We start from the raw sequence: 72,089 nt of genomic DNA, 5'->3' as shown, positions 1-72,089 counted from the left end.
GCGTAAAAGTCCCATCCTCACCTTCTCTTATTCATAGACATACACTTTCCAGCAGCAGCCATTGAATAATGAACCATAATTTGAAACCTAGCCATGTCTTTAACCCCTGCCTTGACCCAGGATGTGAGCAATAAGATGTCACAAATGACTGATCAGACTGTCCCAGTTAATATGGTTGAACAGAGAATTCCTGTGGTGCAGAAGCAGGCCATTTGGCCCGTCGAGTCTGCACTGACCACCGAAGAGCTACTCACCTGACCCACTCCCACTACCCTAGCTGCGACCTGCATTTCCCATGGCTAACCTATCTAGCCTGTACATCCCTAGACACTATGGACAATTTTACATGGCAAATCCAACTATCCTGCACATCTTTGGACTGTGGGAGAAAACTAGAGCACCCAGAGATAACCCATGTAATCACAAGGAGAATGTGCAAACTGCACACAGACAGTCGCCCAAGGCTGGAATCAAACCCGGGTCCCTGACGATGTGAGGCAGCAGTGTTGACCACTGTGCCACCATGCCACCCACACAGGTTTATTCACCAATGGCCATGTGTTGAGTTTGCAGATCCATTTTTGATTGTGAACAAAGTTATAGGGGAATAAATGCTTGCAAGATATCATCATAACCTTTGACATTTTTGCAGCAATATTAAACGATTATTCCATTTTTCCTCACCTTTCCCAATTTCATCCGGCCCCTTTGGGCAAAGGGGCATTTGAGTAGAATAGCTGTTTGCCTCCCTATTAATTCAACTTTAAAGGAGAAAATAAATGAATGCAGAGTAGCGGAGGTCTGTGTGTTGAACAGGAGACCCACAGGGCAGTGAGAAAGGTTTTACAATTTCAAACACTCAGTTCAGAAGGCTCCAAAAGGGGGTTATATCAAAAACAAAGCAAGCCAGACATTCTTTGGCAACAAAAAACAGAAGTGATGCAAAGGAATAACTGCGAAAGTCACCACACAGAACCCAGGGTTTAACAAGAAGCTGATGCATGATAATCGCATGTAGTCTTTCAAATCTCACTCATGTTTGAACAGAATTCTCGAACAAATGGATTTTCAATACAGCCCAGATGGTTCTCCCCAGTTATTATTGTGAAGCTTTTTATTCACACATAATTGGACTTCACAGGTCATTTTGCATTTCAGACAGGGCCTTTTTAGAATAGCTGCCTTTCCATCTGAGCAAACAAGGAGAAACAAAGGTACCGGGAGGTGAATACTAATTGTGGCTGGCTCCTTCTCTCATTCTTTCCCTGTTTTGTTTCTTTCCTTTACCACTGGTTTCTCCTTGAGTGCACAAATTCTGCAGATCTCTGCCAAGTGCCACTTTTGTAATCAACTTGAAAGTGTCTCTGCCTGCCAGAATCAAGCAACAGATTAGATTCCCTACAGTGTGGAAACAGGCCCTTCAGCCCAATCAGTCCACACCGACCCTCTGAAGTGTAACCCACCCAGAACCATTTCCCTCTGACTAATGCACCTCGCACTATGAGCAATTTAGCATGGCCAATTCACCTGGCCTGCACATCTTTGGACTGTGGGGAGAAGCCTGAGCACCCGGAGGAAACCCATGCAGACACGGGGAGAATGTGCAAACTCCATACAGACAATCGCCCGAGGCTGGAATTGAACCTGGGACCCTGGTGCTGTGAAGCAGCAGTGCTAACCATTGAGCCACCCTGCCACCCCAACAGTTTGGTTTGCTCGGCCTTAAGCGTCTGAGACGTGCATTTTCTTAACATTCCATAAGACAATATTTCAAACAGAATTTGCTCAGTGTTTCCACATGTCTCGGAAACATGTACAAATGGAGCTCAGCTGAGACGGGAATTGACGACTTCCAATAATGCAATCTAACTCTAGTCATGCTGTCTGACCAAACACTTACCGCACCCATTCAACCATCCACTACCACACACAAAACATGGGAGAGAGATGCAGTTATTGGGCAGGATGCAGCTGTAAAAGTAACATTGTGCTCAATGGTGCTCACTGTTATTAATGCAAAACTCAACCACCAATTACAGGCGATTTAGTGATAAAGGCATGAATTGTAAATCTCCCAGAAGTTGCTGATCAGACAAATGGCATTTCATACATAACATTCCAACTATTTTGACAAACCTCATGAATTTGATTCTGGCAATTAACAGCACAGATACCTTTGGAACCACATGATCATTGTTAATCCAATGACAAGCAACCTGTATGAACTTGAGACATTTAAGATCTAGAATTTCACACCTCTAGGTACTAAATTGCTGTCAATGATGCTAAGATTCCACATTTGAAATTTTGATGTGTTTTCTTACTTTTCCTTTGTTTTCACTTTCATTCCAATATTTCTTCCCCTCTATTTATTTAATCACCTCTGACTCAACTTCACCTAATTTCTTAGTTTATTACTATTCTGTTTCATTCTCAATCCATAAATCTCATTCGTTAAATAGATAGATTCTCAGTCACAGTCCTCCTAAAGGTTTCCAATACCCTGTTGCCCACTCCATCCTATTATTGGCTTCCAGCAATTTATGTTGTAAAATGATTTTTGGCTAAAGGCTACAGGAGAAAGTCGAATCAATAGGGAACACCACAAGATTTGTTCCATGTCAGCATGGCCTGGCCTGATTAAGGGACTTGCACATTGCTGGATTGCTTTCTTTTAAAACCCCAATTTACTTATTCCCTACTCAAGACCATTGGACACAAGGCCTAGATTTATAACCTATGGGGAGGTGATAGCCCACTGGTATTATCACTGGACTGTAAATCCAGAGACCCAGGTAGTGTTCTGGGGACATGGATTCAAATCCTGCCATGGTAGATGATTGAATTTGAATTCAATAAATACCTGGAAATAAGAGTCTAATGATGACCATGAACTGATTGCTGTAAAATCCCATCTGGTTCACTAATGCCCTTTAGGGAAGTAAACTGCCGGCCTACATGTGACTCCAGACACGCAGCAATGTGGTTGACTCTTAACTGCCTCTGGGATGGGCAATAAATGGTGGCCTGACTAGTGATGCCTCATCCTGTGAATGAATAAAAAAACCTATCACTTTCCTACCTGAGTGAGTCTGTGGAACAGACTAGCTAAGAATGATGTTTATTGTCCACTGAAGGACATTACTGAAGTGTATGGTCTGAAGGAATAGGTCATGTAATTCTGAATGATGAATTAATTCATTTGAATTGGTTGTATAAATATGGGGAGCTAGTTATCAGTGAGGTGTGAGTTTTATGAAGTGTGCTGAAAATGTGTTGCTGGAAAAGCGCAGCAGGTCAGGCAGCATCCAGGGAACAGGAGAATCGACGTTTCGGGCATAAGCCCTTCTTCAGGAAGTGTACCTAACTAAAATAATGCTCTTACTATAAATATGTCGACTTGGACTCTATTTAAAATTTATCTTTTGGAGTACAATAAGGGGAGGAGAGGGTTGCTGCTACAATCCAATAGTTTCACTGTCACTATAACTCACACCAGTGTTTTAATATCAGAATTATTATTTATTTACTGAATATATTTTGTTGTTATCCGGCTGATTGTAATACTGGACAAGTTAGATCACAGAAAGAAACTAGCTTCATAAAATCATACTTTTAATTGTTGCTATTTGTTATTATCATGGTTAGTCTTTAGGAAGACTCAAATGTTCTTTTACAACAGAGCCTAAGTTTATTACACAAGATTGAAAAAACCAAGGTGTACATGGAAGATAGAAAAATCTTAACACAAACTCAAAACAAGCTTTTAACCTATTTCTCAACACCATCCATAACAGAGATTCAATTCCAGAAGAACATCATACTATATCAGCTTTTAAAATCTTTGCCTCAAGGACTTTTTCTGTTTCTTTCCTGTGGAATGTTTAAACAGCACTGTTATAACTCCTTTACAAGTCCACTGGCATGAACGTTTCATAATTCTGAAAGTCTAAACTTTCTCAGTTTTAACAACTCAAAGGTTTCTCTCCAAACATTCCTGCTTGGAAACTCATCGACTGGAGACTACTACTGCTAAGGTAACTGGTTCCCGTGAATTAATCGGAAAAACTTGGTTCTCTTGCGCGGAGAAAAATCAACCTGTTCTCTTCTGAAGTGAATTCTGGGTTCTCCTGGACTAAAAGTTCAAACCTTTTTGTTCTGAAGTTAAAACTAAATTAGTTGCTTTGATGTGCATCATCTACCTGTCATACATCTTTGGAGGGTTGGCATGTACTTGATGGGTTGAATGGCCTGCCTCCAGGTTGTGGGGATTCTATGATTCTGTATAAAACAAAAAATTCACAGAACTAACTCAAACTGTTTCTTTTTTGAAATCCAAAAATGTATACTATACATAATGCACCTATTACCACCACTTCCTCACCCAACCAGATAGAATTTGAACTCAAGTCTCAAGCCATTAGTGCAGGCCATTGAATTATTATGCCAGTAATATAACCACTCTGCTACCAATATAAAGTCCTGCACCACTGGAATGATTTCTGTGAAGTTCCCCTGCATCTTCTGCAAATTATTGAAATATTTTCTAAAGTTTAGTTTACTCAAACTGATGCATAAATAGTGATTAAACATTTATCACCATGTGTTCTTCCACCTTACTAAAGGCTTTCCTTCCACAGGCTATTTATAGCTGATGTTTCCCAAACCTAAGAGACAGACATGAGTAATCATAGAATCCCTACAGTGTGAAAGCAGCTCATTCAGTCCATTGAATCCACACCTACACTGCGATGAGCATCCCGTTCAGTAATTTGATATCAAAAGATTCAACACAAGTTTATTATAGCTCCTGATACATACAAATGTTATAGTTCAAGGTGCGTGTAAAGATTTGTACCTTGAGTGTAATTTGCCGTGGTTGTGGGTATGTCTGCCGAGCTGGGATGTTGATTTGCAGGCGTTTCGTCCCCTGTCCAGATGACATAATTAATGCTTTGGAAGCTCCTGTGAAATATTGTTGTACTGGTGTCTTCTGGAATTTACTTGGTTCTGTTTCTGCTGCTTCAGGTTGTCACTTCTGATTGTTCATTGTGGTGGCCGGTATATTGAGTCTAGGTCTATTGTTCTGTTGACCGAGTCAATGCTTCTAGAAGTTATAAGTCTGAGAACTATATATCCTTAAGCCACATGCTATGACACTTTGAGCTTAAAGGTATATTGGATACTAACCATGAGATATAACACACCATCTTGCTTTTTCCGACTACATCTGTTGATAAAGTTAAGGATTTTATGTGTTTTCATGAGCCGTTCCAACTTTTTTTTGCCATGTTCAAAGACTTGCACATGCGCACCCCTCGATCTCTCTGCTTCTTTTGTTATGACCAAGTCTGGGCAGGTGAATAAATCTCTCTCTTCTCACTCATGAGGTTATAACAACTTTTGAATTTTTAGTGATATGATTTCTAAATTCATTACGTACTGCGCCGTGTGCAAAGAAATGTCCAGACAGCTCTCTTGAATTACTTAAATTAAGTAGTCAGTTTTATTGGAAAATTACTCAAATAACGTATAACATTTTGTTAAAAGGTAAAACCTATCCCAAATCCCAAGACATATGTAAACACGCTAGCATGTATTACGGAAGAGGTTATAGGCCTGAGAATGTGGGGATCAAAAATAGTTAAAACACATAAGAAAAATTAATTGCGCATTCTAACGTTCCCTTGGAGACCTTCATGTTCCTGTTATGTTGTGGCCCATGTAAGCTGGCTGTTCTTCTGGAGACAGTCAGTGTTAAAGTACAGTCAGTCTTTTTTTAGAGTGAATTCTACGTCACTTATTTTTTTAAAATTCTCTGTCACTGTGATATATTCTACTTGTAACAGAAATAGGGTCCGATTTGAAAAGGATTGTTGATAAGAGATCTATTTTAATTTATTCTGAAGGCCCAGTTGATGTTACCCACTCATGACAACCTAATAAGTTTATAATATTGGCATTACACTGGACTGCATATCTGTCATATTAATGAAGGAATTTCGCTTTTCCATTGTCAAAGCTATCAAGGTGCCGTTGAGGGAATCTTCAATTCCCTTTAGGATTATAGATTTAATAGATTTGCTTCATCTTTGGTAGTTCGTGCAGATGAGCTAGCCATTGCTTGTTGTCACTACCATCGGGGAGAAGGTACAGAAGCCTGAACTCAGCCGGTTTCGTAACAGTTCCTACCCTACTGTTGTTAGAATACTGAATGGACTCACAAACGCTTGACTTTCGTCTGTACCTTTGTTTTAGTCTTTGCTGCTGTTTACCTATTATTTACTTATCTGTGCTACTTAACTCTGTGATCTGCCGGTATTGCTCTCAAGACAAAGCTTTTCACTGTGCCTCGGTACACGCGACAATAAATTCAATCCAATGCAACTAAGCTTTTATTCTAGACAGTTCAAGCAATGACAAGCAATGAAATTCCGCAAAGGGACTGCCCAATTATCTCTACTGCCAATCCACACCAGAAATTTTGGGAAACTTGTCTTAACTTGTAGGTTAGATGAACTTTGTGCTATTTTAAAATACAATGTCCTGGTTTATTTTCAAGTGTCTTCTTTCAGACAAAAGTCCCAGATTTTAAATTAGTTAATAGAAGTAGAATAACAGGTAAGATGTCGTAACATTTTGGCACTGTGTGCAAAAAAAAAGAAGAGATACTAAAAGGACAGAACTGTAAAATTGCCTATGGTCTGAAAAATAGCTATCGACCATTACTTTCTGCTTTTTGTCCCTGAGCCAGGATCATATCTAGGCAGCTTATCCTTTTCATTTGATCATATTCAATTTTGCTGACAGATCTATTTTCTGATCCTCAATCAAACATCAATTGAAAGCCTGTGTACACAATATCAACGGCACTACTCACAAAATCACTTTCTATTTCATCGAACAGCTCAATCAAGTTAGTCAAATATGATGCACATTTGAGAAATAAATTCTGGCTGGCATTTACGTTCACATATTCTCGATTTTCAAATGTCCTCCTTCAATAAGGTGGGGATTTTAGCTGACGACTACACAATGTTCAATTCCTTTGGCAACGCTTGAGATACTGAAGCACCCTGTGCTATCTGGCACCATGTGCTGGACAGCATTAAGACGGTGCTGATAATCAGCAAGCAACATTGCTCGTATATGGGAGTAGAGTCCTGAGGGGCCTGGAGATCCCGCTGAATGGGGTAGTGCACAGTCAGGACCTCCTCTTCCCCCAGGATCCTCACTGGAGGACAGAGCACCAGACCATGCTAGCCTGGTCCAAAGCTGCCACCCAGGTCCATGCAGTCTTAGTATTTGGAGGAATGGAAAAGCGCAGCAGGTCAGGCAGCATCCAAGGAGCAGGAGAATCGACGTTTTGGGCATGAGCCCTTCTTCAGGAATGAGGAAAGTGTGTCCAGCACGCTAAGATAAAAGGTAGGGAGGAGGGACTTGGGGGAGGGGCGTTGGAAATGCGATAGGTGGAAGGAGGTCAAGGTGAGGGTGATAGGCCGGAGTGGGGGTGGGGGCGGAGAGGTCAGGAAGAAGATTGCAGGTTAGGAAGGCGATGCTGAGTTCGAGGGATTTGACTGAGACAAGGTGGGGGGAGGGGAAATGAGGAAACTGGTGAAATCTGAGTTTACAGAACCCCACTGGTCCTCACCTACCACCCCACCAACCTCCATATACATCGTATCATTCGTCGTCATTTCTGCCACCTCCAAACGGACCCCACCACCAGGGATATATTTCCCTCCCCTCCCCTATCAGCATTCCAAAAAGACCACTCCCTCCGTGACTCCCTTGTCTGGTCCACACTCCCCACAAACCCAACCTCCACTCCCGGCACCCTCTCCTGCAACCGCAAGAAATGCAAAACTTGCGCCCACACCTCCCCCCTTACTTCCCTCCAAGGCCCCAAGGGATCTTTCCATATCCGCCACAAATTCACCTGCACCTCCACACACATCATTTACTGTATCCGCTGCACCCGATGTGGCCTCCTCAAAATTGGGGAGACAGGCCGCCTACTTGCGGAACGTTACAGAGAACACCTCTGGGACACCCGAACCAACCAACCCAACCACCCTGTGGCTCAACACTTCAACTCCCCCTCCCACTCCACCAAGGATATGCAGGTCTTTGGACTCCTCCATCGCCAGACCATAGCAACATGACGGTTGGAGGAAGAGTGCCTCATCTTTCGCCGAGGAACCCTCCAACCACAAGGAATGAACTCGGATTTCTCCAGTTTCCTCATTTCCCCTCCCCCACCTTGTCTCAGTCAATTCCCTCGAACTCAGCACCGCCTTCCTAACCTGCAATCATCTTCCTGACCTCTCCGCCCCCACCCCACTCCGGCCTATCACCCTCACCTTGACCTCCTTCCACCTATCGCATTTCCAATGCCCCTCCCCCAAGACCCTCCTCCCTACCTTTTATCTTAGCCTGCTGGACACACTTTCCTCATTCCTGAAGAAGGGCTCATGCCCGAAATGTCGATTCTCCTGCTCCTTGGATGCTGCCTGACCTGCTGCGCTTTTCCAGCAACACATTTTCAGCTCTGATCTTTAGCATTTGCAGTCCTCACTTTTCCCATCTGGAGGAATGCCAGCACTGTAGGCAAATAGTCAATGACCTTCCCCACTCAGAAGTGCCGCCATTTCCTCTTTACTACCTCATTCTCACTCTATCTCTGCTATTGCACCCACCTCCCATCAAGGCTCATGCTCTCCCACTCTCACTGTTACTTGCAACATCTTCCCGCACTTGTTGTCAACCATCACTTGCTGGGGACACTTTCTCACCAGCCCCAACTATCCATGCGCCAACCACTTGTAACTCCCTTTAATACCTTACACCCTCTCAAACCAGGATAGAGCAGCCTCCAGTAGGGCAGGAAGACTCAAGACAGTGTTGGGGTATTGACATTCAGCTCTTCACCCTTTACATGGAGACCACCCTGACCCTGACTGCCCTGAGTGGCTGACTGACTGTGTCCAAGCTCCTGGACTGTTATCAAAGATTTGAGCTGAAAATGTGTTGCTGGAAAAGCGCAGCAGGTCAGGCAGCATCCAAGGAACAGGAGAATCGACGTTTCGGGCATGAGCCCTTCTTCAGGAATGAGGAAAGTGTGTCCAGCAGGCTAAGATAAAAGGTAGGGAGGAGGGACTTGGGGGAGGGGCGTTGGAAATGTGATTCCTGAGGAAGGGCTTCTGCCCGAAACGTCAATTCTCCTGTTCCCTGGATGCTCCCTGACCTGCTGCGCTTTTCCAGCAACACATTTTCAGCTCTGATCTCCGGCATCTGCAGTCCTCAGTTTCTCCTGTTATCAAAGATTTCCCTGACTTACTGCGCCAGGACTTTTCCAAGTGAAGGGCGTCCCCCTTGACTTGACTGAGGCCTGTTGACAACAATGACAAGCTTCCTGAAATTGTATCTGTGATGGCAAGGCAAGACAAAAATGATGTAAGGGCGGTAGCTCTGGCTGAGAAAGCAAAATTGAAAATGGAAAGACAAAGCAGGGACACTGTGACAACCAGATCAGCTCAGAGTGAGAGAGCTCTATGACAGTGAGCTGTGGGTATGTCCCTGAGCATATAGTGTCCTTGCTGCAGCATTGTAATGAGAGTTACAGGGGCAGCCGAAGATACAGCATTGAAGAGCAGAAAGATGCTGCCAGTGGATCGAAGGTATGCCATGAGGATTCACAGAAGCTGGAACATGTGGGTGCTATGGATATAGGGAATCTATGGCTGGCGCTCATGGAGTATACCCTGAGATAGTGGTGCCTTGTGTCCAACATGGAAATTGCTCAGAGCAAGTGGTGAGCTAAATTTGACAGGCACCCGCTCTAACGTCTTTCACATTTTCTCGACATCTAACACGTTTGCTTGGTTTATTATGCCTGCATGGACCTGGGTGGCAACGTTGGATCAGGCTAGCATGGTCTGGTGCTCTGGCCTCCAGTGTGGATCTTGGGGGAAGAGGAGGTCCTGACTGTGCACTATCCCATCCAGCAGGGTTTCCAGGTCCCTGCCTGCGAATCAGGACTCGACTCCCACGTAGAAGCAACATTAATTGTTGATTGTCAGCATGGAATATAATAAACAGGTGGGACATTAACAAAGCTCTTAAGAAACAATAACCCCCTTAATCAGCAACCAAAACCCACTCCACCTCTTGTCAAAAGTATAAGAGGTAGAGTGGAACCCTCCTGACATTGAGACAGGCTCAGTCAGACATCCCATTTGATTCGGCCACAAATCGTGCCATTGTCCACACAGCTCAGGCCTGCAGAAGATTCTGCCCATTATGTTTTCAGAAATGTTCAAGCTGACTGCTCTCTAATTACTGGTTTGATGTTTCTCTTCTTTTAAATAGGGTGTCCAAATTGGCATCTACTATCTCTTTGATACCGTTCCCATTTTCAAGAAGGAATAGAAAATTGAGGACAAATTTTCTGTTTATCAACTTTTATTTTCTTCAGAACTGTGGGACGAGTTCCAGCTGGACTTTTTTCACTTCATTAGCATTTCAAATACTTCTTTTTTAAAGCAGACTTATCCTATCCATTGTCCAATGCATTAATAAAAGGGTACATTAGGTGCCAGATAAATCTTTGATGTTAACTCAATGGAACAGTCTGAACTTAGTGATCCATTTGCCTTTAGTTAAATTGAAATTTATTATTGCAGGTTATTTAAAAATAACTCATTCACAAGATGTGGGCATTGTCAGTTTATTGTCCTCCCTAATTACCCTGACAGCAGCTGAGGGTCTGTGGAAACATGTAGCCTGACCAGCGATGATGGCAGATTTCTTCCCCTACAGGATATTAGTGAACAAGATGGGTTTTTTATGACAAACAATTGTTGTGGAATGATCACCATTAGATGAGCTACTGATTTGAATTTCTCACTGAATATAAATTTCACTGTTCCTGTTTCAGGTCTGGAGACCCTTCTTCAGAACAGTCCTCAACCCAGTTCAGAGGTTAGAATCCCAATAGTATGGAAACAGCTACTTGGCCCATCGAGTCTGCAGCGACCCTTCGAATAGCATCCCATCCAAATGACGCTCTACTTTATCCCCATAACCCCACTGTAAAGTGTGCAGTGGGTCAGTATCGCTGTGAAACGTCTCTTTGTTGGGTGGGTGGGGGGAGGCGCTGAAGGATAAAGAACCTTTATAATGATGAACTATGCTATATCTAGAAGCTTTTGGGAGAAGTTTCACATTGGAAATGAAAACAGTAACTTCTTATCTGTTGTATCATATAACATGTCGAACAGAATAGATTAGATTGTGATAGTGTTAAATAACAAGCAGAATCTACTCAGCGAGTACAGTATTCTGTGGGTTAACGTGCTTGCCATACTTAAAAAGAGAATAAAATGCAATTACCATAAAGCCACTGGCCTGTTATTACATCATTAATGCTGATGCCATTAATTTAATTTTGTTACTGATGGCCTGAACAGTAAAACCAAGAAATTAAAATTAAAATTAGAATTGAAATTACAAATTAAAATTTACCATGTTTAAAAAAAATACCTTCAAGTCAGTGCTATAGATTACTTCTTTTATATAAAACAATGAGGAAGGTAGCTGTTAGTATTTAAAAATAGAAAGTGATTAATTTTAATTGGAATTATAATTACGTTCAGCATTTGTAGTTTATCAGGCCAACCAAAAGTTTCAGGGTTTGAAAGTGGAGTATCTGAACTAGGATACGTAAGGGTTGGGTTCTGTAGGAAGTGATTGAGAAACTGGGCTGAAGAATCCAGGTAAAGGGCTCCACCAAGATCGACTTCAATGGTACAACCATCAAGAGATTGAGAAAAGATAAGAAACACTTCAGTTCAAACATTGAACAAAAAGAACATTGGTGTTGAACTGAGCTCCACTGATTATGATGTACTTCAGTGAGGCCTCCCCTGAATCTAGATTTATTCCGACCAGGTCCTGTAATTTTACGTTGCCAACCTTTTTTATTTATCTTGAGAAGAGTTTCAAATCGGGAAGGAGGTGGACAGGCTTTCTCTACTTAAAAAGGCATCAGGACCAGACACAAAGCATTTAAAGATACTGAAAGAAGTCAGAGTGGAAATTGCAGAAGGGACAGACATAGTTTTCCAATCTCCATTAGAATTAGGCACGGTGCCAGAGGGAGTCAGAATTGAGTTGTTACATCCTTGTTCACAAAAATTGGAAAGATAAGTCAGCGAATGCAACCAGTCAGATTAATCTTTGTGGTCAGGAAACTTACAGAAAACATAATTCAGAAGACAAAACTAATAATCACTCAGTTAAATTCAGATCAATTAAGGAAAGCTAACATGGATTTGTCAAGGGCAAACTATTAATCCAACTTGCTTGATCTCATACTTAATTGTTCTATATTCGATTAATGTGATCTTGTTTACCATTGATGTTCACTGTTTGATTGGTTAAGTCAAGTAATGGTCTCAGAAAAGTAAGTAAATTCGTAGAAAGAGCAGATGTAAGAGCTAGAAGCACAGACTAAATATTCTAAAACTTAAAACAATGGAAGTACTAGTATTTCTGTACAGATCCAAAATATAAAACAGAGTGGCTTCTTTTGTCAGTTCCCTGAAATCTGTCCACCCATTCTCAATCCTTTCTGCAATGGGAAAAGCTTTTCTCCATCGACTCAGTCCAGACTCCTCATGATTTTAATCAAAGCCCCTCTCAATTTTCTCTTCTCCAAATAGAACAGGTTCTCCATGTCCCTGGAAACATCTTTGTGATTCTGTTCTGTTCTCTCTCTCATGCCCTCACTTCCTTCTCAAATTGTGATGCCCATAACTGGATGCAGTACTCCACCTTAAATGAAGCGACAAACTCTACCCATTGCTCCAGGTGTGGCCTCACCAACGCTGTTTACAACAGTATTAAAATGTTGCTAATTTTATGTTTAATTCACCTTTGAAATAAATAACAACATTCCTTTGCCTTCCTAATCATTTGCTGTACTTGCATGTGCTGGGACACCCAAACACCTTTGTAACTCAGTTTGTAATCTCTCAGTTTAAATAATATACTGCTGCTTCCCAAAATGGTCATGTTCTCATGTTCTCACATTATTGTCCATCTGCCAACTTATTGCCACTCTCCTATGACTCCTATTCCTCTTCACAACTTACTTTCCTATCTATCTGTGTGACATCAGCAACTTTACTAACTTTAGTAGGTAACCCCCAGACCATGAGCTCTTACTTGGTTTAGTAACCTTCAATGTGGGAACTTGCCAGATACCTTCTGGAAATCCAAGAACACTACCGACACATGTTCCCCTTTATGCCTGTTGCTCATTTGTTCCTCAAAGAACTCTATGAAGGATGACTTCCCTTTCACAAAACCATATTGACTCTGCCTACAGGATTAAGATTTTTGAAGTGGCCTCCTATAACCTCCTTAATAATACATTCCAGCATTTTGCCTATGACTGATGTCAAGCTAACAGACTTGTATTGTTTTGCTTTCCGTTTCCCATCTTTCATCTATAGTACCTCCTCACAATTCATAACATTTCCAAATTTTGTATCATCTACAAATTTAGAAGTGTCTTATATAACAAGGTCTGGGACTGGAATATGTCTGCTTGGTTCAGCCTTACTTGAGTTGAAAGAGACCTTCGGAGTCTAATGTTGTGTCAAACCTTGAAACAGTATGCTTTATTTCGGATAACCTTTAATTACTTTTAAAATCACTTGTGCTTTCATTGATCCATAAGGCAGCTTGAACCTCAGTTCAATTAAATTATTGTTGCACACATACTACTGCAGTTAAAGGTTTATATGAAGAGCAAGGTGACTGAAAGGAGTGAACATGGTGTCTGACCAGTAATTGAAGGTTTAAATTGAACTTGAATTTTCCAGTCACACCAACACATTGATTTGTTTAGTTTCTCATCTCTAAATCAAAGCAAATGTAACTTGAGCTAAGCTGTAACATTTTTTCTTTGGAAATAATGTTACATTACAATGGTTTTCCTTCTGGTGGTGCACTTCATAACCCTAATTACTGATATGTTAGAAATTCCAGGATCTTCCATATGACAGCGCTTTGCGACTAATACTTGTCTTTCTATTGCACCATTTTCATTGAACAGTAGAAATTACATGGAAAAATTGAGCCACTAACCATTGCCATTCCAGTTCCATTAACTTTAATATTTGATTGACCCTCGATTAAGCAGCTTTCTAATCTGAATGGCATTTTTCCATCCACTTCCTCAATCTGCATTGTTATGAATAATTGAAGGTCCATTAATTCCATCATTGTCCCATTCCTCATCTGGTCACAAGAAATTTTGAATCTAAAAAGAGAGGTGGTCATGTCGATTGCATATGTATGAATCAGTTTACATAGTTCACCAGCAGAAACTTGTCATCCAGGCTGACACATACCGAATTAAGTTACTGCAAGTGAAAATGAACTCAAGCAAAGATTATATACAAGAAATTTAAATGTGCAAACAAATGTGAGAGGAACATTCTGTTTAATTTCTCCAGCCACTGCACAGACCCCTCTGTGTGCAGCAATTGCTGGAGAAACTGGAAATGAATATATTGTCACAGCCCCAGCATGCTATACACTGTGCATGGACCTTCAGAGCTGCTGCATAGCTTTGAAGCAACATTGGTGACCAAGCATGGTTGGTAGAATTCTCTTTTCCTGGAGAAAGCAATATACGTTCAGACTTATCTTTAAAGAGCATTGCCATTGTAAAGATGAAGTCTTCCAATGGGATTGTAACACATTTGAGAGGGTATCCAGAGATAAAGAGAGAGGGCAAAGACTGTTGTCCCTGTATAAATTCTATATGATTGCATGTGTTGGAAACTATTATAGTGAACACCCACAAACGGAGTTGTGTAATATCTCTCTGAAACATCGCAGGCTCAATGAAGTGCTTTTGCCCGAAACATCGATTTTCCTGCTCCTCGGATGCTGCCTGATATGCTGTGCTTTTCCAGCGCCACTCAAATCTTGACTCAATGTCTCCAGTCAAGCCATTTATGTCCTGTGAAAATGCAACATTTTTACTTCTATAGCCAGTCTGTTTTGCTTTGCAAAGTGTTATTTTCAAAAAGCATACAGCTAATGACATGATAAGTTGATATTTTAGGTAACATATTTTCATTATAACATATATTTCATATTAAAATACAACACTGGAGGTAATCTTTATCTACTTTATGTAAATGAGACCTACAGAATGCCAAGAACTACAAAACGATTTCAACTATATGTGGATCAAAGCACAATCAAGATCATAATGAATATTGAAGAATACCCAAGGACAGGTCAAGAAGTCACATCAGGGTCCAGTGGAAGAGGCAAAAAGTCTCTTTATCTCCATTTGCATTTTTTAAGGTGATGCATTACTGACAGTGTTGTGTGGGTGGTTAATAATGAAATGCTCATTATGAAAATAGAAGTTCATATTTTTTCATAATGAGTAAGGAACTTTACATAAAATCAGGCTGCTATCCCAGATGACTTTTTTTTTAATTGGTCAAGGGATGTCAGAGAAGACAGGATGTATTTAACAGTATTTAATTGCCATCCTTAAATACCCTTGAGAAGTTGATGATGAGCTGTTTTCTGGAACTGCTGCAGTCCCTGTGGTGTAAGTACGTTCACAGTGCTGTCTGGAAGGCTGTTCCAAGTTACAAATTCCAAGCCAGGATTACTGAGTGACTTGGAGGGGAACTTGTAGATGATTCCATCTATTTGCTTTCATTGACCTTCTGGGTAGCAGGGATTACAGGTTCTGAAGGATGCTTGGTTACTTGCTATAGTTCATCTAATAGATGGTATTCATTGCTGTTGTGTGTTAGTCGTGGACAGTATGAATATTTATGGTAGTGGTGCCAGTCAAGTGGACTTCTTGCACGAGGTGTTATCAAACATTTTGAAAGTTGTTGGACTGCATTCCCCCACTTGCCTGAATGAGTATTCCATTATACCTATGATTTGTGTCTTCCAACATATGCACTGGCTTTAGGGAGTCAAGTGGTGATTAGAGCTGAAAATGTGTTGCTGGAAAAGCGCAGCAGGTCAGGCAGCATCCAAGGAACAGGAGAATCGACGTTTCGGGCATAAGCCCTTCTTCAGGCCTTCTTTCGGGCTTATGCCCGAAACGTCGATTCTCCTGTTCCTTGGATGCTGCCTGACCTGCTGCACTTTTCCAGCAACACATTTTCAGCTCTGATCTCCAGCATCTGCAGTCCTCACTTTCTCCTCAAGTGGTGATTAACTAACTAACTGCAGAATTCCCAGTCATGATCTACTCCTGTAGCTCTAATTTTATATGACTAGTTGATTTCAGAAGAAGGGCTTATGCCCGAAACATCGATTCTCCTGCTCCTTGGATGCTGCCTGACCTGCTGCACTTTTCCAGCAGCGCATTTTTCAGCTCTGATCTCCAGCATCTGCAGTCCTCACTTTCTCCTAGATTTCAGTTTCTGGTCAATGGTAACCCCTAAGATGTTAATCGGAATGGTTTAAGGGATGTTGAACAACAATGGGTAATTTTATTCTGTTGGAGATGGTCATTGTGTCATATTTCTGTGAGACAAATGTTGCTTGTGGTTTATCAATCCAGATCTGGATCTTGCATAGTTCTTGCTACCTGTAGGTATGTTTCAGCATACTAAAATATGGCCCTGGATCTATAAAAAGAACAGACAAATGCAGTGCAGCCACTTTACTGGTATCATTAATACACTGAGAAAGTAGGAGACAATTTCTTTAAACTGCAAGGAGGATAATGAACTTCCAGTTTTGAAAACGTCTACAGCCGAATCCATTTGGGCCTCAAAGCTAGTACTGACAGCCTGCCTAACTGTTCTGTTATTACAGTGGGCAATTACAATTCAGACACTTTATTATGGAGTGGCGATGGGGGATACAGTCAGAGTCACATCTGGAACTGAGATCCAATACATTACAGAATAGAATTAGGCGTCCACTTCCTCCAGATACGAATGGAGCTGGTGACAGACAGAACACAGTAGTTATACATTCTCTGCAACTACACTCTGAGTATGGGACCAAGCATCACTCCATATTTTCTACAGTTCTACAGGGGCACATGGGCTGGGCGCCATGGTAGCTCAGTGGTTAGCATTGCTGCCTCACAACACCAGGACCTAGGTTCAATTCCCACCTCGGGCGACTGTCTATGTGGAGTTTGCACGTCCTCTCACAATCCAAAGATGTGCAGGTCAGGTGAATTGGCCGTGATAAATTGCCCACAGTGTTCAGGGATGTGTAGGTTAGGCACATTAGTCAGAGGTAAAAATAAGTAGAGGAATACATCTGGGTGGGTTACTCTTCAGAGGGTTGGTGCGGCCTTGTTGAGCCAAAGGGCCTGTTTCCACACTGTATGGATTCCATGATTCTATTTTATTCCAGGCAACTGCCTGAATAAAACATGGGTGCAGTGGACTCACAGCATTGATTCAGTTCTCGCTAACATTCCAAGAAACTGGGAAAATGATTACTTGGACAAATATTCTGAAGGCAGCCATTTGTCACAATGTAGGAGAGAGGTTTGAAAACTCTGGGAAGATATCTGCGTAAGGAATAAATGTCCTGATTTCTTTAAATGAACCTTGTTCCAATTTTTTTTTCCAGTTCAGCTACCAGGTTCTGCAGTTTGCCAGATTTGTTTGATTAGACGCGTCTCTCTCTCTCTCTCTCTCACTCTCTCTCACCAACAGAGAGGCAACTCCAGACAGCTGCTTGGAGGCGTGGAACTCAAATGGGAACATACAGTGGCTTCAATTAGTCACACCTTGAGAAATGGGCAGAAAAGTTCATTAATTCTCAGTTCAAAGCTGCGACTGACAAAAGAGTTCCGCCTCCTTTTGTACTTGCTCTTTCCTCCAACTATTCAAATGTGGGAACATTTGCTCCATCAAACCTCATCTGGGCAAAGCTGCAGCTTTCACAAAGCGAAGGTCATAGTAAATGAATATATCCTTAGAGAGAAAACAATCTACTGGAACTCACTTGGAGGTACCTGGAGGCAGTTATAGGAAGGGGGTAAAGTCTCAGATACAGTCACATAGATGGGTTAACTCCAGGAAGGGTAAGAGATGTCGGCACCTAGGGCAGGAGTCTTTTGTGGATACACCCATTTCAAACAGGTATGCTGTTTTGGAAAATGTAGGGGGTGATGGATTCTCAGGGGAACGACCAGCCAAGTTTCTGGTATTGAGACTGGCTCTAATGCAACGAGGGATACGTCGGCTTCCAAGAGATCAATTGTGTTAGGGGATTCTGTAGTCAGAGGTACAGCCAGACGTTCCTGTGGCCAGCAGAGAAAAAGTAGAATGGTGTGTTGTCTCCCTGGTGCCAGGAACAAGGATGTTTCAGAGAGGGTGCAGAATGTTCTCAAGGGGGAGAGGGGCCAGCAAGAGGTCATTGTCCACATTGGAACCAATGACATTGGAAGGGAAAATGTTGAGACTCTGAAGGGAGATTACAGAGTTAGGCAGAAATTTAAAAAGGAGGTCCTCAAGGGTAGTAATATCTGGATTACTCCCGGTGCTACGAGCTAGTGAGGGCAGGAATGGCTGGATAGAGCAGATGAATGCATGGTTGAGGAGCTGATGTATGGGAGAAGGATTCACATTTTTGGATCATTGGAATCTCTTTTGGGGTAGAAGTGACCTGTACAAGAAGGACAGATTGCACCTAAATTGGAAGGGGACTAATATACTGGCAGGCAAATTTTCTAGAACTGCTTGGGAGGATTTAAACTAGTAAGGTGGGGGGGGGGTGGTGGGACCCAGGGAGATAGTGAGGGAAGAGATCGATCTGAGATGGGTACAGCTGAGAGCAGAAGTGAGTCAAACAGTCAGGGCAGGCAGGGACAAGTTAGGACTAATAAATTGAACTGCATTTATTTCAATGCAAGGGGCCTAACAGGGAAGGCAGATGAACTCAGGGCATGGTTAGGAACATGGGACTGGGATATCATAGCAATTACGGAAACATGGCTCAGGGATGGGCAGGACTGGCAGCTTAATGTTCCAGGATACAAATGCTACGGGAAGGATAGAAAAGGAGGCAAGAGAGGAGGGGGAGTGGCATTTTGATAAGCTGTGCTGAGGCATTACAGCTGTACTGAGGGAGGATATTCCTGGAAATACATCCAGGGAAGTTATTTGGGTGGAACTGAGAAATAAGAAAGGGATGATCACCTTATTGGGATTGTATTATAGACCCCCCAACAGTCAGAGGGAAATTGAGAAACAAACTTGTAAGGAGATCTCAGCTATCTGTAAGAATAATAGGGTAGTTATGGTAGGGGATTTTAACTTTCCAAACATCGACTGGGACTGCCATTGTGTTAAAGGTTGAGATGGAGAGGAATTTCTGAAGTGTGTACAAGACAATTTTCTGATTCAGTATGTGAATGTACCTACTAGAGAAGGTGCAAAACTAGACCTACTCTTGGGAAATAAGGCAGGGCAGGTGACTGAGGTGTCAGTGGGCGAGCACTTTGGGGCCGCGACCATAATTCTATTCGTTTTAAAATTGTGATAGAAAAGGATAGACCAGATCTAAAAGTTGAAGTTCTAAATTGGAGAAAGGCCAACTTTGATGGTATTGGGCAAGAACTTTCGAAAGCTGATTGGAGGCAGATGTTCACAGGTAAAGGGACGGCTGGAAAATGGAAAACCTTGAGAAATGAGATAACAAGAATCCAGAGAAAGTATCTTCCTTTCAGGGTGAAAGGGAAGGCTGGTAGGTATAGGGAATGCTGGATGACTGAAGAAATTGAGGGTTTGGTTACGAAGAAGAAGGAAGCATATGTCAGGTATAGACAGGATAGATCGAGTGAATCCTTAGAAGCGTATAAAGGAAGTAGGAGTATACTTAAGAGGGAAATCAGGAAGGCAAAACGGGGACATGAGATAGCATTGGCAAATACAATTAAGGAGAATCCAAAGGGTTTTTACAAATATATTAATGACAAAAGGGTAACTGGGGAGAGAATAGGGCCCCTCAAAGATCATCATGGTGGCCTTTGTGTGGAGCCACAGAAAATGGGGGAGATACTAAATGAATATTTTGCATCAGTATTTACTGAAGAAAGAGATATGGAAGATATAGACTGTAGGGAAATACATGGTGACATCTTGCAAACTGTCCAGATTACAGAAGAGGAAAGTGCTGGATGCCTTGAAATGGTTAAAGGTGGATAAATCCCCAGGACCTGATCAGTTGTACCTGAGAACTCTGTGGGAAGCTAGAGAAGTGATTGCTGGGCCTCTTGCTTAGATATTTGTATCATTGATAGTCACAGGTGAGGTGCCGGAAGACTGGAGGTTGGCAACCGTGGTGCCACTGTTTAAGAAGGGCGGTAATGACAAGCCAGGGAACTATGGACCGGTAAGCCTGACATCAGTGGTGGGCAAGTTGTTAGAGGGAATCCTGAGGGACAGGATGTACATGTATTTGGAAAGGCAAGGACTGATTCGGGATAGTCAACATGGCTTTGTGCTTGGGAAATCATGTCTCACAAACTTGATTGAGTTTTTGAAGAAGTAACAAAGCAGATTGATGAGGGCAGAGCAGTAGATGTGATCTATATGGACTTCAGTAAGGCGTTCGACAAGGTTCCCCATGGGAGACTGATTAGCAAGGTTAGATCTTATGGAATACAGGGAGAACTAGCCATTTGGATACAGAACTGGCTCAAAGGTAGATGACAGAGGGTCGTGGTGGAGGGTTGTTTTTCAGACTGGAGGCCTGTAAGCAGTGGAGTGCCACAAGGATTGGTGCTGGCCCTCGACATTTTGTCATTTACATAAATGATTTGGATGCGAGCATAAGAGGTATAGTTAGTAAGTTTGCAGCTGACACCAAAATTGGAGGTGTAGTGGACAGCGAAGAGGGTTACCTCAGATTACAACAGGATCTGGACCAGATGAGCCAATGGGCTGAGAAGTGACAGATGGAGTTTAATTCAGAAAAATGCGAGGTGCTGCATTTTGGAAAAGCAAATCTTAGCAGGACTTATACACTTCATGGTAAGGTCGTAGGGAGTGTTGCTGAACAAAGAGACCTTGGAGTGCAGGTTCATAGCTCCTAAACGTGGAGTCACAGGTAGATAGGATAGTGAAGAAGGCGTTTGGTATGCTTTCCTTTATTGGTCAGAGTATTGAGTACAGGAGTTGGGAGGACATGTTACGGCTGTACAGGACATTGGTTAGGCCACTGTTGGAATATTGCGTGCAATTCTGGTCTCCTTCCTATCAGAAAGATGTTGTGAAACTTGAAAGGGTTCAGAAAAGATTTACAAGGATGTTGCCAGGGTTGGAGGATCTGAGCTACAGGGAGAGGCTGAACAGGCTGAAGCTGTTTTCCCTAGAATGTCAGAGGGTGAGGGGTGACCTTATAGAAGTTTACAAAATTGTGAGGAGCATAGATAAGATAAATAGACAAAGTCTTTTCCCTGGGGTCTGGGAGTCCAAAACTAGAGGGCATAGGTTTAGGGTGAGAGGGGAAAGATATAAAAGAGATCTAAGGGGCAACGTTTTCACGCAGAGGGTGGTACGTGTATGGAATGAGCTGCCAGAGGATGTGATGGAGGCTGGTACAATTGTAACATTTAAGAGGCATTTGGATGGGTAAATGAATAGGAAGGGTTTGGAGGGATGTGGGTCGGGTGCTCCCAGGTGGCCCTAGATTGGGTTGGGATATCTTGTTGGCATGGACGGGTTGGACCGAAGGATCTGTTTCCATGCTGTACATCTCTATGACTCTATGACTGTACCGAGTGAAAACTAGAGAAGTTATATTAAGTTTACATAGAAAATGCTTGGTCTTAATTTGATTTAAAAAAAGATATCGCCACTGTAAAAGGTGTTACTTAAAGGAAATATGGGCTGGATAATGGCTCTTTCGACTACAATGGGAAGACTCATAGAGACATTTAAAATTATGGAAGAGTTTTTGACAAGTAATACACAATGTTTCCACATGTGAGACGACCCAAAACCAGAGGTAACACATAAAATACATAAAACCTGTTCATAACTCTGACAGAGACTTCAGGCTGGGGAATTCTGAGGAAGTGGGAAATGGAAAGGTGAATAGCATCAGTGCTTCTTAAGGGGAAAAGAGAGAACCACATGTAGGGGGAATGAAAAGCTCTGCCGATGGACATAGTAGAAGGAGACTGGGAGGGGAATTTGGAGCAGTATCTTCCAGGAAGAAGCAGTCTGTTTCAGTGCTAATCACTCATTCCTAAAGCCATGTTTGAGCACTCATTCATTTATTTTCATTTATTTGGGGAGTGTGGGCATTGCTGGCTGTACCACCATTAGTTGGTCATCCCTAATTTCCCTGGAGAAGGTGTTGGTGAGCTGCATTCTTGAACTGCTATAGTCCTTGGGGTGGACAGACACTCACACAGAAGGAGTTCCTGCATTTTGACACAAGGAAAGAGAAGGAACAGTGATATACTCCCTGGGATAAGATTCTAAGTGAGTGACTCAGAAGGAAATCTCATAGGTCCTGGGATTTCTGTGTATCTGCTTGTCTTGTCCTTCTTGGTGATAGAAATCATGCATTTGAAAGATTCTGGATCAGTGGTGTTGGAAGAGCACAGCATTTCAGGCAGCATCCAACGAGCAGCGAAATCGATGTTTCGGGCAAAAGCCCTTCATCAGGAATAAAGGCAGTGAGCCTGAAGCATGGAGAGATAAGCTAGGGGAAGGTGAGGGTGGGGAGAAAGTAGCATAGAGTACAATGGGTGAGTGGGGGAGGAGATGAAGGTGATAGGTCAGGGAGGAGAGGGTGGAGTGGATAGGTGGAAAAGGAGCTAGGCAGGTCGGACAAGTCCGGACAAGTCATGGGGACAGTGCGGAGCTGGAAGTTTGAAACTAGGATGAGGTGGGGGAAGGGGAAATGAGGAAACTGTTGAAGTCCACATTGATGCCCTGGGGTTGAAGTGTTCCGAGGCGGAAGATGAGGCGTTCTTCCTCCAGGCATCTGGTGGTGAGGGAGCGACAGTGAAGGAGGCCCAGGACCTCCATGTCCTCGGCAGAGTGGGAGGGAGAGTTGAAATGTTGGGCCACGGGGCAGTGTGGTTGATTGGTGTGGGTGCCCCAGAGATGTTCCCTAAAGTGCTCTGCCAGAAGGCGCCCAGTCTCCCCAATGTAGAGGAGACCGCATCGGGAGCAACGGATACAATAAATGATATTAGTGGATGTGCAGGTAAAACTTTGATGGATATGGAAGGCTCCTTTAGGGCCTTGGATAGAGGTGAGGGAGGAGGTGTGGGCACAGGTTTTACAGTTCCTGCGGTGACAGGGGAAAGTGCCAGGATGGGAGGGTGGGTTGTAAGGGGGCGTGGACCTGACCAGGTAGTCACGGAGGGAACGGTCTTTGCGGAAGGGGGAAAGGAGTGGGGAGGGAAATATATCCCTGGTGGTGGGGTCTTTTTGGAGGTGGCGGAAATGTCGGCGGATGATTTGGTTTATGCGAAGGTTTGTAGGGTGGAAGGTGAGCACCAGGGGCGTTCAGTCCTTGTTACGGTTGGAGGGGTGGGGTCTGAGGGCGGAGGTGCGGGATGTGGACGAGATGCGTTGGAGGGCATCTTTAATCACGTGGGAAGGGAAATTGCGGTCTCTAAAGAAGGAGGCCATCTGGTGTGTTCTATGGTGGAACTGGTCCTCCTGGGAGTAGATACGGCGGAGGCGGAGGAATTGGGAATACGGGATGGCATTTTTGCAAGAGATGGGGTGGGAAGAGGTGTAATCCAGGTAGCTGTGGGAGTCGGTGGGTTTGTAAAAAATGTCAGTGTCAAGTCGGTCGTCATTAATGGAGATGGAGAGGCCCAGGAAGGGGAGGGACGTGTCAGAGAAGGTCCAGGTAAATTTAAGGTCAGGATGGAATGTGTTGGTGAAGTTGATGAATTGCTCAACCTCCTTGCCGGAGCACGAGGTGGCGCCAATGCAGTCATCAATGTAGCGGAGGAAGAGGTGGGGAGTGGTGCCGGTGGGTGTAATTACGGAAGATCAACTGTTCTACGTAGCCAACAAAGAGACAGGCATAGCTGGGGCCCATACGTGTGCCCATGGCTACCCCTTTGGTCTGGAGGAAGTGGGAGGATTCAAAGGAGAAATTGTTAAGGGTGAGGACCAGTTCGGCCAAACGAATGAGAGTGTCGGTGAAGGGTACTGTTGGGGACGTCTGAAGAGGAAGAAACGTAGGGCTTGGAGGCCCTGGCCATGGCGGATGGAGGTGTAGAGGGATTGGATATCCATGGTGAAGATGAGGCGTTGGGGGCCGGGGAAACGGAAGTCTTGGAGGAGGTGGAGGTCCTGGGTGGTGTCTCGAACGTATGTGGGGAGTTTCTGGACTAGGGGGGATAGGACAGTGTCGAGGTAGGGAGAGATGAGTTCAGTGGGGCAGGAGCATGCTGAGACAATGGGTCGGCCAGGGTGGTCAGGCTTGTGGATCTTGGGAAGGAGGTAGAACCGGGCAGTGCGGGGTTCCTGGACTATGAGGTTGGAAGCTGTGGGTGGGAGATCTCCTGAGGTGATGAGGTTCTGTATGGTCTGGGAGATGATGGTTTGGTGATGGGGGGTGGGGTCATGGTCGAGGGGGCAGTAGGAAGAGGTGTCCTCGAGTTGGCATTTGGCTTCAGCGGTGTAGAGGTCAGTGCGCCAGACTACCACTGCGCCCCCTTTATCCGCTGGCTTCATGGTGAGGTTGGGATTGGAGCAGAGGGATTGGAGGGCTGCGCGTTGTGAGGATGAGAGGTTGGAGTGGGGGAGGGAGGTGGACAGGTTGAGGTGGTTAATGTCCCGACGGCAGTTGGAAATGAAGAGGTCGAGGGCAGGTAATAGGCCAGTGCGGGGTGTCCAGGTGGATGCAGTGTGTTGGAGGTGGGCGAAGGGGTCCTCGGAAGGTGGGCGGGAGTCCTGATTGTGAAAGTAAGCTCAGAGGCGGAGGCGACGGAAGAATTGTTCGACGTCACGGCGTGTATTAAATTCATTGATGCGTGGACGGAGGGGGATGAAGGGTGAGTCCTTTGCTGAGGCATGCACTGAGGAAGCAAATGTGGCTGTGGTACCGAGTTTGTTTCACGACATGGTTGAAGAGCTTCAGGGCAGAGGAAATGACCTGGGAGTTGCAGTGGGAGAGGGACTCCCTGAGATTCTTGTAGAGAGAGGAAGAAAACTTCTTGCTGTTTTAAGAGATTGGTAGACAACTACAGTGCACCTCAGTTATGGTAAATACTGTCGCCAGTACAGGTCGGTGGTGGAGGAAGGGATCATTTCTGGTGGTGAATGGGGAACCATCCAGGTGAAGTGTTTTGTGGTGTCAAGCTTCTTTGAGTGTTGTTGGAACTGCTCCCAGCCAGGGAAGTGGGGACTATTCCACCGCATTCCTGACTTGAGCCTTGAAAATGGTGGACATGCTTTGGGGCTTGATGATAAGTTACTGACCACAAAATTCCTAGGATTTCACCTCCTCTTGCAACCCAATTATTTATGACTGATAGATTAGGCTTCTGATGCATAAACCCTCGATGATAAGGAATTCAATGTTGGAATTGAAAGTCAAGCTATATGATAATTCAATTCTCTCTTGTTGGAGAGAGTTACTGCCTGACATTTGTGTTATGCACATGTTACTTGCCACTTATCAGGACAAGCTGAGATATCAGCCAGGCCTTGCTGCATTTCAGTGTGGACTGCTTCAGTATCTGCGGAGTTGTCAATTATGCAATCATTGGCAAGCATCCCCATTTCTGACCTTATGATGGAGGGAAGGTCATTGAAGTAGCTGAAGCTATTTGGGCCAAATTCAATGCTCTTGGGAAACTTGCAGACATGTCCCAGAGCTGAGATGACTGATCTCCAACAATCACAACCATCTTCCTATCTGCCAAGTAAGGGATGGCATGGTGGCTCAGTGGTTAGTACTGCTGCCCTCACAGTGCCTGGGACCTAGGTTCGATTCCAGCCTCAGGCGACTGCCTGTGGAGTTTGCACATTCTCCCAGTGTCTGTGTGGGTTTCCTCTGAGTGTTCCTGTTTCCTCCCACGATCCAAAGATGCACAGGTTAAGTGAATTGGCCATGCTAAATTGTCCATAGTCTTCAAGGATGTGCAAGTTAGGTGCATTAGTCAGGGGTAAATGTTGACTAATAGAGTAGGGGAATGGGTCTGGGTGGCATACTCTTTGGAGGGTTGGTGTAGACGTGTTGGGCCAAATGGTCTGTTTCGACACAGTAGAGATTCTATAACTCCAACCAGCGGAGGATTTGCCTCCTAATTTCTATTGATTTATGAGTCAGAGTCTTAGTGTCACACTGGTTCAAATGATGTCTTGATGTCAAGGGCAGTCACCCTCTCCTCACCCCTTGAATTTAGTTCTTTTGTCCATGTCTGGTACAGACAATAATGATTTCTGGAGTTTAATGACCACAGGCAAAGCCAAAACTTACTGAGTAGGTTCTTGCTGAGTAAGAACTACCTGATGATTTTGTTGACTACATGTGCAACAAGCTTCGATCACTTTGCTGATGATTAAAAGTTGACTGATGAGATGGTAGCTTGACAGATTGCATTGGTTCTCCTTTTTGTAGATGGCACATGCCCTAGCAAATGTATACATAGTATGGGCCAGATACTAGCATGGCTGGAGCAGTTTAGGTAGAATATGTATTGTTCAGGAGCACCAATCTTCAGGATTACAGGTGTCTGGTCACGCACTTGAAAAGATCCCCTGATCACCCACGCTCTTCGGGTATTTCTGATCATTTCTTTTCCTGCGGATGTGAGTGGTTTATCATTTTTACGGGTGTCTCCCCTATAGTTGGTCTGTCTGATAGTTGTCTGATCACTCATTCATGAAGGTGCATTAGATCCCTCATTCCAGGAGGTATCATAGGTTGAATGGCATTGTAAGTGTTTATTGAACACTGATTTCTGTACATGTCCTCATTATGAGAGCTTTCTAATCATTTAGTCCTGCAGATGGGGCTGATCGCTCTCCGATACAGATTTGGCAGTTCATCTTGGCTGTAATTGGCGGTCAGCATTGATTATTTCACAGGCCATTTATTTGTGTTTGATCAGTCAATTTAACAATTCTTCCTGATAAATAATCATTGATTCTTGAATTTGGGTATCACTGTCAAGACAGTGTTTATGGACCATAGCTACAAGCTTTAGGAAGCTGGATTGTAAGTCACCTTGTTGACCCACACTGTCCCCGCTGATGGGTTTGTTATTCTTTGCAGATGTTCGATGTATCTGAGTGAACCGTTAAGCCACTTAGATGAGCAGTGAACAACTATGTTGAAAGCACATATGGTTCAAATTCTGGAAATTTCCTTGTCGACTGTGTATTATTGATACAGTTAGGTTTTATTTTCTGTGATAATTTGACATGTTCCTGGTAGCTTCCAAACACACGAGCATTTTTTTTCCTGAATTGTGAGAGTGTTTTCAAATTCTTAAACGGTCAATAGTCGAGATGAGTTGCTGCAGCGCATTTTGCAGTTGCTTTTAACAAAGAGCCGACGTGGGCTGTTTCACTTTTACTGCAGCTCACTTCTGTGGCAGCAATTTCGAGAGTTCTAGGCTTTTTGTGAATCGACAGCCAGGCTGGCTACCTGAAACAGCACAGCTACTTTCAGTAAATTCATTGACATTTTTGATTGCTATTTAGAACCTCAGTTTAAGGAACATACACCTTGAGTGCTCTAGCCAGTATCCAGTAGCAGTCCAGCCTTGGAGATAAGTACTGCTTTGCCATTCGGCTGACTGGAGTAGACTTGGCCCCACAATACATACAGGGGCAATCCCACTCAAGTGGGCGGCACGGTGGCATAGTGGTTAGCACTGCTGCCTCACAGCGCCAGAGACCCGGGTTCAATTCCTGCCTCAGGCGACTGACTGTGTGGAGTTTGCACATTCTCCCCGTGTCTGCGTGGGTTTCCTCCGGGTGCTCCAGTTTCCTCCCACAGTCCAAAAATGTGCAGGTTAGGTGAATTGGCCATGCTAAATTACCCATAGTGTTAGGTGAAGGGGTAAATATAGGAGTATGTCTGGGTGGTATACGCTTCAGCGGATCGGTGTGGACTTATTGGGCCAAAGGGCCTGTTTCCACACTGTAAGTAATCTAATCTAAGAGCTTCCTCAGGAATTCCTTTAGGAACTGAATATTGTTCTCCAGAATATGTTAGGAACAAATGGTATAATTGTGCCTGACTTTAATGCCCAGTTGGGTGTCCTTATATTTCACTTTTCTGTGTTTAGAATTTATAAAAGTGTTGAGGAGAGGGAAAGCTTCGCTCTGGTTAAAGGGAAGCAGTGGCAAAAGTGGGTACTGCAGATGCTGGAGATTAGAGTCAAGATTAGCGTGGTGTTGGAAAAGCACAGCAGGTCAGGCAGCATCCGAGGAGCAGGAAAACCAACGTTTCAGGCAAAAGACCTTCATCAGGAATGAGGCTCAGGCAGGAAAGCAGTGACCTAGTGGGGGATTTGGACACGTTAATAATCTGGGGATGTGGATTCAAATCCCATCATGTCAGATGGTGAAGTTTAAGTTCAATTTTAAAAAAAATCAGGAAATAAAACAAATTCTCTGAACAGTGACAATATTGATTTTTGTTTAGAAAACAAATCTGGTATGCTAATATTTTTTAGGGAAGGAAATCTGCCATCTTTACCTGGTTTGGCCTACATGTGACTCCAGACTCTCAGCGATGCGGTCTAACCAGTGTTGCCCGTATGCCCTGAATTAATAATAAGAAATACCAATTTGTAGATGTGGTCATCCTGCAGATTAGCAGTCTGCAAGGAAAGAGGAAATGGGTGAACAACAGCATCTCATTCTCCTCGCAGTTGTGAAAACCGATGAGAGCGACAGTTTATCTGGGAATGCAGCGAGACCAAGTTCATATCATCACAGCTCAGTGTGCAGGTAGGAACGAGAAAGAACTGGAAGGGATATGTGATAAGAAATTCAATACTCAGTGAAGTACACAAGTGATGTTGTGGCTGCAAGAATGAATCCAAATGCAGTGTTGATTCCCTGATGCCAGGGTCATTGATGTCAGTGAGAGTGAACAGCAAAGAGCAACATAGGCAGAGAGAGGGCTGTGTGGTCCTGCAATCAGAATTTAGAGACACATGCAAGAAATTGGCAGAAGGAGCTCAGAAATAGTAATCTCCGGGTTTCTCCTAGCAACAAGTGCAAGTGAATATATAGTACAAATAGATTAGGACAGATGAATGTATGGTTGGAAAGTTGGCGCAGAGGAAGGAGAGAGATCTGGAGACTCCTGAAATATTAGGACCCAGCTTTGGGGTAGATTGGATGTTTACAGGCAGAGAAGAATTTCCTGGGCGGGTGATTTGCTCGCATATTTGGGAGAGTTCAAACTCACTTCCACGAGCTAATCGGTACAGTGTCAACAAGCTTTAAGAGGGAAGCCCGTGTCTCCAAGATCAGTGTGGAGAAGATGGTTTGAAATTAATGGGAAATTGGCACCAGTACTGGGGAAGGAGAGAGCTGTTCCAGTGAGACAGACTGCACCTGGATCAGGCTGAGATCAGAGTCCTTACAAATTGCATAACTCGGGCTGTGGATAAGGCTTTAACCAAACAGGGAGGCGTGGGTTCAATTGCATGGAAAATTAAGGAAAATGTTAAAGGCGAGGACGGTGCAGCAGAGGTTATAGAAGTTTCCAGATATTAGGATAGAGAGTATGGAAAGGATCAAGAACTGAACTTCAGGCCCTATTGGATAAGGGGGCAACTATGAGAAGGGAAGCAGTTAATGCAGGACTTGAGGATGTACTCAGATGCATACAGCATACGAAACAAGGTAAATGAGGCTGTAGCACAGATTGACATTGACAGCTATGATTTTGTGAGTATCACAGGGGTGTTGCTCAACAGGATCAAGGCTAGAAACAGAATATCTAAGGATATGTGTTTGATGGAAAGGATATAGACAAAGCCTTTTCCCTGGGGTCAGGGAGTCCAGAACTAGAGAACATAGGTTTAGGGTGAGAGGGGAAAAATATAAGGGGCAACTTTTTCACGCAGATGATGGTACGTGTATGGAATGAGCTGCCAGAGGAAGTGGTGGAGGCTGGTACAATTGCAACATTTAAGAGGCATTTGGATGGGTATATGAATAGGAAGGGTTTGGAGGGATATGGGCCGGGTGCTGGCAGGTGGGACTAGATTGGATTGGGATATCTGGTCGGCATGGACGGGTTGGACCAAAGGGTCTGTTTCCATTCTGTACATCTCTATGACTCTATGACTTTACTATGGTGTGGATTTCAGTAGATAATCCTGGATAGGAAGCTGAAACATGAATAGTGGGAGAGACAAATAGCATGAGAGTAGGAAATAATGTATTATGTGGGTTCAGATTAAGTGAGAAAATAAAAATGTCTAAGTTCGGTTTACATGTATGTAAATTCTCTGAATGGGGTAAATACAAGTAGTGACCATAGCACCATGATACGGGGAGATACTCAAAAGGGGGGAGAAATGTAGTTGCAATCAGGGATAGTATACACAGAGGAATAGACACTGTTCTCTGACCAGGATTAAGAGCTCTGAAGGTTGTGTTGCCTTCCTGATGCCCAGGTTCAGGCTATCTCATCTGGGCTGCAGAGAAACTTGAAGCAGGGGGGAAGTTGTTGTGGTCCACGTGGATGCAAATGATAAAGATAGAAACAGGGAAACAGAGCTTTGTGGGAATATGAGCAGCCAGGGGCTAAATTATAAAGCAGAACCAAAAAGGCGGTAATCTTCAGAGGTCTACCTGAGTCACAGGCAAATTCTCAGTCAACAAAACTAAAGATGTAACTGCGTGGCTCAAAGATTGATGTGCATGGAACAGTTTCAAATTCATGGGAGATGGCACCACAGCTGGGGAAGGAGGGAGCTATTCCAATGGGACGGACTCTACCTGAATCATGCTGGGACTAGAGTCTTGGCGAATCACATAACTCAGACTTTTCCAATCTATCGCCATCCAGAGAGAGTCATAGACATTTACAGCACTGAAACAGATCCTTTGGTCTAACTCATCCATGCTGTTCATATATTCTACATGAATCTAGTCCCATTTGCCAGCATTGAGCCCATATCCCTCTAATCCTTTCCTATTCAGACACCCATCCAGATGTCTTTTAAGTTTTGTAATTGTACCAGCCTCCACACTTCCTCTGGCAGCTCATTCCATACACACACCACTCTCTGCATGAAAATATTGCCCTGTAGATATGAATTCAGAGAGGTATTTGAAATCAAACAGCAGAGGCACTAGCTGAGAAGGTTCACTGCTGGGTCAGACAGCAGTGTAGGTTTCTTTCTCTGTCGATTCACTTTGCACCATGTGGTCACTGCCTTTGTCTCCCATCCCCCTTTTGTTTAAAAGTGCCATTGTTTTGATCTTTACTTCCCAAAGTTCCAAAAACAATACAACAGCTTATAAAACAGTAATGGCTAAGTTTGTGCGAAGATTTGTAGCTCGGGTGCTCGTTGTTGTGGTTCTGTTCGCCGAGCTGGAAGTTTTTGTTGCAAACGTTTCGTCCCCTGGCTAGGCGACATCATCAGTGCTTGGGAGCCTCCTGCGAAGTGCTTCTTTGATGTTTCCTCCGGTGTTTATAGTGGTCTGTCCCTGCCGCTTCCGGTTGTCAGTTTCAGCTGTCCGCTGTAGTGGTTGGTATATTGGGTCCAGGTCGATGTGTTTGTTGATGGAGTTTGTGGATGAATGCCATGCCTCTAGGAATTCCCTGGCTGTTCTCTGTCTGGCTTGCCCTATGATAGTAGTGTTGTCCTAGTAGCCACACACGCAGACAACAAGCAACATGAATTCGACTGGGACAACACTACTATCATAGGGCAAGCCAGACAGAGAACAGCCAGGGAATTCCTAGAGGCATGGCATTCATCCACAAACTCCATCAACAAACACATCGACCTGGACCCAATATACCAACTACTACAGCGGACAGCTGAAACTGACAACCGGAAGCGGCAGGGACAGACCACTATAAACACCGGAGGAAACATCAAAGAAGCGCTTCGCAGGAGGCTCCCAAGCACTGATGATGTCGCCTAGCCAGGGGACGAAACGTTTGCAACAAAAGCTTCCAGCTCAGCGAACAGAACCACAACAACAGTAATGGCTACTCCTAGAATTTGAGAAAATCAGCTCCTACACTGAAAATACCCCAAATAAAGGAGCAGCCCTTAGAGCCAAATATTTTTCCTGTCCTCCATCTTGGATTACCCAGAATCCTTTTTAATATCTGTTTTCCTGCTTTTGCTCCCAGTGTAGAAAACCGAACATTAACCACATCATGCTTTATATGCCATGCATTTACCCACTCAGTCAACTTGTCCAAATCACTCTGAAACATCTCTGCATCCTCCTCACAGTTCGCTTTCCCACCCAACATTGTCATCGGCAAACTTGGAGGCATTGCTTGTAGTTCCCTAATCTAAGTCATTAATATATATTGTCAATAGCTGGAGATCAAGCACCGGTCCTTTCATTATCCTGCTAGTCACTGCCTGTCAATTTGGAAAATAACCTGTTTATTCCTAGTGTCTGTTTCCTATCAGTTCCCTACACATGTCAGTACATTATCTCCAAGACATCCAGGGTTTTAGTATTGGGGCACAGAATACAAAAGCAAACAAGCTTTGTATTAAACTTATGTAAAACAGCAGTTCAGTCCACTGATTTTTGTCATTAACTAAATGATACAAATGTGAACACAAGAGTAATGGTTGTAGGTTTGCAGATGACAACAAAATTGGAGGTGTAGTGGACAGCAAAGAAGGAGTGACAAATGAGGATAATTTATATAAATGTGAAGTGCTGCATTTTGGAAAGGCAAATCAGGATAGGAGTTATGTAATTGATAGGAAGATCCTGGGGAGTGTTGCCGAACCAAGAGATCTTGGAGTGCACGTTCATAGCTCCATGAAAATGGAGTCCTAGGTAGATAGGATAGTGAAGCAGACATTGGTATGCTGGCTTTTATTGGTCAGTGTACTGAGTTTAGGAATCGGAAGGTAATGCTCCAGCCATACAGGATATGTGTTAGGCCAGTTTTGGAATACTGCATTCAGTTCTGGTCTCCTTGCTATGGGAATGATGTTGTGAAACTTGGAAGTGTTCTAAAAAGATTTATGAGGATGTTGCCAGGATTGGAGAGTTTGAACTATAGGGAGAGTCATAGAATCATAGAGATGTTCAGCGTGGAAACAGACCCTTCAGCCCAACTCATCCACGCCGACCAGATATCCTAACCTAATCTAATCCCATTTTTCAGCACTTGACCCATATCTCTCTAAACCCTTCCTATTCATATACCCATCCAGATGCCTTTTAAATGTCCCAATTGTACTAGCCTTCACCACTTCCTCTGGCAGCTCATTCCAGACATGCACCATACTCTGTGTGAAAAAGTTGCCCCTTAGGTCCCTTTTGTATCTTTCTCCTCTCACCCTAAACCTATGCACTTTAGTTCTAGACTCCCCCACCCTAGGTAAAATACTTTGTCTATTTATCCTATCCATGCCCCTCATGATTTTATAAACCTCTATAAGGTTACCTGTCAGCCTCCGACGCTCCAGGGAAAACAGCCACAGCCTATTCAACCTCTCCCGAGAGCTCAAATCCTCCAACCCTGGCAACATCCTTACAAATCTTTTCTGAAACCTTTCAAGTTTCACAACATCCTTCCAATAGGAAGGAGACCAGAATTGCATGCAATATTCCAAAAGTGGACTAACCAATGTCCTGTACAGCTGCAACACGATCTCCCAACTTCTATACTCAATACTGCGACCAATAAAGGAAAGTATATCAAATGCATTCGTCACTATCCTATTTACCTGTGACTACTTTCAGGGGGCTATAAACCTGCAGTCCAAGGTCTCTTTGTTCAGCAACACTCCCCAGGACCTTACCATTAAGTGTATAAGTCCTGTCCTGATTTGCATTCCTAAAATGCAGCAGCTCCAATTTTAGTGTCATCTGCAAACTTACTAACTATACCTCTTATGCTCACATCCAAATCATTTATATAAGTGATGAAAAATAGAGGACTCAGCACCGATCCTTGTGGCACTCCATTGGTCAAGGCCTCCAGTCTGAAAAACAACCCTCCACAACCACTCTCTTCTTCTACCTTTGAGCCAGTTCTATATCCAAATGGCTAGTTCTCTCTGTATTCCATGAGGTCTAACCTTGCTAACTAGTCTCCCATGGGGAATCTTGTCGCATGTCTTACTGAAGTCCAGATAGATCACATCCACCGCTCTGCCCTCATCAATCCTCTTTGTTACTTCTTCAAAAAACTCAAGTTGGTGAGACATGATTTCCCACTCACAAAGTCATGCTGACTATTCCTCATTAGTCCTTGCCTTTCCAAGTACATGTAAGTCCTGTCCCTCAGGATTCCCTCCGACAACTTGCCCACAACTTGCCCCAAAGTGCTCCCCCACTGACACCTCTGAATAAACTATTTATCCTGGATATTTAGCCTGGAGTGTTGGAGACGGAGGGGTGACCTTTCAGAGATTTATAAAATCATGAGGAGTATGGATAGGATAAATAGACAAGATCTTTTCCCTGAGGTGAGGGAGTCCAAAACTACAGGGCATAGGTTTCAGGTGAGAGGGGAAAGATTTGAAAAGAACCTAACGGACAATTTTTCACAGACGGCAGTGCCTATACTGAACAAACTGCCAGAGGAGCTGGTGGAGGCTGGTACAATTACAGTATTTAAAAAGCATCTGGATATGGCTATGAATAGGAAGGGTTTAGATGGAAATGGGCCAAATGCTAACAAATGGGACTAGATTTATTTGGGATATCTGGATGAGATGAACTGAAGGGTCTGTTTCTGTGCTGTACATCTCTATGTGATCTATGGCTCTATGAATCTGTCTCTGGTTGGGTGCCACACACTTGAGAAAGGATGTGAAGAATGCTCCCAGACTTTGAGTTATGTAGATAGATTGGAGAGCTAGTGCAATTGCAACATTTAAAAGGCATCTGGATGGGTGCGTGAATCGGAACGGTTTGGAGGGATATGGGCTGGGTGCTGGCAAGGGGGACTAGATTGGGTTGGGATATCTGGTCAGCATGGATGAGTTGAACTGAAGGGTCTGTTTCCATGTTGTAAATCTCTATGACTCTAAGTTGTGACTCTTTGCTTTGAATTAAAAAAAAAGATTGAGAAGTGATTTGATAGAAATTTTCAAACTCTTAAGGGTATAATACCATTGGTCGAAGGATCAGGATGAGATGGGCGGTGCTCAAGAATGGACACATCAGGTTGTCTCAGACACCTACAACAACCTGCTTCCATGTGAGATCGAAAAATACTTTCACATATTATTATCCTCCATTGTATCAGATTAGAGCAAGGAAACACATTTTGCAACACATAGCAGTCCTCACATCAGTAAAGTAAAAACAAATTCCACCCCCCCTCCCCCAAGGGAGATCAGTATTAAAAATTAATTTAGTTAATGACAAATCCATGTGAGCATAGATTAAATCTTACTCTTTGTTAGCACAAGTGTGTATAACTTGTCCCAAGGCTTTCGTCAGTCTATAGGTTTTTTTTGAGTGGCTAATATCAGATTAGACACTAGTAGTAAATAATTCATGACTCATTTAATTTTTCATTATCTGTGTCTATGGCATATAATTATGTTTGTTTAATTTATTTTATTCTTTGACAAAATCATTAAATACTGGCACTCTTCAGTTAATGCTGCAGGGAGTAATTGATCTACATCAGTAACCTATTGCCATATCTATGCCAAAGAAAGGTTTTAGTGATGAAACAGCCTTTGTTAATTGACTGGTTCCTTTTTAAGTTAGGTGTTGGTGGTGTCTTCACCATTCATTCTCCAATTCTAAACAAGCTAAACAGATCTGAAACTTCCCTCAATGTGTGGTTACAGATTGTAGTTGATTGTTCTAAGCTAAAATACCTTATTAGTAAAAGCAAGACTTCCTTTTATTCTCACTGAGCTGCCGTTCTAATTGCTTTTCATACTGTGCTTGTGCTTGAAGGAGTTTTGCACCCAGATGTGTAGATATTTTCATTTGAGGTGTGCATTATGTAATTTGCACTGCCAGCATGTTTTAGAAATATTGGTCCAGATTTCCTGAGAAATTAACATCAGCTTTAATACCTCCCTCCGTTATTAGTTTGTGGCAAGGGGGGCATCCCATGAGTTGTCAATCATTGAGAATTGATAGGCGGTTAGCACCATTTCTCCTCGAGCCTCATTAAATGGGCAGCTCATGTTTAACTTGCCCATGAATTATAAAAATACTGTTGAATTCTTACAGTAACATGACTCATCATAGAAACTTAGGGTTGGTATCTAACGATGTCCCAGCTAATGAGGAGACTAATCTTCTTCCTCAAACATTCCAATGCAGAAAGGAAAATATCAAAATCTGCACAAGCATTAAATTAAGTTTAAGTTTACTATTGTGTTAGTGCACATTATTTCTTTTTTTCCTCTCTTAATCGAACCTTCTTTTCATCTCTTCTGTTATATCTCTTCCTGATTTGACTTCAGCTCACACTATTTCCTTGCCACCTCCCTGCAGAATGTTTTGTGGAGTCTGAGGAGTAGTTGGACAGTCCCTTTAATTCACTTGTGAGGCGTGGATATCACTGGCTAGCCAGTGTCGATTGCCCATCCCTCGTTGCTCTTGAAGGTGGTGGTGAGCTGCCACCTTGAACTGCTGCAGTTCATGTGCTGTAGGTAGACCCACAAAGGGTTTGTGTGTGGAATGAACTGCCAGATGAAGTGATAAATGCGTGTACAGTTACAACGCTTAAATGACATTTGGACATGAATAGGAAAGGTTTAAAGGGATATAGGCCAAATGCAAGCATATGGGTCGAGATTAGTTTGGGAAACATTGTCAGCATGGACACACTAGTCCAAAAGGTCTGTTTCTGTGCTGTATAAATCTATGGCTATGAATATATAACATCGACCATCTTTCTATGTGCCAGGCATGACTCCAAACTATGAATACTTACCCATTGATTCCAGTTGCGCCAGGGCTCCATGATAGAATATAGATAGAATATAGAACAATACAGCATAGAACAGGCCCTTAGGCCCACGATGTTGTGCCGAACATTTGTCCTAGCTTAAGCACCTATCCATGTACCTATCCAATTGCCGCTTAAAGGTCACCAATGATTCTGACTCTGCCACTCCCACAGGCAGCGCATTTCATGCCCCCACCACTCTCTGGGTAAAGAACCTACCCCTGACATCCCCCTATACCTTCCACCCTTCACCTTAAATTTATGTCCCCTTGTAACACTCTGTTGTACCCGGGGAAAAAGTCTCTGACTGTCTACTCTATCTATTCCCCGATCATCTTATAAACCTCTATCAAGTCACCCCTCATCCTTCACCGTTGCAATGAGAAAAGGCCTAGCACTCTCAACCTATCCTTGTACGACCTATTCTCCATTCCAAGCAACATCCTGATAAATCTCCTCTGCACCCTCACCAAAGCTTCCACATCTTTCCTAAAGTGAGGTGACCTGAACTGCACACAGTACTCCAAATGTGGCCTTACCAAGGTCCTATACAGCTGCAACATCACCTCACAACTCTTGAATTCAATCCCTCTGCTAATGAACGCTAATATACCATAGGCCTTCTTACAAGCTCTATCCATCTGAGTGGCAACTTTCAAAGAGCTATGAACATAGACCCCAAGATCCCACTGCTCCTCCACCTTACTAAGAACCCTACCGTTAACCCTGTATTCCGCATTCTTATTTGTCCTTCCAAAATGGACAACCTCACACTTGACAGGGTTGAACTCCATCTGCCATTCCTCAGCCCAGCTCTGCATCATATCTAAGTCCCTTTGCAGCCGACAACAGCCCTCATCACTATCCACAACTCCACCAATCTTCGTATTGTCTGCAAATTTACTGACCCACCCTTCGACTCCCTCTTCCAAGTCATTAATAAAAATTACAAACAGCAGAGGACCCAGAACTGATCCCTGCAGAACTCCACTTGTAACTGGGCTCCAGGCTGAATATTTACCATCTACCGCCACTCTCTGACTTCGACCAGTCAGCCAGTTTTCTATCCAACTGGCCAAACTTCCCACTATCCCATACCTCCTGACTTTCCGTATAAGCCTACCATGGGGAACCTTATCAAATGCTTTACTAAAATCCATGTACACTACATCCACTGCTCTACCCTCATCCACATGCTTGGTCACCTCCTCAAAGAATTCAATAAGACTTGTAAGGCAAGACCTACCCCTCTCAAATCTGTGCTGGCTGTCCCTAATCAAGCAGTGTCTTTCCAGATACTCATAAATCCTATCACTCAGTACCCTTTCCATTACTTTGCCTACCACCTGTCCCTCTTCTATCCACATTTCCGTGATGGCCACAACATCGTAGCCCCAAGTACCGATCCACGCCTTAAGTTCACCCACCTTATTTCTGATACTCCTTGCTTTGAAGTATACACACTTGAGCCCATCTCTGTGTCCACAAGTATTCCCTGTCAGTGCTACCTTCTCCACAGCCTCCCTACATTCTTGGACATCCTGACAAACAGCTAGCCTATTTGCTGGACTACAAGTCCGGATCCCATCCCCCTGCCAAATTAGTTTAAACCCCCCAAAGAGTGCTAGCAAACCTACCCCCCAGGATATTGGTGCCCTTCTGGTTCAGGTGCAACCCGTCCTGCTTGTACAGGTCCCACCTTCCCCAGAATGCAGTCCAATTGTCCAAATACCTGAAGCCCTCCCTCCTACACCATCCTTGCAGCCACGTGTTCAACTGCACTCTCTCCCTATTCCTTGCCTCACTGTCATGTGGCACCGGCAACAACCCAGAGATGACAATTCTGTCTGTCCTAGCTTTCAGCTTCCAGCCTAACTCCCTGACTCCTGAATGACCACGACTTCTGGCTGCACACCCTCCCCCTTAAGGATTCTGAAGACATGGTCTGAGACATCTCGGACCCTGGCACCCGGGAGGCAACAAACCATCCAAGAGTCTCGCCCATGTCCACAGAACCGCCTGTCTGTCCCTCTAACTATAGAGTCTCCTATAACTAGCGCTCTCCTCCTCTCCCCCTTTCCCTTCTGGGCCTCAGAGCCGGACCTCATGCCAGAGACCCGGTCACTGCAGCTTACCCCTGCTAGGCCCCCCCCAACAGTATCCAAAGCGGTATATTTATTGTTGAGGGGAACGACCACAGGGGATCCCTGCACTGCCTGCTTCCTCCCTTTCCCATCTCTAACTGTTACCCAGCTACCTCTGTTCTCTGGTGTAACTATGTCCCTCTAGCTTCTATCTATCACCCTCTCAGCCTCTCAAATAATCCTCAGTTCATCCAACTCCAGCTCCAGTTCCTTAACGCGGTCTGTGAGGAGCTGGAGCTGGCTGCACTTCTTGCAGGCGAAGTTGGCAGGAGCATCGGTGGTCACCCCTACCTCAAACATCCTGCAGGAGGAACATTCCACTGCCTGCGCTGCCATAACTCTACACTTAGTCTCCAAAAACAAGAACACTAAGTAGCTTTCCTGTTCAGCTGACTGACTCCTTTTTTTTAGGTTAGAGGAGGAGGGAGGGTGGGAGACACTACACGTGTAGTGTCTCGGGTTCCTTCTCCACTCAAACGTCTCACCTTCCCAGAAGCCTCTGTTGACAACTTCCAGGTTCCTGCTCCTAGTTGAAAAAAAAACACAGACTTCCGGCTCCCCTCTCTGTGCGCCTGCTGTCACACTTGACCAAATATGGCCTTGATGTCAAGGGCTGCCACTCTCACCTCACCTTTTGGAATTCAGCTCTGCTGTCCAAATTTGAACCAAGGCTGTAATGTCGTCAGTCAGTGAGTGGCCCTGGTGGAACCCAAACTGGGCATCACTGGGCAGGTTATTGCTGAGCAGATGCTGATTGATAGCACTGTTGATGAAATATTCCATACATTTACTGATGGGGTGGTAGTTGGCCAAGTTGGATTTGTCCTGCTTTTTGTATTGCCCAGACATTCCTGGACAATTTTCCATATTTTTGTAACTGTACTGAAAGATAGAAGAGCAGCAATTTCTGGAGTACAAGTCTTCATTACTATTGAGGGAATGTTATCAGCACCATAACCTTTGCAGTGTCCAGTAGTTCCAACTGTTCCTTGATATTACGTGGAGTGAACTGAATGGTTAAAGTTTAGCATCTGTGATGCTGGGGACCTCAGGTAGAAGCCGAGATTGATAATCCTCTAGGCACTTCTGACTGAAGATTTCTGAGAATGCTTCAGCCTTATCCTTTGCAGCGATGTATTGGACTCTTCCATCATTAAGGATGGAATTGCGTGCGGAGGGTTAACAATAGCTAGACAATATGTTGAAGGTGTTAGCCCCCTGTGTTCTCTGTCTATGCCAGGATGTTTAAATTGATTCTAATCTAAAAAGTGAGATAACAGAACTTTACATGAATGCATGCAGTTTTTGAGCAAAGTACAATGTAACCCTGCAAGTACAAATTCACCCCACAAAATATATGTGTGCATGTGGGTCTTTTTCTGTCTGTGTGTGTGTGTGTCTGTCTGGGTTGGGGGTTGTGAGTGTGAGAAAGTGTATGCGTGTGTGTAGTGAGTGCAGAGTGTCGTAAGTCTGTGAGGGGGTGCATGTGTGAGTGTGGGAGTGTGTGTGTCTGTAAGGGTGTGTGTGGGTGTCTGTGTGCACGTCTGTGTGTATGTGCATCCGTGTGTATGTGTGTATAGGAGTGCCTGTGTGTGTGTGAGAGTGTGTGTGTGTGTAGGAGTATCTGTGTGTGTGTGTATAGTGCAATGGTGGTCACCTGTAATGTGACATGAACCCAAGGTCCTGGTGAGGCCCTCCCTATGGGTACTGAACTTAGCTATCAGCCTCTGCTCAGCCACTTTTCTCTGCTGCCTGTCCTGAAGTCCACCTTGGAGAATAGTCACCCGAAGGTCTGAGGCTGAATGTCCTGGACCACTGAAGTGTTCCCCAACTGGGAGGGAATCCTCCTGTCTGTTGATTGTTGTGCGGTGCCCCTTCATCCGTTGTCGTAGCCTTTGCTCGGTTTCCCCAATGTACCATGCCTCAGGGCATCCTTGCCTGCAACGTATAAGATAGACAACGTTGGCTGAGTCACATGAGTACCTGGCATGTACAAGGTGGGAGGTGTCCCCACGCGTAATGGTGGTATCTATGTCCACACTGTGACATGTCTTGCAGCGGCTACCATGACAGGGTTGTATGGAGTTATCCTGAGAGCCTGGCAGCTTGCTACGAACAATGATCTGTTTGAGGTTTGACAGTTGTTTAAAAGCAAGTAGTGGAGGTGTGGGGAAGGTCTTGGTGAGGTGCTCATCCTCATTGATAATGTGTTGCAGGTCATGAAGAACATGGCGTAATTTTTCAGCTCCTGGGAAATACTGAACAACACTGTCGATTGCAGCACGCGCCTGTCTCCTGAGGAGGTCATTACGGTTCCTTGCTGTGGCACGTTGAAACTGCATGAATTTATGTACAACTCCATTATCTCACTTTTTAGATTAGAATCAATCTAAACATCATGGCATAGACAGAGAACACAGGGGGCTAATACTTTCAACATATTGTCTAGCTATCACCATTGTTAACAGCTAACCCGAGAATGCAACTTTTTAAAAAAAAGGTTTTGTGATTTACACATGAAAGAAGTGAAACTATCACTGTATTCTAACAGATGAAAGGCTTAACAGACAATCAATTTTTCAATGTATAATTACGGTTACATCACACTGTAAATTTTTGCTATAAATTCTGTGTGTTAGGATTGAGCCCTCCACTATCACCTGATGAAGGAGCGTCACTCCGAAAGCTAGTGTGCTTCCAATTAAACCTGTTGAACTATAACCCGGTGTTGTGTGATTTTTAACTTCCTTCAAGTTGTACATATAAAGTGAGTAGAATAAAATAAGATTTGGCTGTTTCCAGTAAAGAGTCAGCAAACAGTTTACAGAGAGACATCGATATGTTAAGTAAACGGGCAAATAGCGTATCATGTGAGAAAATGTGACGTTGCTCATTTCGGAAGGGAGAACAAAAGAACAGATGGAAAATGGAGACAAATTGCAGAAAGCTGCAACATAAATGGTCTTGGGAGTACTTGTACACAAAGCACAGAAAGCTAGCACACAGTGTAGCAGGTAATCAGGAAGGCTAAGGAAGTGTTGGCCCTTATTTCAAGGGGCTTTGAATATAAGAGTAGGGAAGTCTTACTGTATAAGGTGCTGGTGAGACCACATTTGGAGTATTGTGAGCAGTTTTGTTCCCCTTATTTAACGAAAGATTTGATTTCATTGGAGGCAGTTCAAAGGATGATCCCTAGAAGGGAAGGATGATGTTCTGAGCAAAGATTAAACAGCTTGGGACTCTAATCACTGGAGCTTGGGAGAATGAGAGGTGATCTCATTGAAACATGTAGGATTCTAAAGAGGCTTGACAGGGTAAATGCTGACACAATGTTTCCCCTCATGGGAGAATCTCAGACAAGAGGGCATAGTCTCAGAATAAAGCGGTGTCAATTTAAAACTGAGATGAGGAGGAATTTTGTTACCCATTTTTGGAACTCCATGCTGCAGAAAGGTGTTGGGGGGCAGAGTCCTTGTATATATTTAAGGCTGAGTTAGATAGGTAGGAAATCAAGGGTTATGGCAAAAGGGCAAAACATAGACCTGAGGAATGTCATATCACTTATGATCATATTCAATAAAACAGCAGACTCAAAGGGCCAAATAGCCTACTTCAATCCTATTTCTTATGGCCTTAAATAAATTATGGGCTGAATAATTTTCAGTGATGTATGTTTTAATAATTTAATATTCCTGCAGTATTTCCCTTCTGAACACAACACATATTTCCAAATATTTAAGACCATTAAATATAAATATGTGATAATATTTAATTTTCAAAAAAAACCCCACCCCTGAATGCCTTTTATTTCGACACAATTTAAAATTCCACTTGCAAAACATACATTTAGTCCGGAAATTAAAACAAATAAAACTCTTGCGAGGAATGTGGCTGACTGCACTTCGTCAAAAAGTTCTCCCATTTGAGAAATGATGTGCTTTTGTGCTAAATTCAAGCTAAAATGAAGCTAAGGAGGACATCGCATTTAGCCTGTATGCGCATTAATGGATAGATATGTTCAAAATCAGTGGCTGAAGAATTAATCAGTCTTGTTTTCTGTAGAGAATATTCTATGGAGTCAGTTTTTATTCCTTGTGATTCCAGCTGCTGTTCACATGAGTTTATTTTCTGTATTATTGGCACATTAATGATTTTGAACTTCTTATGCCATCTGTTTTGTTGCTCTGGGCAAGCAAATAAATGATTAAATACCAGAGAACATGAGGTCTTGGATGCTTATAGACGGGGATGTTTAATAAAACATGCTGTTAACAAATCAAATCTGTCAGTGTTACTTTGTAGTCAGCTTTCCATCGGTCAGTAATGTTGCCAATGTTTGACTATTGAAAACAAAAGGTCTGTGCTTTAATTGGTGCATAGTTTGTCAATTCCCAATTCATTGGCACTGCACTTGTCGTGTCAATCACTAGGGAATCATAGTCATAGCTCACTCACTGCATTTTTCTTTGAAGGCAAGTATCTGTACACTGACTGGCTGTTACTTTTTGTATATTTCATAGCACTATGTAATAATGCAGAGATGTTGTACTGGGTAATGAACCGGGCCAGGTGTTAGATTTGGAGGTAGGAGAGCACTTTGGTGACAGTGACCACAATTCAGTTAGGTTTACTTTAGCAATGGAAAGAGATAGATATATGCCGCAGGGCAAGAGTTATAGCTGGGGGAAAGGCAATTATGATGCGATTAGGCAAGATGCATAGGATGGGAAAGGAAACTGCAGGGAATGGGCACAATTAAAATGTGGAGCTTATTCAAAGAACAGCTACTGCAGGTTCTTGATAACTAAGTACCTGTCAGGCAGGGAGGAAGTGGTTGAGTGAGGGAGCCGTGGTTTACTGAAGATGTTGAATCTCTTGTCAAGAGGAAGAAGGATGTAATGATTAGATTCAGTTCTGGCTCAGTTCTGGCACTTGAAGGCTCAGTTCTGGCACTTGAGAGTGACAAGTTAGCCAGGAAAGATCTAAAGAGAGAGCTAAGAAGAGTCAGGAAGGGACTTGCAAAGTCATTGGCAGATAAGATCAAGGAAAACCCTAAAGCTTTCTATAGGTATGTCAGAAATAAAAGAATGACTAGAGTAAGATTGCAGTCAGCCAAGGAAGTTGTGCATGGAGTCCAAAGAGATAGGAGAGATGCTAAATTAATATTTTTTGTCAATGTTTACACAGGAAAAAGACAATGTTGTTGAGAATAATGCTGAGCTACAGGCTACTAGACTAGATGGGATTGAGGTTTATAAGGAGAAAGTGATAGCAACTCTGGAAAGTGTGGAACTAGATAAGTCCCCTGGGCCGGATGGGATTTATTCTAGGATACTTTAGGAAGCCAAGGAGGAGATTGCAGAGCCTTTCGCTTTGATCTTTATGTCGTCAATGTTTTCAGGAATAGTGCCAGAAGACTGGAGTACAGCAAATGTTGTTCCCTTGTCAAGAAGGAGAGTAGAGACAATCCTGGTAATTATAGACCAGTGAGCCTTACTTCGGTTGTGGGTAAAATGTTGGAAAGGATTATAATATGTATTATTACATTGTGCTATGAAATATACAAAAGGTAACAGCCAGTCAGAGGACTGACACTTGCCTTCAAAGAAAAATGCAGTGAGTGAGCTATGACTATGATTCCCTAGTAATTGACACAACAAGTGCAGTGCCAGTGAATTGGGAATTGACAAACTATGCACCAATTAAAGCACAGACCTTTTGTTTTCAATAGATTTATGGTCATCTAGAAAGGAATAATTTGATTATGGATAGTTGTCAACATGGTTTTGTGAAGGGTAAGTCATGCCTCACAAACCTTATTGAGTTCTTTGAGAAGGTGACCAAACCAGTGGATGAGGGTAAAGTGGTTGATGTGGTGTATATGGATTTCAGTAAAGCGTTTGATAAGGTTCCCCATGGTAAGCTATTGCAGAAAATATGGAGGCATGGGATTGAGTGGTTTGGATCAGAGATTGGCGAGCTGAAAGAAGACAGAAGGTAGTAGTTGATGGGAAATGTTCATCCTGAAGTTCAGTTACTAATGATGTACCGCAAGGATCTGCTATTTGTCATTTTTATAAATGACCTGGATGAGGGCTTAGAAGGATGGGTTAGTTAATCTGTGGATGACATTAAATTTGGTAGAGTTGCAGAAGGATGTTGCAGGTTACAGAGAGACATAGATAAGCTGCAGAACTGGGCTGAGAGGTGGCAACGCAGTTTAATGCAGAAAAGTGTGAGGTGATTAACTTTGGAAGGAGTAACAAGAATGCAGAGTACTGGGCTAATAATAAGATTCTTGGTAGTGTGGATGAGTGGAGAGATCTGTGTCCATGTGCATATTCATCCCTGAAAGTTGCCACCCTGGTTAATAGTGTCATTAAGAAGCCATACAGTGGGGTTAGCTTTTACTGGTCGAGGGATTGAAATTTGGAGCCATGAGGTCATTTTGCAGCAGTACAAAACTCTGGTGTGACTGCACTTGGAGCATTGCGTACACTTCTGGTTTATAGGAAGGACATGGATGCTTTGGAAAGGGTGCAGAGGAGATTTACTAGGATGTTGCCAGGAATGAAGGAAAGATCATATGAGGAAAGGCTGAGGAACGAGAGGCTGTTTTCGTTAGAGAGAAGAAGGTTGAGAGGTGAATTAATAGAGACTAAAAAGATTATCAGAGGATTAGATAGGGTTGACAATGAGAGCCTTTTGCCTCGGATGATGATGCCTAGCACTAGGGGACATAGCTTTAAATTGAGGGGTTATAAGTATAGGACAGATCAGAGAAGTAAGGGTGTGGAATGCCCTGCCTGCAATAGTAGTATAAAAGCAAATTACTGCGGATGCTGGAATTTGAAACCAAAAGAGAAAATGCTAGAAAATCTCAGCAGGTCTGGCAGCATCTGTAAGGAGAGAAAAGAGCTGACGTTTCAAGTTTAACTGGCCCTTTTTCAAAGCTAAAAAAAGGGAAAAATAGGGAGGTATTTATACTGGGCTGAGAGAAGGTGAGTCATGGCTCCAGAAGCAAAGGTAGCAATAAAGAGGTGATAATGACAGTGCATAGAGAGATTATAGGGAGATAGGAGCTGTGAATGACCAAGGCTGAAGCCTTGGCAAAATATGTGGGGGATGGGGCTGGATGGGTGAAGCAGAGGCAAAATGGAAAACAGGGGAAAAGGGTAAAAAAGGGGGAAGAGAAGAGGAAAAAAGTGATGAGAGAGTGGGGAGCGAGAGAAAGAGAGACAATCAAGAAATAAGAGTTACAGAACAGTGAAAAAAAAATTTAAAAAACATAAATTAAAATAAATGAAATAAAATTATGGAGCAGAATGAAAACAGAGGGGCCGAGATGGGATAATCATCTGAAGTTGTTGAATTCAATGTTGAGACCGACAGGCTGTAACGTGCCTAGTCGGAAGATAAAATGCTGTTTCTCCAGTTGGCGTTGAACTTCACTGGAACATTGCAGCAGACCAAGGACAGACATGTGGGCATGGGAGCAGGATTGTGTGTTGAAGTGGCAAGCCACGGGAAGGTCCGGGACCTGATTGCGTACAGACTGAAGGTGCTCAGCAAAGCAATCACCCAGTCGGCGTTTTGTCTCTCCGATATAGAGGAGACCACATTGGGAGCAACGAATGCAATAGACCAAATTGAAAGAGGTACAAGTGCAACGCTGCTTAATCTGAAATGAGTGTTTGGGGCCTTGGATGGTGAGCATGGAAGAGGTAAAGGAGCAGGTGTTGCACCTTCTGTGATTGCATGGGAAGGTGTGATGGAGGAGTGGACTAGTTTGTCCCGGAGGGAATGATCTCTGCGGAATGCAGACAGGGGGAGGGAAGGGAAGATGTGTTTAGTGGTGGCGTCGTGTTGGAGTTGGCAAAAATGGTGGAGGATTATTCTTTGCATGTGAAGGCTGGTGGGATGAAAGGTGAGAACAAGAGGGACCCTATCCTTGTTCTGGGAGGGAAGGGAGGGGGACCGCACACTGTCGAGAGCCCTGTCAACAACTGTACATGGGAAGCCACGGTTGGAGAAGAAGGAGCACATATTAAGAGCACCACATTGGAAAGTGCTCTTAATATCAGATTAGATTACTTACAGTGTGGAAACAGGCCCTTCGGACCAACAAGTCCACACCGTCCCCGCCGATGCGTAACCCACCCATTCCCCTACATTTACCTAACACTACGGGCAATTTAGCATGGCCAATTCACCTGACCTGCACATCTTTGGACTGTGGGAGGAAACCGGAGCACCCGGAGGAAACCCACACAGACACGGGGAGAATGTGCAAACTCCACACAGACAGTCGCCTGAGTCGGGAATTGAACCCGGGTCTCTGGCGCTGTGAGGCAGCAGTGCTAACCACTGTGCCACCGTGCCGCCCATATGTGCTCCTTCTTCTCCAACCGTGGCTTCCCATGTACAGTTGTTGACAGGGCTCTCGACAGTGTGCGGTCCATCTCCCACACCACGACCCGCACCCCCTCCCTCCCCTCCCAGAACAAAGATAGGGTCCCTCTTGTTCTCACCTTTCACCCCACCAGCCTTCACATGCAAAGAATAATTCTCCACCATTTTCGCCAACTCCAACACGACGCCACCACTAAATACATCTTCCCTTCCCTCCCCCTGTCTGCATTCCACAGAGATCGTTCCTTCTGGGACAAACTAGTCCACTCCTCCATCACACCTAACACCTCTTCCATCACACACGGCACCTTCCCATGCAATCGCAGAGGGTGCAACACCTGCCCCTTTACCTCTTCCATGCTCACCATCCAAGGCCCCAAACACTCATTTCAGATTAAGCAGCGTTTCACTTGTACCTCTTTCAATTTGGTCTATTGCATTCGTTGCTCCCAATGTGGTCTCCTCTATATCGGAGAGACAAAACGCCGACTGGGTGACCGCTTTGCTGAGCACCTTCGGTCTGTACGCAATCAGGTCCCGGACCTTCCCATGGCTTGCCACTTCAACACACAATCCTGCTCCCATGCCCACATGTCTGTCCTTGGTCTGCTGCAATGTTCCAGTGAAGTTCAACGCCAACTGGAGAAACAGCATTTTATCTTCCGACTAGGCACGTTACAGCCTGTCGGTCTCAACATTGAATTCAACAACTTCAGATGATTATCCCATCTCGGCCCCTCTGTTTTCATTCTCCGCAATTTAATTTAATTTATTTTATTTCTCTTTTTTAATATTTTTTTCACTGTTCTGTAACTCTTATTTCTTGATTGTCTCTCTTTCTCTCGCTCCCCACTCTCTTATCACTTTTTTCCTCTTCTCTTCCCCCTTTTTTACCCTTTTCCCCTGTTTTCCATTTTGCCTCTGCTTCACCCATCCTCCCCATCCCCCACATATTTTGTCACATAGCCCTGGCTTCAGTCTTGGTCATTCACAGCTCCTAATCTCCCTATAATCTCTCTATGCACTGTCATTATCACCTCTTTATTGCTACCTTTGCTTCTGGAGCCATGACTCACCTTCCCTCAGCCTAGTATAAATACCTCCCTATTTTTCCCTTTTTTTAGCTTTGACAAAGGGTCAGTTAGACTCAAAATGTCAGCTCTTTTCTCTCCTTACAGATGCTGCCAAACCCGCTGAGATTTTCCTGCAACAGTAGAAGACTCGCCAACTTTAAGCACCTTTAAATAGTCATTGGATAGGCATATGGATGATAATGGAATATTGTACGTTAGATGAGTTTCAGATTTGTTTCACAGGTCAGCGCAACATCGAGGGCCGAAGGGCCTGTACTGCACTGTATTGTTCTATGTCTATGTTCTAAGTTCTATGTAACAGGTTTTACTCTCTATGTATCAAAATGTCCACTCCATCCTTACAGTTCTAGCTTTGAGTATCTTCTCGTTTATCTATTTTACCTGAATATCACCCAGGAATAGGAGAAAGTGAGGACTGCTGGTGCTGAAGATCAGAGTCGAAGACTGTCATGCTGGAAAATCACAGCCAGTCAGGCAGCATCCGAGGAGCAGGAGAATTGATGTTTTGAGCAAAAGCTCTTCATTAGGAATGAGTGGTTAGCCCAAGGGGCTGAGACATAAATGGAGTTGGGGGCAAGGTAGTTGGGACTGCAATAGGTAGATGAAGATGGAGGAGAAGGTGATAGGTCAAAGAGGAGGGTGGAGCAGATAGGTGGGAAAGAAGACGGACAGGTAGGACAGTTCATGAGGCCGGCGCCTAGTTGGAAAGTTGGCTGTAGGAAAATTGGCAATGGGGGGAGGAGAAATGAGGAACCTGGTGAAATCCACATTGAGCCCATGTGGTTAGAGGGTCCCAAGGTGGAAGATGAGGCATTCTTCTTCCAGGCATCGATTGTCTAAAGTTTGATGGTGGAGGAGGTGTGTCCTTGGCACAGTGGGAGGGGGAATTGAAGTGGGTTGTTTAATGCGTGAGTCCAAAAGATGTTCCCTGAAATGTTCCGCAAGTTGGTGTCTTGTCTCCCCAATGTAGATGAGACTACATCGAGAGCAATGCACACAGAAGATGACGTGTGTTGATGTATAGGTAAATCTCTGTCAGATGTAGAAGGATCCTTTGGGGCCTTGGATGGAGGTGAGGGGGGAAGTGTGGGCGCAGGTTTTGCACTTCTTGTGGTGGCGGGGAAGGTGCTAGCCTTAGCCAATCAAGCACAGTGATTGAACAAATCTCAGTCAGCAGGCTCCCATAATGGAACACAGAGTAATAGAACAATTCAAGATGACATTTTTTCTTTTGACAAAGCAAAGTCCTTGTTTTAAATCTGAAGTAACAAACAAATACACATCAAATAATTTCTTAGCATACAGAATGTCAGATTTTTGAAGACTGGAAATATTTTTTGAGCTATGATGGTTACTGCACTGAAATCAAACTGATAAGTTTGATGTTGTGGCTTGATGTAATCAACTCAGTTGCATGAACCTATGAGAAAGTCAACCTTTAATTTGTGCTGAAGAAGGTGAGCTTGCTGTTTGTACAGGACTTGATCATAATGTAGGATGTGGAGGTGCAAGTGTTGGACTGGAGTGGACAAAGTTAAAAATCACACAACACCAGGTTATAGTCCAACAGGTTTATTTGGAAGTACTAGCTTTTGGAATATTTCATCAGGGAGCTGTGGAGTAGGATCATAAGATGCAGAATTTATAGCAAAAGATCACAGTGTCATGCAGCTGACACAATATATTGAACAAACCTAGATTGCTGCTAAGTCTTTCATCTTTTAGAATGGGTTACAGGTTTCAATTTATTAATATGCAAATCCCAGAACTTCGTTCAAATCACATTCTCGAGATAACAAGGTTTTGTAAAGAAAAGTGACATCGCAGCTCAGATGATGCATTAAAGGTGTGAGGTTAGAGTCTGTCTGTGTCCCATTGGGTCAGACTGGTTCTATTTCCAAAGTAAGAATTTATAAAATGTTACAAGGATTGACTGCCTGCATTAACTGCCTGCAGATTGCATGCTTTTTGAACAAAATAGAATGTGTCTGCAATTCACTCTGTAGACTTATGTGTGTGTGTATGAGAGAGAGAGAGAGAGTTTGTGTATGTGTGTAAAATCATTGCTTGATTATCCTTGTTGAGAGTGAACTTTCCATTATAGAGATATATGTGCCAGTGTTCACAGCACAATAGAGGTTGGTACATGCAATACTGTAATTGAGAATTTGCATCCAGTTTAGAACAATAATTAGTAATTTTCTGTGTCAATATACTGTGAGAGCATAGCTCCAATCTTTCCTGAAGTATCTATCATGACATACATTTCCACTTGTGGATTGGAATGGGGGAAGCATCAACAGGGATAACACTTTTCACATTCAATTAGGGTATATTCCAAATCAGATTGGCGTACTTGATGCCGTGATCCCAGATGAGACCATTAACTTATGTTACGATCATGGTAGGGGTCAGTAAACTTTATTTATTCATAGATAAAATCATAGAATCTCTATGGTGTGGGAACAGAACATTAGGCCCATTGTGTGTACACTGGCCCCTCCAAACAGCATCCCACCCTGCCCTATCCCTGTAACCTTGCATTCCCACCTTGTCTGAACATGTTCAGATTGTGGGAGAAAATTGGAGCACCTGAAAGCAAGCAACCATAGTAATGGGAAGAAGTTGCAAACTCCACACAGACAGTTGCCTGAGGGTAGAATCGATCCTGAGTCCCTGGCGCTGTGAGGCAGCAGTGCTAGTCACCGTAACACCTTTTTAAAGTAACTGAAAGGTAAAATCCAGAAGCATTATAAGGGGCATAGAACAATGGTTTTTACAAATGTGCACAAGCAACAATAAACACAGTCCGAACAGCAGTGCAATCTACAATAGCTGTAAAACATATTTCTAACATTTGGCATTAACGTGTAGTAAAACTATATAACATGCTCTGATCCAACAGCCCATAGCACACATTAAATAGCAAACGTCATGCAAACATATTCCATAGATTTCTCAGCAATTCTCCCCAGACAGTAATGACACGGTGGATCATCAAGTCTTATTATCCCTCACAAGAAATCACAATTCTTCATTTTTTGCTCAATTGGCCTGGAAAATCCCTCTCAAAAGCCACTCCATCATGGACTATGCCATATCTACTTCTGTATTGATCGATCATCCTCCAATTCTGGATCCACATTGCCTGGATTCTAAAAACTTCCCTGCTATACTTATTTATTGATACAAGTTCAGATTTTTCACCAACAGTTATACAGCTAGACTCATAGAGATGAACAGGACATGCATTTGTGCTAATCAAAAACAGCGACCGAGCTCTTGAAACCCAATTTTCCCATTGCCTTTTAGGCCTTGGCATTGTAAGTGCACATCTCAATACCATTTAAATGGAGATGTGCATTTAAATGGTAGAAGGTTTCTGCTTCTACCACCCTTACAGGCACCGAGTTCTGGATTCTCAGCATCCTCTGCTTGGAAAAGAGTTTCCTTACATCTCCTCTAAACCTTCTATCCTTTACCTTAAACCTACGCCCCAGGTCATTGATCCCACCATCAAAACAAAAGGTTTATTCATGGCTCTCATAATTTTTAAAATCTCAGTCATGTCCCCTCTCTATCTCCACTGCTCTAAGGAAAAATACCCCAGTCTGTCCAATGTCTCTTCATATCCGAAACTCTCCAGCCCAGGAAACATCATGGTAAATCTCCCCTGCACCCACTCCAGTACAAATACATTCCTCCTTTATTGTGGATTTCAGAACTGCATACAATACTCCAGCTGTTGCCTAACCAGCATTTTAAACAGTGCCAACATAACCTCCTTGCTCTGAAATTCTATGCCTCAGCTAATAAAGGCAAGTATCCCATTTGCCAGCTTAACCACCTTATCTGCATGCCTGGATACTCTAAGAATCCAGTGGACCATGCATAAGAAGGTCCCTCTGATCCTCAGTGCTTGCCAGGGTCCTACTGTTCATCATGTATTCCTATGTTTTATTTGTCCTGCCCTCACACCTATTCAAATGCACATCAGATGCAGCATTCATTATTTATGACTTTTTTTGCAAGTATCGACTTTAACATGAAAATCTGAGGCAAGATCATAGAGCAGAGAGTCATAGAGTCCTACAACATGGAGGCAGACCCTTTGACCCAAACTGGTCCATGCCGACCAAAATGTCCATCCACTCTAATCCCATTTCCCTGCACTTGACCCACATTCCTCTAAGATGAAAGTAAGGATTGCAAATGCTGGAGATCAGTCAAGGTTAGAGTGGTGCTGGAAAAGCACAGCAGGTCAGGCAGCATTCGAGAAGCAGGAAAATTGACAATTTGGACAGGATCCCTTCATCAAGAATGACATTATGCAGGTCACTCCTGCTGAAGGGTTCCTGCCCGAAACGTTGATTTTCCTCCCCACTTTCCCTGTAATCCTTTCTCATTCATGTTTTCGTCCAAATGCCTTTTAAATGTTGTTAATGTACCATCCCTACCACTTCCGCTGGCAGCTCATTCTCTATGCATACCACCTGCTGTGTAAAAAAGGTTCCCTTTTATTCTTTCCCCTTAAACTGATGCGTTCTAGTTTTTGATTCCCCAACCCTGGGGGAAAGAACACATGTATTCACCCTATCCATGATCTCATACACCCTCTCATGATTTTATGCACTTTTAAGATCCTCCCTCAGTCTCTTTTTCTCTACAGGAAAACGTCCTAGCTTGTCCAACCTCTCCCTCTAACTCAGACCTCTGCACTCTTTCCAGTTTCATAACATCCTTCCTATAGCAAGGTGACCCAAAACTGAACACAATACTCCAAGTGCACCCTCACCAATGTCCTGTATAACAGCAACATAACTTCCCAGCTTCTATACTCAATTCCCTGACTGATGAAGCTGAAAATGTGTTGCTGGAAAAGCGCAGCAGGTCAGGCAGCATCCAAGGAACAGGAGAATCGACGTTTCGGGCACAAGCCCTTCTTCAGGAATGAGGTAAGTGTGTCCAGCAGGCTAAGATAAAAGGTAGGGAGGAGGGACTTGGGGGAGGGGCGTTGGAAATGCGATAGATGGAAGGAGGTTCCAACGCCCCTTCCCCAAGTCCCTCCTCCCTACCTTTTATCTTAGCCTGCTGGACACACTTTCCTCATTCCTGAAGAAGGGCTTGTGCCCGAAACGTCGATTCTCCTGTTCTTTGGATGCTGCCTGACCTGCTGCGCTTTTCCAGCAACACATTTTCAGCTCTGATCTCCAGCATCTGCAGACCTCACTTTCTCCCTGACTGATGAAGCCCAGTGTGCTAAAAACCTTTTTCACTGCCCTGTCTATCTGTGGCTCCACTTCCAGAGAACTGTGCATCTGAACTCCAAGGTCCCTCTGTTCCACTACACTCCTTAAGACCCTACCATTTACAATGAACCTCCTATCTTGATTCGATTTCCATTAGTTGTTAACTTGTATGATCAACGGAGGAGGACTCAGAAAGAAAGTTTGTTTGCCTTTCCAGAGGTGAATGTATTTGAAAAGTGTTGACAAAGGCATTTTGCACTTTGCACAACAATTTCAGCTTCTCACCTCACCCCGTCTTCAGTCTAGGGTAATGCTCTTAATGGAATAAACATTGCCTTTTGTCTGATCATCTCAAAATGCTCTTCAGAGGCCAAATTTGGATATTTTGAATATCTTAATATGGGAGAAGGAGCAAATTTTCGATCCAGCAGAATTGAATGGATTATTATACACCTTTAACTTCCTGAGACAGAGGGTGTGTTCAACCGATAACGACTTAGCAAATACTTACATAGCACTATCTCTTGTAGTACAGAACATGTGATTCATGCCTGAAGACAGGTACTAGTTTGCTTTGATAACTGTGAATGGGAAAGGATGGGAATGTTATAATCATAGAATTATTCAATCGCTACATTGTGGAAGCAGACCATCTGGCACATCAAATCCACACTGACCCTACACAATCCTAACCCCACCCCCCACCTTATTGCTGTAACCTTGCATTTCTCCTGGCTAATCCACCCAGCCTGCAAAGCCATGGACACTCTGGGACAATTTATCATGGCCAATCCACCTAACCTGCATATCTTTCGACTTTGAGAGAGGAAAAAGTGTGGCACTGGTAAAGCACAGCGGATCAGGCAGTATCCGAGGAGCAGATACTGGGCATAAACCCTTCATCGGGGAACCAGAGCTCCTAGAGGAAACCCACGTAGACATGAGGAGAATATATTTCTATAGGTATGTCAGGAATAAAAGAATGACTAGGGTAGGAATAGGTCCAGTCAAGGATAGTAGTGGGAAGTTGCGTGTGGAGGCTGAAGAGATTGGGGAGACACTGAATGAATACTTTTCGTCAGTATTCACTCAGGAACAGGACATTGTTGCCAATGTGAATATTGAGTCACAATTAATTAGAATGGACGGCTTTGAGGTATGTAGGGAAGAGGTGTTGGAAATTCTGGAAAGGGTGAAAATAGATAAGTCCCCTGGGCCTGATGGCATTTATCCTAGGATTCTCTGGGAAGCAAGAGAGGAGATTGCAGAGCCATTGGCCTTGATTTTTATGTCCTCTTTGTCTACAGGAGTAGTGCCAGTAGACTGGAGGATAGCAAATGTGGTTCCCTTGTTCAAGAAGGGGAGTAGGGATAACCCTAGTGACTATAGGCCAGTGAGTCTCACTTTTGTTGTGGGCAAAGTCTTAGAGAGAACTGTAAGGGATAGGATTTATGAACATTTGGATAGGAATAATGTGATCAAGGATAGTCAGCATGGTTTTGTGAAGGGCAGGTCGTGCCTCACAAACCTTATTGAATTCTTTGAGAAGGTGACTAAGGAGGTAGACGAGGGTAAAGCGGTAGATGTGGTGTATATGGATTTTAGTAAGGCGTTTGATAAGGTTCCCCATGGTAGGCTACTGCAAAAAATACAGAGGTATGGCATTGAGGGTGAGTTGGAGGTTTGGATTAGGAATTGGCTGGCTGGAAGAAGACAGAGGGTAGTAGTTGATGGTAAAGGTTCATCTAGGAGTGCAGTTACTAGCGGTGTTCCACAAGGATCTGTTTTGGGACCATTGCTGTTTGTCATTTTTATAAATGACCTGGAGGAGGGGCTAGAAGGTTGGGTGAGCAAGTTTGCGGATGATACGAAAGTCGGTGGAGTTGTTGACAGTGAGGAAGGATGTGTCAGGTTACAGCGGGATATAGATAAGTTGCAGAGCTGGGCAGAAAGGTGGCAAATGGAGTTCAATGTAGCTAAGTGTGAGGTGATTCACTTTGGTAAGAGTAACAAAAAGACGGGGTACTGGGCTAATGGTCAGATACTTGGTAGTGTGGATGAGCAGAGAGATCTTGGTGCCCATGTACACAGATCTCTGAAAGTTGCCACCCAGGTAAATAGTGCGGTGAAGAAGGCATATGGCGTACTGGCTTTTATTGGTAGAGGAATTGAGTTCTGGAGCCCTGAGGTCATGTTGCAGTTGTATAAGACTCTGGTGCGGCCGCATCTGGAGTATTGTGTGCAGCTTTGGTCGCCATACTATAGGAAGGATGTGGAGGCACTGAAACGGGTGCAGAGGAGGTTTACCAGGATGTTGCCTGGTATGGTAGGAAGATCGTATGAGGAATGGCTGAGGCACTTGGGGCTGTTTTCATTGGAGAAAAGAAGGTTTAGGGGTGACTTGATAGAGGTGTACAAGATGATTAGGAGTTTAGATAGGGTTGACCGTGAGAACCTTTTTCCACGTATGGAGTCAGCTATTACGAGGGGGCATAGCTTTAAATTAAGGGGTGGTAGGTATAGGACAGATGTTAGGGGTAGATTCTTTACTCAGCGAGTCGTGAATTCATGGAATGCCCTGCCAGTAGCAGTGGTGGACTCTCCCTCTTTATGGGCATTTAAACGGGCATTGGATAGGCATATGGAGGATAGTGGGCTAGTGTAGGTTAGGTGGGCTTGGATCGGCGCAACATCGAGGGCCAAAGGGCCTGTACTGCGCTGTATTTTTCTATGTTCTACGTTCTATGATATACAAATTCTACACAGATAGTTACCTGAGGTTGGAATCCAACCCAGGTCCCTGGTATTGTGAGGCAGCTGTGCTAACCAGTGAGCCGCCATAAATAATGATTTAAACATTGATTTAACTCATGATTTAAACACTGAAACACCAATGGGGTCTAACAACCTTGCTATAACCAAGGATGGCCAAAACATTAAGCCATTGGGGTTTTACAGCATTGAAGGAGATCATCGGCCCATTATGTTCATGCCAACTGAAAGAAGCTATGCAGCCTCATTCACAGAAATATAGAAATGTAGAAGATAAGAGCAGGCCATTTGACCCCAAGAGCCTGCTTCACCATTCAAAATGATCATGGCTGATCAATGAACTCAATTACTCTTATCCCACATTCCGTCCATATTTCTTGATCACTTTAGCCATGAGAGTCAAATTTACTTCTGATTTGGAGATGCTGGTGTTGGACCGGGGTGCACAAAGTTAAAAATCACACAACACCAGGTTATAGTCCAACAGGTTTAATTGGAAGCACTAGCTTTCGGAGCGCCGATCCTCCCAAAAGTTAGTGCTTCCAATTAAACTTATTGGACTATAACCTGGTGCCGTGTGATTTTTAATAAATTTATTTCCTTCTTGAAATCACACAATTTTTCAAATACTTTCTGTGGCAGCGAATTTCACAAGCTCACCACTGTCTGGGTGATTTAAATTTCTCTTCAGCTCAGTACTAAAAGGACTTATCCTTAACCAAAACCCCTGGTTCTGGACTCCCCCACCATTGGGAACATCCTTCCTGCATCAATCCTGTTTAGTCCTGTTAGAGTTTTACAGGTTTCGTTGACAACCATTCTTCTAAACGCTCGTGAGTATAACCCTAACTGACTTAATATTTCATCCTATGTCAGTCCTCCATCCTCGGAATCAATTTGGTATACTGTCACTGCACTCGTTCTATAGCCAGAACATCTTTCCTCAGATAAAGTGACCAAAACTACACACAATATTCCAGGTGTGGCCTCACCAATGTCCCGTAAAACTGCAGCAAGACATCCTTGTTCCTGTAGTCGAATCCTCTCGCTATTAAGGCCAACATGCAGCTTGCTTTCTGTGCTTCCTGCTGCACATGCGCTCTTATTTTTAGCAACTGGTGCATGAGGACACGTAGACCTCTTTGGACATCCTCCATCTCAATTTACAGCCATTCAAATAATAATCTGCCTTTCTATTTTTCTTACCAAAGTGAATAAACTCACATTTATCCACATTGTACTGCAGCTGCCATGCATTTGTACATTCACTCAGCCTGATGATATCTAACCTTAAATCATAATGTTTCCAACTCTGCCTCCACATATTCCAGACTTGTTGACAAAACTTTTGTGATACAAGCCTGGTGTGAACGTGTTTGAGATTTGTGTTTAATTGAATGCATAAGCAGATACATAAAATCCCTGTGTGGGATATAGGTAAAGTAGTGTTACTTCTGCAATTATAATTACTTATGCAAGGTAAATGCACTCACACCAGTGTGTAATTGTTTCAACCAAGAGCTGGGTCAACAAGAATGAAAACTATGTGGAGGAAATATATAATTGTTTTTGTATTAGCTAAAATGTGAATGCAAGAATGAAACATGCCTGCTAACGATGGTAGACAAATAGATAAGGTGCTGTGAGGATGTAGGTTAAGCCAGATATGCTTGTACAAGCAGTAGTTATAAGCATCTGTTTCCCACTTTTGCAAAAACACAAAAACAAACCCCAATTAAAAGGTCATAAGGATCAATATGGTTGGGGAAAGGGAGGAAATGGCACAGGTGGGGGAAGTAGATAATCATGAAGAAGGATATATCTAACAAAGGGCCACAGCAGGATGTGGTGGAATGGCCAAGTAAAACTTGTACTTTGTTATGCACAAGGCCGGATAAGGCAAGAGATAAACCATAGTAATGGGCACCGGGTTGGGAGTAGTGAATCCTATATAAGATATGTACTTGCTAAACTCTGGGTGCCAATTCCAGGCACCACGCTTGTAAGTGTATAATAAACATACTGATTGCTTCAGATCTTGTCTTGGACTGAAATTATTGAAGTGAGTGAGCTTTGTTTCTCACACCTGTGTGTGCCTTCTCTGACTGTCAGTGATGCACTATGTAATCAAACCGACCTCCCAGTCCAGCCCACCCTGACTCTCACTGGGTTGCTACTCCTCATTGCTTCTGTCCCAGCCCTATCCAGCCCCTGTTCTCACCTGAACTTCTGGCATATCATTGATGACAAATCACATCACTGCTCCTTCACCACTCTGCCATCTTTGGAAGTTTTAGCCTGCTCTATCTAGTTATGGCCCTTTCCATGGAGGGATAGGGAGATTAGGTTTCCTAGCTGACACTATGGAAACTTCCTTCTTGTTTGGTGGGCAGTGGGAGTAGATGGTGACAATGATACTTGTGCAGCAACTGTCTTAAATCACGCAATGGTGTCAATCTCCTGAAATGCTCAGTTCACAAAATTAGATTTATTATAGTTACATGTACCTTCGTACAATGAATAGACTGTAAACGGATACCTATTCCAGTCAATTCTAAACTATTCCAGGATATTTGCAACACCACTGAATACATACCTCTTGGTTGTACAGTCGTCAACTCAGGGAATTAGTTCCTGCCCCTCATAACTTATATACTTTAGTTAAATCTCTGTTTAGCCCCCTTTGTTCCAAGGAAACAGCAGCCTACCCAACCTTTCTTTATAACTAAATCTGATCCCAGTCATCGAGTCATAGAGGTCTACAACATAGACAAATCTCCTCACTTGAAAACAACCACCTAAATACTCTAATCCCATTTTCAAGCACTTGATATATAACTTTATATGCCTTATTCCTGACCAGACAACATTCTTGTAAATCTCTTCTGTACCCTCTCTAATGCAATCACTCCTCCCCTATAGTGCCCAAAACAATATTGCATAGTTGTTTTAGCTTTGGTCTGATTAGTATTTTAACCGCCCTGTCCTTATATTCTGTGCTTCAGTTAACAAAGGCATGCGCACCAAATGACCTTTTCACTATCTTATCAACGACTTTCTGGAAAGGAATCATAGAATCCCTACATTGCAGAAAGAGGCCATTAAGCCATCAAGTCTGCACTGATCCACCAAAGAGCATCCCACTCAGACCCAAACCCCCACCCTATCCCTGTATTTAGGTTAGATTAGATTCCCTACAGTATGGAAACAGGTCCTTCGGCCCAACAAGTCCATATCGACCCTCCAAAGAGTAACCCACCCAGACCCATTCCCCATATTCACCCCTGACTCTGGGCAATTTAGCTTGACCAATCCACCTAATCTGCACATCTTTGGACTATAGGAGGAAACTAAAGCACCGGGTGGAAATCCACACACGCACAGGGAGAACATACAAATTCCACGCAGTCAGAAGAGGATGGAATTGAACCCAGGTCCCTGGCACTGTGAGGCAGCAGTGCTAACTACAGCCACAGTGCTGCCCAAGAATTTCTCAGTGAGGAATTGAACTCCAGTCTCCCTTGGGAAAGTTGGGGTTACTAACCACTTCACTAACAAGAATCTGTGAACACGTAGTCTAATATCCCTGTTCTTCTGCACTTTTCTAATACCAAAAATATTCTATTTCCTTGCCTTGCTAGCCTTTCCACAGCATTACTTCACATTCCTTCAGAGTGAACTGGATTTGTGAGTGTGTTATCTACCTGACTGGGCCATCAATATCTTACTGCTGTCCACAGCTCTTTTCATCATTAGCAAGCGCTTGTACCTTGTGATGAGCAGACACTGAGACCAGGTCTTAGGTGTAACACTGTGTCAGATGTTTGTGAGTTTATAACCCTACTCTGAGATTTATCGCCTAATCTTTTCTGGAAAGCAGAGGGGGCAGCTTTCAGATAAAAATTCATTTCAGATTCTTCTATGGACAGATGTGATCCCATGACAGTGGTTTTGTCTTAGCCAGTCTGTTTTTATTGCAAATATCTTTGCCCACCAGCAGCTTCTATTCAAGGCCACCCTCAGAGAGCCCTCAGTTATTTTCCTCTTAATGAGAGACATTTACCCTACACCTTAGGGACCTCACAATTATTTCCTGCATTCACTATTAACTATAATTTGCATCAATTCCCCAGATGTAGGTAGCCACTTGTGCAGTTGGCACCATGTTTTGGGGAAAGAGTCGAAGTCAGATGCTAAGCAATTTTGGGTATCACAGGGTTCAGTTCCAGCAAACGACCTCTGCCTAATCTTAATGGGAAGATCTATAGCTGACATCCAAAGGTATTGTGTCATTATCTGGTCAATTAATTCATTGGGATTTATGGCAACTTGCTGCCCACAAATTAGCAACATAACTCTGACTATTCCTGTTTGTGGGACAAACTGGTGACTTGGAAGATTTGATCCGTAATTACAGTCTTTTTTCCAGTATTGGTGATAGAGGAGTAATGTAATACAAAACATTTTCAAAGGAGAGTTTGTTGAAAAGCAAACAACAGCAGATGCTGGAAATCTGAAATACAAGCAGGAAACATTAGAAGTTCACAGTAGGTCTGGCAGCACCCGTGGAGAGATAGGGAGAAAAGCTTTTTCAAGTCAATTTCAAGTTAATGAATTTTTACTGTTTCAATGAGAGCTTAAATTTAATAGTCTCACTTTGCGAAGATCCACAAATATAAGCCAATCATGGAAATCCAACAGGATTTTTAATTTGATGTGTATTGGGGATGTAAGGGAGTGGTGACCAGTTTATTTGGGGAGGAGGTGTCTGCTCCCAGCATGATGTTTCTTAAAGCAGTGCATAGTCCAAGGAAATTTATGCTGCACCAAAGTAATCTGCACATGAACTGCTATGAGGGTTTGTCCTGTTCGACAATTTCAAATGGATTCAAATGAATTTGAAATTCCAATCTTATTCCTAATGATTTATCCCTCTAAGAAATCAATCCAGAACTTTTTGAAGTGAGCTCAGTTTATTCGTCAAGCCTAAAGCCTTTTCAATGTGCTTGTAGCTGGTTTCAGGCTGGGCCATTGTCCAAGAGAGAATTATTTTGATGGATAAACCCACATCTTTAATGTTTCAGTTATAGTAGACTTGTGACTCTGTTGGAATGCCTCTGTGGCTCTCATTATACTGAGGTATCAGTCAAACGTGACATGATGAGAAAGTTTTACCATGTCTGAAATCTCGACAATTGGGAACAAAAACTCTGAAGGATCGAGGTTGATATAAAGGAGAAAGGACAGGGAAAGAGCTGCCAAGCAACAAGTGAACTGTGGGTTTGCATTTACGTAATAATTCATGTCCACTCAAGGCAAAAAAATAACTTATTGAAGTGTGGTCATTTTTTTATAATGTGGAGCGTATGGCAATGAAATTACACTCAGCACACTCCCAAAAAAAGGCGATGTGATAATGACCAGTCGTTTGTGTGACACTGATTGAAGGATAAACAATGGTCAGGATATCAGGGATAGGTATTTCCTGATCAGCTTGTTCAAAGATGGTCCGGAGCTGATGGGACTTAACTTAGGCCTCCTGGCTCAGAGGTAGGGTGGCGTAACAAGACCGCATCAAGGATAGCAGCACTTCTCTTCTTCAGAATATGAGATTAAATTCTTTGATATCCACCGAAGCAGGGAGACAGGACTTGTGTTTAAAACTTTACCTGATGATAATTCCTGAACAGCAGTGCTCCCTCAACACTCCGCTGGAGTGTCAACCTTGATTTTTGTACTCAACCTTTGGAGTATGCCTTGAACAGAGAAGTTTGTGATTCGAAGTCAAGTGTGCTCTGAATTGTTCCACAGTTGACACAGCCTTTAAGAAGAAGCCTTTAAGAAAGTGGAGATGAGAACAGTCAATTCCTTTCAGTTTCAACAGATTTCTGCTTCATTAGCCTTGCTTTATCTTGAGTCTGTAAGTGGCTTTGAGAGACTCAACAAGGCCCAAGCCGACCCCCAGTAGATCTGCATTTCTCTCAGAGAATTTAGCAACTCGCCCAACTTTGGTCAAGTGATGGCCCCTCTTCCCCCACTACCCCTCCCCCATACACAACACCAAACAGTTAACAGATTGTACTAAGTGAGGTGTGAAGACTCCTCACTGGTGATGTCCCGGTGCTGCCAGTACTGTGGAGTCAGGGTTTAGCTGTCACGTTGGTGTCAAGGCGATGTTTGTGAGGAAGATTAATGACCAGTTTATGTATAAGGAAGAGAATTAGAGAGAGTGAGTGAGTAAAACAGCATAATCTTATTGTGGCCTCCCTGTCTGGCCGAATCATTAGTTTGAGCTGTGTGGATAATTAATTCCAGACAAAGTAGAGATAGATGTATTCTAATTGCTTCTTTATGAGATTCACATGTGAACCAAAAGACCAAAGAACTCTCCTGTTGTGACCTTGTGCCAGAATTGCACCTCATCAACTTGTGGTTTGCAAAACATCATTAGTCATGTGACATTAAACACTTTTATACACTTCCCTTGGAAAGAATACACAGGCTGAAACATTGTTCTCTAAAAACTGAGAGGGTTGAGGGGTAGCCTGATAAAGATCTTTTAAATTACGCAAACGTTCGATGGGATACTCCAATTGTAGGTGAAAGCCTGTGGCCATTATTGAAAGTTAGTCACTAATAAATCCAGCCAGAACATCGGAGGAAATGTTCTCACCCAGTGGATGGTAAGAATTCGGAACTCACTACCACAGCACGTGATTGAGATGTATGCCTCTCCTGGAGTACTGCATCCAGTTCTAGTTGCCCAGTTATAGGAGGGATATTATTAAATTGGGGAGGGTTCAGAAAAGATTTACCAGGATGTTTATGAGAATGAAGGGCTTGAATTATAAGGAGACTCTGTATAGGCTGGGACTTTTTACACTGGAGCATAGGAGGTTGAGGGGTGACATCACAGAGGTTGATAAAACCTTGAGGGATATAGATATGGTGTCTTTTTCCTAGGGTGGGGGATTTCAAACCTAGAGGCTATATCTTTAAAGTGAGAGGAGAAAGATTTAAAAAGACACGAGGGGCAATTTTTTTACACCGGAAGTACGTGGAATGAACTTCCAGAGAAATGTTGGATGTAGATGCAATTACAACTTTTAAAAGACATTTGGATAAATATATGAATAAGAAATGTTTGGAGGGATATGGCTTAAGCACAGGCAGCTGGACCTAGTTTAGTTTGGGATTATGTTCGGCATGGACTCGTTGGATGAAGAGTCCGCTTAACATAGAACATAACAACGCAGTACAGGCCCTTCGGCCCTCAAAGTTGTGCTGACCTGTGGAACTAATCTGAAGCCCATCTAGCCTACATTATTCCACTTTCATCCACATGCCTGTCTAATGACCATTTGAATGCCCTTAATGTTGGCGAGTCTACTACTATTGCAGGCAGTGCATTCTACGCCCCCACTATTCCGTGCTATGGGACTCTAAGACTCTATAACTCTCCACATTTAAGGGGAAGTTAGTTAGTATGTGAGGAAGTAGATCAGAGAAGGATAAGTGGATAGAGTGAGATATAAAGACGGTAGGAAGATGCGCATGTGAAGTGCAGATACCAGCATGGACTGGTTGGGCTGAATGGCCTATTTCTATAACTGGACATTTTGTGTCAGCCTATGTAAGAGAAATAAAAAAGGAGATTGAATGAAACTCTGAAGTTCAGTTCACTCTTTCCTCTTTCTGATCCACACATCATTGCCATTTTCCCAAGGTTGTCAAAGTCAGGATAACAGCAGAGAGGGTCAGTAGCACTGAGTTGTGCAAAGGAAGTTCTTTCCCTTCATTTCAGTAAAACCACAAGCATAGAACACACAAGAAAGACCTCTGACCATTATACTGCAAACATATGGGTGACCCCAGGTTTTAAAGGACATCTGCATCCCCTGGATGGATGTATCCTGCAATGTTCTCCTGGAAAGAATGATTTTCCTGTTTTACATATGTATAATGTTATCACCAAGAACCCTGGTCTTCAGCAATGTTTTCATGGAGATGCTACTGTCAAAGTACAGCAAAAGAGGAAGACCAGCCTGATGCAAAAAAATGACAATGAAGATCAGTGGTTGATTTCATTCAAACTGCCTTTTTTTGAAGATGAATGCCCACCAAGGATGGTTGATACAGTTCTGGAATCCACATTTCAGGAGGAACATGTTTGTACCAGAGAGGGTGCAGAGGATGTTGCCTGGGCTGGAAAATTTCAGTTATGATGAGTAATTAGATTCCCTACAGTGTGGAAACAGGGCCTTTGGCCTAACAAGTCCACACCGATTCTCCGAAGAGTAACCCACCCAGACCCATTTCCCTCTGACTAATGCACCTAACACTATGGGTAATTTAGCATGGCCAATTCACCTGACTTGCACAGCTTTGGACTGTGGGAGGAAACCGGAGCAAACCCACGCAGACATAGGGAGAATGTGCTAACTCCACATAGACAGTCGCCCAAGGCTGGAATCGAACCTGGGTCCCTGGCACTGCCACCTCGAGTTATTGGACAGACTATGGTTCCTTTCCTGAGAGTAGAAGGGTTTGAGAGGAGGCATGATTGTGATTTATAAAATGATGCGGGGCATAGACGGGGTACACAGGAAGACTCTTTCCCCTTAATGGAGGGATCAATGACCATGGACCATAGCGTTAAGGTAAGGGTAGAAAGTTCAGAGGGATTGGGAGGAAAAGCAGTTTTACCCAGAGGGTGGTGGATATCTGGAACTCACTGATATCTAATGCCAATTTCCCACTGGCACTGTTCATTACTCACTCTGCATCATCTCTGCTCCCACTCTGTAGGTGTGGGAGTAGATCATTCCTGGTTAAGGGATATCCATCTCTTTCCCTTGTTTGATGGAATGGCCAAGTTTCAGTATCCATGTTTTGGACAATCAAAGAGTCTGTGCCAGAGGAAAAACCTGAAATTGATTGAAATAATATACTTGCACATACAGGAGTCCAGGAGGAGAATTTCAATTTCAGGTGAGACCCTGTATTCTATGCACTTCACATAGAAATCTGATTGTACAGTGAGGACAGTGCATATAGTTGTCTCAGAACGTATTTATACTGTTCTTGCATAGAACATATTTTTATTTTATACTCAGCATTTCTCTACTTCTATTGTAGAGTCTTAAAGGTCTACAGCATCAAAAGATCTCTTTGGTTCATCAAATCTGTTGTGGACATAAACAAACATTCCAAACTCATTTACAAGCATTTAGCCGATAGCCTTATATACCTTAGCATCACAAGTGCACAAATAAATGCTTCTTAAATGTTACAAAGAACAGAGGTCCCAGAACAGATCCCTGCGGAACACCACTGGTCACCGAGCTCCAGGCTGAATACTTTCCATCTACTACCAACCTCTGTCTCCTATGGCCAGTAAATATGGCATCAAGACAGCCAAACTTACCTGTATCCAATGATTCCTTACTTTCTGAATGAGCCTACCTTGGGGAACCTTATCAAATGTCTTGCTAAAATCCATCTACACCACACCCACTACTCTACCTTCATCAATGTGTTTTGTCACATCCTCAAAGAATTCAATAAGGTTTCTGAGACATGACCTGCCCCTCACAAAGCCATGCTGACTATCTCTAATTAAACTATGCTTTTCAAAATAATCATAAATCCTGTCTCTTAGAATCCTCTCCAATAATTTGCTCCAATGAATTGGATGAGGAAGTGGAACAGTGTGTTAGTAAGTTTGCCAATGACACAACATTGTGGACAGTGTGGAGGATTGTGGAATATGCACCGAGATATTAACTGGATGCAGAGCTAGACTGAGAAGTGGCAGATGGAGTTCAACTTGGAAAAATGTGAAGTGATTCATTTTGAAAGGTCAAATTTAAATGCAGAATACAGGGTTAAAGGCAAGGTTCTTGGCAGTGTGGAGGAACTTGGAGTCCACTTCCATGGATCCCTCAAAGTTACCGCCCAAGTTGATAGAGTTGTTAAGAAGGCGTATGGTGTCTTGGCTTTCATTAGCAGGGGGATTGAGTTTAAGAGCTGTGAGGTTATGCTGCAGCTCTGTAAAGCCCTGATTAGACCACACTTGGAATATTGTGTTCAGTTATGGTAACCTCACTATAGGAAGGATGTGGAAGCTTTAGAAAGAGTACAGAGGAGATTTACCAGGATGCTGCCTGGACTGGAGGGCATGTCTTATGAAGAAAGGTTGAAGTAGTTCGAGCTTTTCTCATTGGAGTTGAGAGTGTAATGCTGGAAAAGCACAGCAGGTCAGGCAGCATCTGAGGTGCAGGAGAATCGACGTTTCGGGCATACGTCCTTCATCAGGAATACACTCTCGACTCTGAGTTCCAGCATCTGCAGTCCTCACTTTCTCCTTTTCTCTTTGGAACGAGGAAGGATGAGGTGCACAAGATGATGAGAGGCATGGATAGAGTGGATAGACAGGGGGCAGGTTATTAAAGTGATTGGAGGAGGTTTAGGGGAGATGTCAGAGGTAGGGTCTTTACAGAGACAGTAGTGAGTGCGTGGAATGCACTGCCATCAGTGGTAGTAGAGTCAGATACATTAGGGACATTTAAGCAACTCTTGGATAGACACATGCAAGTTAGTAAAATGAAGAGTACATAGGTTAGTTTGATCTTAGAGTAGGATAGAAGGTCGACACAATATCGAGGGCCGAAGATCCTGAACTGTGCTGAACTGCTCTATGTTCTATTTTCTTATTATGAGGGTTTCTGCCCCTACCATTTTTTCAGCCATTAGAAATTATGAAGCAAGATTAAGAAATGTGACTTGGTTTTCTTTGTAAAGCAGCTGAGCATGTTTATCATTGTCCACATTTAAAGATTAGACTCTGTGATGGAAAGAACTTTCACTGCAATGATGGAGTTTATACACAGATGAATATTGGGAACAACACAAAAGGAATTTGGTGGATTTGAGGAGCGAGAAGTGATTGATGGATGATACACAAGACATTGAAGCTAAGATGATTGAACAAAAGGAAATAATTTGCTGAAGGGAAGGTTTAGCTTTTACCTCTGACTTAACATTGGTGTATACAGGAATTATTGTTATAATCCCTAAATATCTGATTCTGGCTCTGCAAGATAAACTTTCAGTGCCATATGTTCGATTCCTTCACTTCCATTCCAAATTACCGCCTTCAGTCACTAGATCACAACTGAGTTAAACTGTCTCTTCTAAATATAATGATGTATTAAAACCAATATTCAAATCCTGTCAGTTTGTAAGTAGATGTCAAGTTAAACTCTCCAGTATTTCAATACAGTGAGGATCATCAGAGAGGGATTTCTGTGAGATTTCTCAACCAACCTAATATTTCATGATGGATTTACAAAACTCAACACATCAAAGAGCAAATCTGTGAGTAATATTTAGAATCATTTTGCTTTTAGTTGAGGAAGTTTTCAAAATACAATCTGGAGAAAATAATATCAAGGACTTGAATTTAGCAAGATTAATCGAGGTGAACCAGCACAGATTTGTTAAATGCAAATGATTTTTGAGTTTGAATTTTCTGATGAAGTAATAGAGTGAGATGAGGGTAGTGCAGTTAATGTTTTGTATATGGACTTCCAAAAGTCCTTTATTTAATGTACCACACATATGGCTTATTAGCAAAATTAAAATTAATGAGATAATAGGGATTAGAGTGGCAGTGAATTCAGAAGCATAGACCATTGGTCTGATGACAATATCCTCTCAGCTAAACACAAGCACCTCCAACACTGCAGCACTCACTCAGTTTGCACTGGGGTGAAAACAAGATTTTGCAACCAAACATGAAGTGTAAATATTAGAGTCGAGGGTTTGATATACGGGGAATTGACAATAAACATTGCAAGCCTAATGGGACAAGTGAGCAACAACTGTGGGGTATGAACATGCAGAACTCTCGGGTTGATCATCTCAATTTGAAATCCAAATACGTGAAAAGCAAGTGAGACGGAAAGTAGGTTAAGTGATGCCTTTCTCCAAGGAAACATGAACATTCACAATGCTCATCTTTCTGTGCTTTCTTTTGCTGCTTAGTGATGACATTGCTGAACCTGATAAGAAATGATGAAAAATAATGGAACTTTAATCCTGCAATTTGGTTTCAGAGTTCGGGAGCCTGTTTGTGTCTCTAGATAAATGATGGCAAACCATCATGATAAAACCCATGCTATTCACCCCCTCCCCTTCACTAATCAAGACAACCATCTCAATTTCTCACCTAGGAGGCAGAGTTACCCTGACGGCAATGGCTAGACTAGGAGTTATCTCCCACATGATTAAAGAAAACCATAGAGATCACATTGTGTAATGTGAAAAGTATTTACACAATGCCAAGAGTTTAATGCTACTCACAAGCATCACACGAAATACAGAATTGAGAATGCATTGATGAGGAATGCAGAACTTCATCTAACACAAGGTGCAGGATACTGAGAATTACTGTCAACATAGAACAAGATGTTACACTAAGCACCTCTCCAGGACATTCTGAAGAACTGACCCAGTTAACCTGAAAAGAATCAGCTGAGGTTTTACGAGTATATATATACTTTGGTTTAAATCTGAAAGAGCTTTTGAGTTGCAAAGAGCTGCATTACTAGTGTGTGAAGTGTTAAAATGATAAGTATAGCCAGTGTATCGGGTCTGACCGGCCTTGTGTGAAAATCTATGGTTAGTCTGTCACATACTTAAACAGAATTAATTAGATCTCATTAGAGGGCAAGCTTCACAGACATAATTAGGGATCATTACTAGAACAAAACAGCATGATGCACTTCTCATTTGCAGTATACGTGAGTGAATATTCTTTCTGAAATACTGCCCATTAACACCAGCTAAACTGCATCCCCCACCCCCACCCCCACCGCTCTCAAAATCACCACCCACCCAAACAAAAAGAAAAGCTTTTAAGTTCTGAAGTTTGGTTTCCAGAGCCACTAAGGCCCCAGAGTGCCTGAGCAGAGACAGTATGGAATCTCTTTCATGCAAAATGTGGCCAAGACTTTGTTTTCTTCCTCATCAGCATACAGGAGCCTGATAATTGGAGGCTCATTAAGGTTGTGTTAATGAGGAAAAGCCAGGCCACACTTAGCAAGGAAGGTGTGATTCAGACAGACCGTACAAGATGCTGTGGGTTTAAATGAACAAAGAGAATGGGTTGAAAGAGATGAATGTATGAATAGCACTGTTGCATTGGAATTCCATTCTTTGTGAGATGGCAGTAACTTTAGACCACCCACAAATACACTGAGCAGTCCAAAGGAAACCAGCCAGTCAATAGGGAAGAAGAGGGCTCTTGCTGGGAGGATGATAGGCAGTGACAAGCTCCAGCAGTGTCCCCTGTCCATGTCCTGCCAACTCACATGACACATAGAGAGCTAGCTACTTCCTGACCCGCCATGTTCCTTACAGGTTGTCCTTCTCATTTGTTTTAATTTCAAAATTATACTTTATTCATAAAGTATCTTTAGACACATATGTAGTCACTAAAGCAGTTCAGTTCTGTACAGTAGCATTTAAAGAAACAAACAAAAATTGTGATTTGAATCTATCCAGTAAATAAACCAAAGACACTTCTTACTTGTACAAAACGATATTTATCATTTTATATATATAGGAGGCACTGGGAGGATCCAGTAACTGAATGGATCCCCATTTAACTTCAGCAGAAAGACCTTAGGTGGTGGTCTTTCCCCACTGCATCTTGGCAACAGCTGCCCCAAGCTTTTGTGCTTTACCTTGGAATGTGCCAACCAACAACACTCAATCGAGGTCAACTCCTTGCTCTGGAAAACTGTGGGATATAGGTGAATTAATGTTATTTCTGCAAATTATAAGTTCTGATACAGAGTAAATGAATTCACATTAGTCTGTGATTGTTTTCTCAGCTAGGAACTGAGTTAGCAAAAATGGGAACTACATTGAGGAAGGACTTAGCATGAGACGTGATTACAGAACAATGGTAGAAATACAGGCACTAGATAAAATGCTATGAAAAGAGGCCTTTATAAACATTTGTTTCCCACTTGTGCAGAGGCACAGGAACAAACCCCAATTAAAAGGGCTTAGTGATAAGATGCTGTGAGGGGCAGCGCAGATGGAGGGAGCAGATAATGGTAAGCAAAGGATGGGATGACATCAAACAACTTTATGGGAGGCAGAGATAGACATTTGTCACTGACAAGGCCGGATAAACAGAAGTTGTGGGATCAGTCTTAAGGAAATGAATCACGTAAGCGGAGGATGGGGGCAAACAATGGAATAAGGAAAAATATGGGGATTCAAACTGTATAAATTTCGAGAGTTTGTTGGATTTGGTGTGCATTTGTCATTGCCTTACCTGGCATTAGACATGGCACCCACTTGCAAGTGTACAAATAAACGACACTGTTTCAGATTTTTGGTCTCGGACTGAAGTTATTGAAGTGAGTGAGCTTTTGTTTCTCACAAAAACCAACAAGTTTTGGCCAGATGAAAGAGTGTCTTTCACTGAATTTGTGGTCCTCAAGGTGCAGCTGATGTGTATCTTGGTGTGCATCCCAGAGAACAGCTCATACAGCACAGAATCCCCCTCATGGAGTTGCTCGGGATGAACTTCGATAAAAATCACTTCTTCTGTCTCCAGACTTCTATTACAATGGCACTTTCTTCTGCCAAACTACTTGAAAGGAAACAGGCATCTCTAAAGATTGAATCTGTTAGGACTCTGCCTCAAACACTCATTGGGGACTCAGAATATCACTCTATAAAAGAGGTTACTTGCAACTTACATCCAGTTTTCTCCTGCAATTTGACAAAATCACCCACATTTAATATCTGACCACTGGAGTGATGTCACCCCATACTAAATGTATCCAATCACAATAGTTTTAGTACCATTGCTTACTTTACTGACCAACGGCTGGACATTTACCTTGTGAATTCCCAAATCCAACTACGATATATTAAAATAGTCTTTGTATAGCTAGCAAATTACTTATTAAATTAAGAAGATTTAAAGGTTAAATAAGTTTATTATTTTGTTTTAAGATTTATAGTAATATTACATATAAAGCTCAGCCCACACATAGGCCATTGACAACTTGTTATTACAATTTCTATGCTCCACGTAATGCTCATCATATTTTTCAGCATTGTTATATGTTAAATTGGCCCTCACGTGTTTATCAAGTTACCCCTTAAATACATCTATGCACTTTAAAAGCACTTATAGATTTCACAGAATACAACAGCAGATTGCAAAATTAACTCTTTGG

The sequence above is a fragment of the Chiloscyllium plagiosum genome, unplaced genomic scaffold (genome assembly GCF_037043375.1).
Source record: "Chiloscyllium plagiosum isolate Xiang-an unplaced genomic scaffold, Cpla_swu_hap1 HiC_scaffold_13, whole genome shotgun sequence".
NCBI lineage: Eukaryota > Metazoa > Chordata > Chondrichthyes > Orectolobiformes > Hemiscylliidae > Chiloscyllium > Chiloscyllium plagiosum.
This window is presented reverse-complemented; position numbering follows the sequence as displayed.